Source organism: Tachypleus tridentatus, chromosome 10, assembly GCF_004210375.1.
Source record: "Tachypleus tridentatus isolate NWPU-2018 chromosome 10, ASM421037v1, whole genome shotgun sequence".
NCBI classification, from domain to species: domain Eukaryota; kingdom Metazoa; phylum Arthropoda; class Merostomata; order Xiphosura; family Limulidae; genus Tachypleus; species Tachypleus tridentatus.
The window spans coordinates 68,509,749-68,578,481 of record NC_134834.1 but is presented as its reverse complement, the minus strand read 5'-3'; the positions used below and the strand labels follow the sequence as shown (position 1 = coordinate 68,578,481).

The 68,733-nt window shown below is 34.6% G+C and overlaps 1 protein-coding gene across 4 annotated transcripts; it reads right to left on the bottom strand.

Annotated features, from left to right (window-relative positions):
* Positions 1–8,854: 8,854 nt before the first annotated feature.
* On the bottom strand, positions 8,855–53,602 carry LOC143229497 (E3 ubiquitin-protein ligase MARCHF8-like). 4 transcript variants are annotated; one of them, XM_076461900.1, is made up of 3 exons: positions 53,543–53,602; positions 10,739–11,035; positions 8,855–9,769 (listed from the first exon to the last, which is right to left on the bottom strand). In XM_076461900.1, exons 1-3 carry the CDS (start codon positions 53,585–53,587, stop codon positions 9,194–9,196), a joined length of 918 nt encoding a protein of 305 aa, XP_076318015.1. In that variant the 5' UTR covers positions 53,588–53,602; the 3' UTR covers positions 8,855–9,193. The 4 variants fall into 4 exon arrangements, with proteins under 4 accessions (XP_076318015.1, XP_076318014.1, XP_076318016.1 ...); XM_076461899.1 differs by lacking the exon at positions 53,543–53,602 and adding an exon at positions 52,925–53,426; XM_076461901.1 differs by lacking the exon at positions 53,543–53,602 and adding an exon at positions 31,999–32,128.
* Positions 53,603–68,733: the final 15,131 nt, after the last annotated feature.

Genomic DNA, 68,733 nt, shown 5'->3' with positions numbered 1-68,733 from the left:
CCATAGGTAAATATCAATTTAATATAATGTCATTAGCTTTACCTAATGCCATCAAAACTTTCAGAGGTTGATAGAAGCAGTATTATCTGGTTTACGGAACTATAGATGCTCTTTTTATTTAGATAATGTTATACTTTTCATTGCGAGTTTTAAAGAACACTTAAAGAAACTAAGATGTGTGTTTGATAGACTGAGAAGATAAAACTTAAAGCTGAAACCAAATAAATGCTTCTTCCTAGTAAAGGATGCAGACTGTTTAGGCCACGTAGTAAGTGAGGTGTAAAACCAGACCCAAATCAATTAGACGTGTTTAAGAATTACACACTACTAAAAACAGTAAAAAGATGTTCGTGCACACTTACATTTTGTATGATTTTTACAGGAGATTTATATCACACTCTGCAATACTGGTGTGACCCTTACCTGAACTGACAACAAAAACCATAAGTATTCAGTGGACAGACAAACGACAATAAGCATTTAAGAAACAATGATATTCGTTATTTGAGGAACCAATTTTGAGTTATCCTAATTCCATTAAAGTGTTTATTCCAAGTAGTAATGCTTCAGAATTTGCTGCAGCAGTAGTATTACCAGAGTTAGATGAAAACTGGCGGGAACACTATAGTTTATCAGATAATTTAGGGACGGCTAACGCAGATAGCCCTCGAGTATCTTCAAAAACAAACACTTAAAAAAGAAAACACTCAAAAGTTGGCAAAACTTTGGAAAGGGTCTTTTAGAGTTGTAAAACAAACTAGTCCAGTAAATTTCGAAATAAAAGAAACTTAGGGTTAAAGCAAGCAATTAGTATATGTTAATCACCTACAGAAAGAGAAAGAATCAACATCATACAAGTGTGAACAATTAACAGAAGAACCACAAATAGCAACAGGAAAAAAAAACATTCGAGCAAATTGAAGATGTGAAATAGACATGTTACTAGAAAATAATAACGTAATTTTAGATACTGAAGTGGTAACTTTAGATGACACCCATCCAAGTGAGCCAAGTACTAACAAACAAACTAGTAAACCAACTACGAGTTGTAGTGGAAGGATAGTAAGAAACAGCACAACTAATCAAGCAGAGTAGATGTACATGGTACGTTAGTAATGTACTAGGTTAGCACAAGCACATCGTATTCTGCAATGGACACCATAATGCCCGATTACAATTTAAAGTTAGACAGTCCGGCCGTAGTTCAACAGCCCCTACTTACAAGAACGACACACATACATTTCGACTCGCAGGTCATTACATATACACCTTGAAGATATATCCATGTTCTAAATTATGCCCCTATGACAAAATAATGGCTGAAGTATTTCAAGCCTTTAACAATATGGTAGAGGCTTTCACAGAATGTAGCTAAGATAATCAATCCTAGAGTAACAAAAGATAACATAATATTAGAAAAACTAGTTCATTTGTTCGTTTAGAATTTCGCACAAAGCAACACGAGGGCAATCTGCGTTAGCCGTCCCTAATTTAGCAGTGTAAGACTAAATGGAAGGCAGTTTGTCACCACCACTCACAGCAAATTCTTGGGCTACTCTTTTACCAATGAATAGTGGGATTGATCGTAACATTATAATGACCCCACGGCTGAAAGGACGAGCATGTTTGATGTGACGGAGAAAAAAAAATCGCATACTATGTATATTGATGGTATGTTTTCAGATGTAATGGAATCCTTTGGATGATGGCAGTACCAGAGAAGCAGGATAAAACATAGGGATAGTTCCAGTAAAACAAAGGAAATATAGTATTTGATGAAGAGGAAAATTTTATTTTGTCGGGGGATAAATGGATGATTATCGAGGATATACCGTTTCTGCAATACGTTTGATGGTTAACCAGATTAGGAGATCTACCAGATTCAAGAAAACACGCAATATAGAAACTAGTTTAAAATTTAAATAACTACGTTTACTAATACGAGTAGATATTATTAACAATAACACACACAGAACTAGTAGTAAGTTGTAAAATGTTGACTAGGAAATGCTACGATGAAATAGGTGATTTTTATTAAACGAGTTAAACCACATTAAAGATATCGATTCTATTTAGAATCACAATCAACATAAACGCGGATTAATTAATGCAGACGGAGGTATCTCAAACTTCTTTTTCGGACCCGAAATTACCGATGATTTACGCAAACTAAACCAAAGGGTACGTCAAAGATAAGAATCAAAAGAAATGATACACCTTATGTTGGAAGAAACTCGTTATATCTCACTATAGAAATGCATGACCAAAAGTTTATGTACTATGTCATGTACTAGAGAACACTACCGATTACTTAATACATACTACAATTGAAGAAACTGAAATTCACGGAGAAGCCAAAATACTAGTTTATAATACAATAATTCAAAACAAACTGCAACAGCTGGCTTTCACGGTAGAAAGCATTATAACAGAATTAGTTACATTAGTGAAAGTACTCAATGTAGCAGTAGATAGAAAGCTGTGTTCGTATTTATCTTCTAGCAATTTAAAGAAAGTATCAGACGAAACAGAGATTACCTCCACATTTACAATTTATAACCCTTACGTATAGCCATTAGATTCATGTATATATATAGTAAGCATTGGTAGATGTAAACAATATCATTGTAGAGAATACTATCAAAATGTTCATAGAAATATCCTTGAAGGCTACGGACAGAATGATTGAATTGCATAGAATTCTTTAATTATAACAGTAGAAAGCGAAAAACCTTACACTGCAATGCAAAATTATCAACATACTTAGCTATTAATGACAGAGGAGGACATGTTAAAAATATATATAGAAGGACCAGTCTAAGTATACGATCCAAATTCAGAGATTCATTCCATACCGATATTAACGTGTAGGTACATAATTTTTAGCAGGAATAAAATATAAAATATCCGACTATGTAAAAAGAGTATTGCCATTTCTAAGCCATTCTGCTTTTACAATATAAAAACAATGGAAAATTCGTTATCTGACATTAAAAATGAATTGTCCTTATCAGCATTATTTCCAAAACGTAATTATAAAATAGTGGTTATTTAAAGTCAGCCAAACTGTTTAACACATGCAGACAATGAATAAGTTTACTATCTTGTTTCAGAAGTAAGACCAAGTACAAGGTCGCAAAACTTAACACGAAAATCAGATTAACAAAATTTCATAACCACGTGAAGAATTACAACTGCTTAAAGAAATAGAAACCAATTCGCGAACCTCGAAGCTAAAGACGGTACTGGAATAAACTAAATACTTAACCTTTAAGAGATCAGGACAGACCATTAAAGAAATCTAAGAAAATACAGAAAGTTAATACTACTATAATAGCTGATGTCCAGTTAAGCAGGAATAGACAATCTTGTTCTCAAAATTATAAAAAACAGACCTACTCTTTCTTTTACAGAAACATTTTACAGACAAAATGGTTGGTCACAGTCTCGAGTTCACCTAGAACACGTTCCAATTTTGGTGTAAGCCAGTGATGGTACAGAAATCTTTGAGAAATTAGAGTAAAATTATTGTTAAAACAATGTGAAAGCAAGAAACTCCGAGGTTCACTCAGTTATAGGTTGAAGCTAGTATTACTGAAGTGACCAATCACAGTCAGTCGAGATTCAATATACCTCACATTGTGACCAAGGAATTACTCGTGTATACGTACGAGTGAATACTTCCCTGGTTTCAATTTTAAATGTTTCTTATCTGTTCAAGGTTTCAGCAGAGTATGGAAACATGCAACATTTGATATTTAGTTGCATTGCAGTGTAAGGTTTTTCGCTTTCTACGGTTATAATTAAAGAATTCTATGCAATTCAATCATTCTGTCCGTAGCCTTTAAGGATATTTCTATGAACATTTTGATAGTATTCTCTACAATGATATTGTTTACATCTACCAATGCTTACTATATATACATGAATCTAATGGCTATACGTAAGGGTTATAAATTGTAAATGTGGAGGTAATCTCTGTTTCGTCTGATACTTTCTTATCTTTTCAAGGTTTCAGCAGAGTATGGAAACATGCAACTAAACTTCAAATGTTGATATAAAAGCATGCCTCTCGGACCTATTAACCAATGAAAATGTTTGTACATTACACACTGGGTGGTATCTTGTGAAACATGTACAAACTAAATATTAATAATCGACACTTGTGTATTGCCCAAGAATTAATAAATAATTAGAACCAACTTTTCATATTAACCCACTAAAAATATACTACATATCCAATGTTTCGAAGCCATCTGCAAGACAATTTATACTTTTACCCCATATTGCATTGCCTTTTATATTTACATATTTTCTTAGTAATATATTACATCACACCAAGTATCAGTGGTTTGACTTGATAACCATTTCTGATTAATACTTTTCCATTTTAAATTTTATACTTTCTAATGATTCTCAGACGTTTAAAAGCTGTAATGTTACGAGATTGATATAAATATTTTCCCCTTAAAATTTCGTGGCGTGTTTTTATATGTTCTGCAATAGCAGTTTTCTATTTTAATATTTCTTACGTTATCTTTATATTTTTTTAATCCGTTCTAATTCCGCTTAGTTTGACTAATAAATACTCCCACATTCACAATTATTTTGTAAATGCCAGTTTTCTCTCAATTATATTTTATCTTTACTACTCCCAAACGTATCTTTAACATTATCTATTGGTTTAAAGATTAGATAAGTGTTGTCGATTCTTACAAACTTTAAATAACTGACTTCTTAATCCTGGAATATACAGTAAACTTCAGGTAATATCACATAGCAGGAAATACATAATTTAGTGTCTTTCAGATAGCTCCTGAAGGCGACGTCGAAAACGCTGTACATATAGAACACACACTGTCATCCTGCTTGATTGACCAGCTGAAACAATGAGAAATTTCTAATGCATCCAAACATTTATCTGCTCATGAGAGTAGAAAGGCATTGTGTATTGCCTTTAAGAGATCACACTATTATAACAGTGAACCTGTTAAACCTTTTCATTTACCATTATGAAAACATGCGATCCATGTTTTCACCTGCATAAAATCAATACAGATCATTAGTGTGCCTTCTATTTTTCTTACAATTACTGTTAAAGAAAAAATTCTGCAAGTTGTATGATTCTATCGCAATATCTACTGGATACAGCTAGTACTGAAAATACAAAGGGAACTTACAAAATCGTTTAGTGGAATGCGCACTGCACATATTTTTGTGATGGAGGGTTACTATTGTTACATTTAAAATGGCCACCTGGTCTAACAAACAAACACTTTCAACTGGCAATTTAACAGTTCCTGTAATTGTGCTGAATCTAAATCATCTATTTACGGCCTCTTATATTCTGATAACCAGAGCAGTACAGATGTTCACTTACTTCTAGTTTGTTCATTGTATAAATTACCATTCTATTCGGTAGTTGAACAGCTAAATATACGCCCCGTGAGTTGCGTTACCTAAACATAGCGAGACATTTCCCTCTATTTACATTTAGTTGATTACCAAAGTAACAGCAACTTCTCTAAAACTACTTTACCGTCCGAGTAGTTTGATAGAACTGACAGTTTCAACAGTCATGTTTTAATTACTACTTAAAAAGGTAATTTACCCAGAAGTGACAATACTACCAGAAAGAAAATCCTTTAGCATTCACTTTCACAGTAATGTCTACGTAGACGTATCAGCGACATATCATGAGAGACCTTGGAATGCCTTGCTCACTCACTAGAAAAATGATCAACTTATTCAAGGCATTGTAAAGGTAGTTACAGGTGGGAAGCCCTCAATTAAACATGAGCTTTCCATGATGCATTCACCTATAGAGAATTATCTGACTACTGTGAAACACTGCTATGGATACCTTCCTCTCATGCAACCTGTGTGCAGTTATTAGTATCTGTAGCAACCAGACTAAAGGTAACTCTGATATATCATCTTATGAAGATGATATTGGATCAGTTTGCTTGGGCACCTAATTAATTTATTTATGAAAACCTCCATTCGGAGTATTGAACCGAACTTTAATAGCTTTATTTACCACTGGACTGAAACGTCATGCAACTGAGTAATGACTGTATTCCACTCGCATATTCGTTTCTTACTCAGGGTTCTTGATTGAGTCAAGTGTCAAACTTTTAATTCAACATCAGATATTGCATCACCTAACATAAAATCTAGTCTTCAAGCAATAACTCACTTGAAGTGTTTGGGAAATTTTCCAAGGCTTCCTTCTAAAATCAGCTTCATCTCACTAAGACCTGTGATGATGGTATAAAAGTTTTCCACACAGTCATGAACAATATGTCAAGACGAAATATGTTAGTAGAAGTTACTAGGTGTACCTAAGGCTGTCTACATTCAAATTAAAATTAAATCCCTGCCTTGATGACGAGTTGCTAAGGTCACTGATTTATGGACTCTGCATAACAACATATACTTCACAACCCATTACCGCATTGGCAACATGCTTCCAATAATGAGAAAACACATGAATTACCAACTGGTCATCATCTTCACTTAAACTGGAGAGACTGATTCAGGGACGCATAATCCAGTAAACTTTTCGAAATATACCAGGCTGCTGTCCTTCTACCCGAATCTTTGGCTTAAAAAAATTTCATTGTTATACATCTTGGCAACATTGGCAAACGCCCCATATCCAGTAGAGTGCTTTTTAAATGCAATTATTCTCAGATAGCTGTCAAACACGAGTTAACTCTTGTTTTTGGTTAAAAGTTCTTCAGAAAGTTATTTATTCTTGTACTAAGACTTATGAACTTACAACACACAATAATTAAGAACACAAAGAAATACATTTGTATAGAAAAATAGAGAACACTTACTAAATACCATGTCTTCTGGTTACACTTCCAAACTTCGAGCTTCATAATCCAAGCTTCGCCAATTTTTCCATGAGAAAAATGTAATAATATGCAAATAGAGAAGTTATGAAGCAAACCTGAATTCATGATCGAGTTGAAGAAAGATAATGTAAAAACAGAGTGAACAGTAACAGCTTTATTAAACAAAGGGAATCAAAGTGGACCAGTACACAGGGTTCTGGATGGTTGTTTTAATAGTTCTGAACAAGATATTTATACACAGACTAAAGGGCTGAAGATCATTTGGCCCAGGAGAGAGAATCCTGCTGTATACAAAATTGTGCAATTTCTCCCAGCCATAAGCAATAAACACAATACTTTTGGTGATCCCAAAAATAATGTACATGCTCAAAATATCACAAGATTCCACCATAATTATTGCAGCTACTAACTACATACTACATTCCAACTATGTATTATTATACTACAACGTTTCCTTTGATAACGTGCGTGACACACCAAACGATAATGACTCGGAACCAAGTTTCGTAGCAAACTCATTGTTAAACATACATACAAACTAATACACTGCGTGAAAAAATGAAATTCATGGTGAGCATGAAACATTATTTAGCATGTTTGCGTAAATAACTAATACTATCAGTAACATTAATTGTCAACAGCCAATTAAATCAGCACTATAAAACAATAAATGAACTTATCATACAGCAAACGTAATAGAACTAACAATAAACAATTATTTTCCATTATCAGTCCTAGTTGTTTGCATGAAGTCGTAACATTAAGTCGTATACTGTTGTTGATTTTAAAAACCAACTTTTGTATTGCTTGTGATTGTGTAAAAGATTGTGTAAAACACCAGACAGTGAGTGAGTTAATCAAATTTATTTAGAAAGTTACTTTTATGTTGTACATTTGAGTTTGTGTCGTGCACAAAATGAAATTTAAGCAAGTCATTTTAGTTAGGCCTGTCGTTATTTTATGAAATTATATCAAGTGTAAAATGTTTACTAAAAATAAAATTATTTTCTCTTTTCATTCACGATTGAATTTCGCATTATGTTTACCTAAACATTAAAAGAATCGACACAAGGACAGAAACTGTTATAAAGATAGCTATTGTGCAAATAATCCAAGCCACGTACGTATTACAAAATGGTCATACTAGACGTTGTGAATGTGGTAAACCAAAGTTCTAATATCCTTAAAATTAAAAGTTGATTTGAAATACACGATGTCTTAAAACTTAAATGCCACTTAGCAAAGTTTATACACACACTCAGTGGGAAAGCATTCACTTCCGAAATATTTCAACAACTGGTAATAACTCTTTAGGGTAAAGCAAATTTGTAAATTCAAATTTTGAAATGAAGTGCGTGCGTGCGTGCGTGGTTTTATGAAATTAAGAATTTTTCAACTGCCTATTCTATCGACCGACGCTTGTAGCTCAGAACGCGAGTATTCTTTATGTAGAAAATGGTGGCTCACTAACAGGAAGGCCCGTGCAGAATACGTTAATCAGACAGTAACTAGGTTGGTTCATTTCGCACGTTTCAGTCCAGTTCGACTGCTTTTGCTGAATGTGCCAGTTGTTCACATTTGTCTTATGTTAAGCGAGTTTTCGTTGTTTAATTCCTTTTTCTATCAGCGCTCCCAGAAACCGTCCAAAGTTTGTATTAAATCTTTTAAAGCGAAACAAAGTCATTTTACCAAATGGACTGAGACTACCTCTTCTGGTGAATTCAATTCGGTTCGATTCGTTTGCCATTCGAACTGTTCCCCAAAGTAATAGAACCGCACCGAATTAAGAAGAAAACAACAAAAAAGACTTCAATGAGAATAGTGCCTTAAAATAAATCCAACTAAAGTTACAAATAGCTTCCCCAATTTTTTTTTTTTTTTATTCACCCAACAGACCCTTTTTTTATGCAAGTACGAGTAACATACCCACTACACTAAATAACGATTTATTTACAACAGATGTTGAATGTTTTAAATAACGGCATCACTTTATAATGCAGATTCTAGTTTATATAGCCCTTTCATATTTACATTTTTCACTATTTACACACACAGTGGTGAAATATTAGAATGAAGCTACAAGGAACAATTCTTGACCAAGACGGTACATTATTCAAATTCATTTTTAAATGAATTGTTTTTTTCTTCATTTACACATTTATCATCAATGCACATTACAACTCATCGTCCAATATATCTCTAGTTGAGGTACAAAAATGTTCTTAAGAGTATTGTTCAGTGATTTTAAATGATTTTTTTTATTTAAACAGCATAACTCATTAAAAAGTTGAGAGCAAAGGTGGTGCATTTTTTGAAATTTAAGCTGTTTAACTAACCGATAAAGAACTATTTGATTCTTGATTACAATCCGTATTCAAGGGAGTTTCTTTAACAATTGTCAGTGGAAGCAAATCATTTCCCGATAAGGAAACGTCATTTCCGGGAGCAGTCGCGCCATTTGGTTGTGGTTCAACAAAACCATTACTCTCAACGGAGTTTATACTGCCACAATCACAGCTATGAAATTCTTCTACTGGGGACACACTTTTCTCTCCCGAGGTCGTAAATCCTTTATTCACAGGAGATAGTCCTGCAGCAATTGCCGCCTTCTCTGGAGCGTTTTGAACACAAATAATTCGATTAAAGCTTCTCCAACGTTTGAATAATTGGGCATACATTTTGCACTGAACATACATAAAAACTAACCCTCCCGTGAAACCAATCGCAACAACGATAAGTTTTGTCCAAAATGGCCACTCTAATATTCCAGATCTCATTTCTTCTGCTGTACGGTCGATTAGAACATACAAGGACCACACTACACACGTAATGGCAACTACGTGAAACGTTATAGAACACAGGACCTTCCGTTGTTCTACTGGCGACATCTCCAGCTTCTCCCACTAGCAAACAAAGTGTTTCAAATAGAATATTAATATCACAAAAAGATTTCGATAAAAGGAAAAGCATTATATTGAATTATTTAAAGCTGAGCACATAATTAGTAAAGAACATTGTACATAAGTATGCAAAAATTATAAATGAAACATTTGACATTTTGTCACGGGCCTTACAATGGAAGGTAAAATATTTATTAAAATCCTTCCATTTAAGCTTTTAAAAGATCTCAAGTTGTATTGATTGTTTGTTTAAGCGCGAAGCTACACAATGGCCTCTCTGTGCTGTCTACTGTAGAGAATTGGCCCCAGATTTTAGCGTTATAAGCCATTAAACTTACCGTCGACTCATCGGTGGATTGTTTCTAAAACAAAAGAACTATGGAAACTGTTATGTCTTGAAGCTTTCCTGTTAAAATTTAAGTTATTTATTTACATCACAATTTGAAATTTGTTTTAAAGCTTATTGTTTTTTTACTTTCCGAAAAATAATTCAGGCGTATTCTTTGTAATTTCTCCATTAAAACTTGCAAATAAATAAACACATGATCTAGGTTTGTTTTATTTTTATTAATTACGCACAGATGCTACTACAATGAAAAATCGTGGGAGAACAGTAATTCTAGACTGGTATCTAAACAGCTTTCATTACAGATACGAGGAATCATATTACAATGAAACTCTTGCTTATACGATACTGAAACAAGTTGCGCGATGCGCAACCCCCAACTTCTCGAAATTTGTATCCTGTATAAATGTAGATTTGCAATAGAAGTCACGATTTTCCCGTTTCGCCTTCGTTTCTCGTCACAGAAAACTTTCTCCATTCTAAGGGTGCAGATATGACATCGCGAATACGTCACGCGAGGATTTAATGGACTGGCTTAACGGGTAATCGGCTAGGATATATAAATTTTAGCGTGTAATCACTTTAAAGCTACAGGCTCAAATACATACAAGTTCATTACTACTTACATTCCTAAAGGGTTTAATTTTGGTGTGCATTATGAAATCAAACTTGCACAGCTCACAGCACCGAGTATCGGAGCTTTTGATCCACTGCTGGATACAGCCTTGGTGAACATAGCGTAGACTTCCCGCACAGAAGCAAGGAGAAATAAGCGGCATATCCGAGTCTCCTTCGCAGTGACAGATTCTACAGATGTCCCTGTCCAGTCCACCCATAGTTGCCGACCCAGACACTGTGGATGGCTGAGAAGAGTGACGTCGATCCATTGGTGAACAAGGGAAAGAAGTAGGTATTGTGGTATCCTAGATAAATGTAAAATAAAGCTGATCAGCTTAAAATGGAAAAAGGTATCTCACCCTGTTACGTAGATGAGGTAAAAATAGAAGTATGATCAAATTAAATGTCTTTTGTTTGTTATTAAAACAAATCTACATACAGTGCACACTACTGGTATAGAGTGCCCCCTTTGTTTTATTTACGTTAGAAGCCCACAGACTTATTCCTGAGCCACCGTGAATTAAAATAAAATATCAGTATGAAATATTAAAAATTGTGCATATATAAATTACTTAAATCACAGAAATATATTCCTTCCTAAATCTAAATACAGAATATGGTAAACCAGATTCTTATCCTTGCCAAATAAACAAGTATTTGATATTCAATAACAAAATATCTGAAGAGGTACATTGCGTTACAACGAATATCTAAATTGAACTCTAGCCAATCACCTTGTGTTTGTTTAAACGAACAAGACTAGAACACTGTCCTGGTTTCAAAACCCTTCCAAATATATTTTATAGTTCATCACAAAGCCACATAGTGGGCTGTCTGTACTCTTCTCAACATGGGTTTCAAAATCCGATCTTTAGCGTTACAAATCCTCAAATTATATCTTTATTCTTTGCTTGAAACATTGTTCATAGAACGTGTTCAACAACGAAGGCCCGGCATGGCCAAGCGCGTAAGGCGTGTGACTCGTAATCCGAGGGTCGCGGGTTCGCGCCCGCGTCGCGCTAAACATGCTCGCCCTCCCAGCCGTGGGGGCGTATAATGTTACGGTCAATCCCACTATTCGTTGGTAAAAGAGTAGCCCAAGAGTTGGCGGTGGGTGGTGATGACTAGCTGCCTTCCCTCTAGTCTTACACTGCTAAATTAGGGACGGCTAGCACAGATAGCCCTCGAGTAGCTTTGTGCGAAATTCCAAAACACAAGTTCAACAACGATCTTAAAACTATTCGCGTGCGTTTCCGAAATAGAAGGCTTAAACTTCTGTTTACAAAAAAGGTATCTGAATACTATTAGCTTCCTTGAAGATCAATTGGTCAGTACGTCGAATTCGGCCAGTGTATGCTCTGATGACTTATAAATCCAAGAATAAATTTTCATAAAAGTTAAAATCATTTTCGGACTTATCGTACACTTCACCCATAAAACTTCACATGCGCTGTTTATTATACATTTTCCTGTTCACTAAAAACTAATGCTTCTTTTACATTTGAATACCTCAAAATCGAAGAGCGTTACAGCTATTGAAATTTTTATTTATTAGTACAAAGCATCTGAAATATTAGTATTTTCGTAACAAAATCTCCATATATCACATTTTAAGAGTGTGTGTGTGTGTGTGTGTGTGTGTGTGTGTGTGTGTGTGTGTGTGTGTGTGTGTGTTGTGTCGTATAGCAAAGCCACAAAGGGCTATCTGCTCAGCCCACCGAGGGGAATCGAACCCCTGATTTTAGCGTTGTAAATCCGGAGACTTACCACTGTATTAGCGGGGGGCCACATTTTAAGATAATATGGAAAATCACTAAGCGCTGTCACTGAAAAATCGAACAATTTTATAAGCCAACAAATTAACACAGTAAAATCTACAAATGTTTAAAGCTGGGCTATAGGTTAAGTAAGAGTTAAATTAACAAAAAAAAAAAAAAAATTACCCAGACGTTAGCCAAAGGTCGTTTTCAAACCATCTTTCTCCGTAAAATGTATTTAAATAGACACCAACCATTAAGCGTTTCCACAGTACATTGGGGGATAACATTACAAATCTTAAACAGCAAAAACTAAAAACCACGTTGCTAAATGTGTCCAATTAAACGTTTCATTCAAAATCAATTCCAAACAATATCAACCCCTTGTAGATCAGTTTTTCGTATGCAATAATCAGTAAACTGCGTTTGGGCAGTTTCAGACTTTTTGGTTCAAGTGAATAAGGAACTTTTCGAATGAATTCCCTTCATAATTCTGGGATATACTATACTAACAACGTTCCTAACCGTGCGAGATGAAAATTTAACACTAGCTCATAGAATACAAATATACGAAATTTAATAATTTAGCATAAAAAAACCACATAAGGCTGATAATGATCATGTATATCAAAGCTGCTTTTAATAGGAATACCATCTACTTGTATTTATCTTCTGTGGGCTAATTAGTTTAACAACATAAACAGGGAATTGAAGTAAACTTGTTTCTGACAATACACGCCAATAAGTAAAAGCTCCCTTAATCAAAAGAAACTTCTAATTGGAAAATGATCCTTATTTCTTAGAGGTTACTGTTACTACATTATATCCTCTTTCCTTTGGGTGCTTTGTTATAAACGAGATATTTAGCAATATATTTCTATCTTACTGCATATCTGGTCAGATTAAAAATCACATACTCAAGGAAAACTTGATGCGAGCTATTTCACTTCTGATTCGACGTATGGGGGGTACAGTCAGCTTCCGGCAGTTAAATGCGATTGTGTTGTGTACAGCGTATGTCGTGGATGGGGTGTTACGTCTCTTATGTATACAAGTAACATTCTAGTGATAAAATACAAATAACTGCTGGACAGACTACCAATTACTTTACTACAGTTGTTTGACTTCACGTCAGGAATCTTCTGATGCTGGGAAGTATAAAACTCAGTACAACGTTACATCGCCTATAGAACGGATGCCGTAAATTAGTAAACTCATTAGTAAATTTCAATACGGATATGTTAACTTCAATCTTTTTGTTTTCATATCACTAGATATCCTATTAGGCTACGATCAATATCTAACTACCTCTTGTAACGTACCTTAGAAATTTGCTCTTTCAAAAGATATTTATACCTCTATATTATAATAGATCACAAACTGGTTAGTGTCCACATAAAACGCCATCACGTAGCATACAAACTTTTGTATTTTAAAAAACGTAACAAATGCTTGACTAATAAATTCCATTGTAGAATTCTTTTACTCCTATAGTTAGGAGTAGGTGTTACATTCATTGAAGTAAATTCGTAAAACAAAAGTAATTTATACTAAAATATAGTGATTATTTAGGCAAGTCTCAAAACATTTTTTCCCCTCAAGCTTAGAAATACATGCACTACATACTAATATAATGGGGCAGAGAGTAGACCAGTAGTCATCATACCAGACTGATCTATTATTCATTGTGTTCCGAAGAGCGGAGCTGTAGATGCACTGTAAAGGTGACGGTCAAATCCTATCTTCAACATCATACAAAAACTGCCCAAGAGATGGCAATAGGTACTGTTGACTAGCTGCTTTACCTATAACCTTTCAATTTAAAACGATGTAGGCTAACGCAGAATATTAGAAAAACAAACGAATACGAGCTTTGACTTCAGAAATAGACTTCCTTCCCTATTCTACTACCGTCAATAGAAAAAAAGTTTGCACATACGTCATCTTCAGATTATCGTAGTGTTATAGTCGTATACTTAATGCGAGAACCAAGAATTGTGGACGCTAAAGTTCGTATATCAACAACTATCCGTGGTTGATGCCAATCATTCATGTTAGATTTACACTCTGTACCGTTTAAAAGTAAATAAAAACACCCCACATTCAGTTTCACAATATGAATCAGACAAAATTAAGAGATTGTGGCAATTTGCCATTCAATATCAGTTTACATCAAAAAGGGATAAAGCAATACGAACATAAATTACTACATTAAAAAGAGGTTTGTTTGTTTATTTTCGGAATTTCGCGCAAAGTTACAAGAGGGCTATCTGCGCTAGCCGTCCTTAATTTAGCAGTGTAAAACTAGAGGGAAGGCAGCTAATCATCACCACCCACCGCCAACTCTTGGGTTACTCTTTTACCAACGAATAGTGGGATTGACCGTCACATTATAACGCCCCCACGGCTGGGAGGGCGAGCATGTTAGGCGCGACGCGGGCGCGAACCCGCGACCCTCGGATTACGAGTCGAACGCCTTACGCGCTTGGCCATGCCAGGCCACATTAAAAGAGGAGAAAGTGAATATGCAACGTCTTCTGCTTCTATACCGCTTGAAGGCAGCTTGAGGCAAAAAAATTCATGAAAGCCACACAAGCATTGTACTGTACTTTATGTTTTTCATAGCGAAATATTTAACTGCTACAGTCACTTTGTTAGGGATGAAAATTAACCACCTTTCGTAATATATGTTTTTGGTACAATTTTTAACCTGTTGACTGCCAAGTATTTCAGCTGCTACGGCAACTCCGAATGTTACCGATAGGCTTGGACGAGTTATCTCGTCTACAACACTTAGCAGGTTAAAAAAAGAATAATATTCTTATTACTTTTCAACAAACATTTCAAAACCTAATGTAATATATACACACTCATACGCACGTGCATGTACAAAAACAGAATGTAAAAATATATGAACAAGATACATTTCTTTTGCGACTGACATTACAAAATTCTGAGCATCAAACGCTGTTGGACTCTTTGATATCGTTACTCGTTTTTGCTACAAGTTATTCTTTTATTTCTGTTATGAAAGTCATTATGAACTTTTCACACATTAAATACGCCATTGACAATTTCACGTTTAGACTGAACTGTACATGCAAGCTTTCCGATTCGGTAAGAAAAACTGAACTCTCGACTGTTAACTTTTTACCTTGAATTTTTATATTGATGAAATTGTATCACTATCTGTACGAACGTTATGAAGAAATCGATACAATTTTTGTAATGCCTATTCATATTGTTTGGTTTATTTTATAATAAGAATTCTCGTACTTCGACTATTTTTTAACACGTACTGTAACTCGTAATATAAATACGTCGACTAAATCACATTATAACAGTATTTGTTATAATGAATTTAGAACACGGTTTGACTTAATGACTATAGCGACGGCGATAAAAGGACTCCAAAGACGATATTTACACTTAACTAGTGCTTTTAGTATTCTCGTTCATTGAATTCGTGTCACCAGAATAACTTGCCCTTCTCATTTCCCACATCAAATAAGACCGTTTTGTACAGGTATTAAATTTTGTGTGTAAATATCTCGCGATTTAGTTTTTCATAAGAAAATTAATAAAATTAACTTCATGACAAGCTTAGTTATGTAACTTTAAGAATCGTAGGTTATGTTTATAAATCATTGATGTTAAGGCTATCGAACGTCAGATGAAATTTATTGATGTCGAGGATATAAAGATTTATAGAAGGTGAGTAGACGATTAAGTAGTAAGTATAGGAATAGCGCAAGACTAGCTAGAACAGAAAATGAAACAGAGCAGAAGAGGAAGTAAAGTCATGGAAAGTTGAAATTTGGCCAAAAGTTAAACGTAAAGTTAACTGTCGTGGGAATCAAGGCTAAACAATTAATATGTTAGAGTAAAACTAACATTTTGAAAGAGATCAGAAGTACAGTTTAAATTGTCAAATCGAGTTCCAAAGTAATTTAGCCATGCTGAGTGTACTTTGATAAAGGGAACAGGCGGTTACTGGAAGAGTAGAATGACTGTTAACACGTGCTATAATTGCAATTGAATTACATAAGGAGTAATACTGCGGTAGAAACAGAGAAAGGTAGTTAATCTTGTCAAGTGGACTTTTAACAAGATAACTATATAAATAATGTTTGTATTATAAAGACCATAGGCATATTACATGTTGTACATCCCTTTGGCTAGTTCAAATATAATTGTGGAAACAAGTGAAGCGTGTGCTGTTCGTTACTTTTTAATTTATTTTCAAAAAGTCAGACACCTACTGTAGAAGAGTCCTTAGCCTAACACACCCATATACGTAATACATACTACTTGAAAAGTAAGCTTGATTGGTGACTGGCGAGCAGGCCAGGATTATACAATGGTAAACGGCAATAGAAAAAAAACATAAACGACAGGAGAAATATGTAGGCCTACATACGCACATTTTTAGTAGTAGCACAAATAGTGGAGATTACAATTACGCTATACAACCATGCCAGGGGATTTCGACAAATTGATAGAAAGAGCATAGGATCTTAGGTGAAATTACAGTAAACTATGAAAGTTTGTTAAAAATCTAGGAAGAAATCCTACAAAGAAAAGAGAGAGGAAAAAAGAATAAAAGAAAAAAATGGAAAGAAAGAAGAAAAATAATGAGAAGAAAGCAAAAAGTAAACGTAAAAATAACCGTCCTAGGAGAGAATAGCCTGACGTGCGATATGCTAACGCGAAATTAACAGCTTTCTGACATTTTAGGAAAATAATTTGTCTCGTCAAAAGGTGTTCTAAAGCAACTGCACATGCCTAAGTGGACTTTAACAAAGAAGCAGACGATTGTTTGAAGTAGGCCTAAATACGGAAAAGACGACGATTGTTGAAGTTCAGGATACAACTGCGGTAACTCAACGACAGCGTAAATGAATTATACATCAATACTATTGTAGTAGAAGAGAGAAAAAAGGAATTATACATTGAAAGCAATAAAGAATAATTTGGCTTGTCAACAGAATTCTAAAGCAACTGAATTGACGCGAGTGGATTTTTGACTAGAAAACTATACAGTATAAGATACAACTGGTAAACATAGTATAAATAATTCACTAAATTTGTAGAAATTTCGAGAGCAAGAATCAACAGAACATTTTAATTGTTGCCAGCTGAAAATCCTGGAACCTCGCCTTAACGTTTGTAAATTGACACGCTAAGAGACAGTTAATGTATTGTTGGTTTGCTACAGTTAGTATGCTATAAACCTCGGAAGCTATAACTATGACTAACGTTTATTAAATAAGAAAACTACAGATATTGGACAAGGAACGTTTATTATATTTTGAACATTACAAACTGTAACTACATCGAATTAACTTCGATCGTTAGTAATTCCACGAGGACATTAGGTATCTTCGCCAGAGAAAAAATCATCTCGTAAACGGCGTGAAACCGCCCAAGAATAGAGTTAGCTAGCTTACCCTTAAGTAAACTGTACCTATATCAACTGGAAAATAATTCGCTCTTCGTAAACTGCCGATAAAGTATTCGGTTCCAAACCAGATAGAGGATATAATAGTTTGTAAAACTTTCGTATATAAAACCATTATTGTTTATTAAAATCCATGTGTGAAGGAAGTTGTGTGCGTCTTTTTGGCAAATATCACATTTGATACGTATCGACATTCAATAACTTAAATTTAAATTACGACTTCCGGCTATTTGAAATCGCAACGTCATTAATTGGAGACTCGTCCGAAATAACACCTAACACTTGTTTTGAATACATTATTTTAATACAAACAGAGCGTGTTCTGTTGATTTACAGTCGAATTTACTGCCAATTCGCGGAAACCTACTGTAGAAAGTACTTAGCCCAACACACACTTGTATATTTTATTACGACTTAAAGTTCTCACTAACTTTTATTTTTGATTGATAAGCGAAAGCGTTTGAAAGATTTAAAAACATTGTAACGTACAATTAAAAAATGAACCTTAATGAGAATTATTAAATCATAAAGAATGAGTTATCTTCGTTTTATAATCATGCCACGAATAATGTAATGTGACACGAATTTACAGATCATGCATACGGTAAGATGGAAGATAGTCTTCAAACAATGACAACCAATCCTAACCCAGGTTCGTGCTTAAAAAGATCCATGACAGTAACATCTATTGTTGGTTCTTGTTTTAAATATCTCCCAATGATATTGTGACGTTTTTTATCATTAGTCGGGAAAACATTGAACAAAAACAACCTTCCGTCTAGGAGATTTAATGATAATGATTGTTTAAATAAAGCCTGCTGGGACTAATGAAATGCTTGTTTTAATTATTTATAAAATTACTTTTATAAATTTTCTGCTAATCACTATAACACCCAGTAAATAAACAAAGGAAATAGCTCTCATTGTCTAATACTGAACCGAATCGCTCAATAACTCACTGTTTCACCGGGTATTCATATCCTACTCTTATTTCGACATACTTCACAACAATTCAAGAAACTTTTCAAAAAATTTATATATTTTGTCATGCTCTCTCTAAGAAAGTTGATTGGCGTTTATTGCGCTAAACAAATGGTAAAAAAATAAAAGCAAGATTATTAAAATGTGAAAAGGAATCATGTTAAAATCAAACAAAGTCCAATGTTTGAATTAGAAACTTAAATAGAATAAAAAAGGCAATGACCTTTAAAAATTTATAAACACAAGTGAATTTAACAGTGTCACTATCGCCAACGACACTGTACAACCGGCAAGGGTGAACCTACAGTAAAACATGTCTATAAATGGTGCCATCTCTAACGGTTGCCACGATGGAACGACAATAAAATGTCGACTATAGTCACACAGACTACACAAATAATGCATCAGTCTCAGATAATAGAAAACGATGAGTTAAAAAAAAACGACCAATACGTACCCTAGGCAAGACAACTTCCTTCTTCTGATCCTTACGGAAGCAAGAAGGCCCAAAAGGTAAGTAAAGTTAAAACATTTTTCCAGAAGGTTTGGTCTGAAAAAAAGTTTTTATCACTTTACTCAGTCCAAGTTGACCGCCAACTGGCGCGGAGCCAAGCCTATAATACAGGACCAGAGTCGATGTATGGAACAGGCACAACCATGACAGCAAAGTAGACGAACTGAGCTGCAATGTCAACGAGCTCTTTCCCGCGAATACTGATGTGGCCCGGTGTTTAGAAGTGAATAAAAATGAATGATACAGATAAATGGGCCAGTCGGTTTTGAATATCAGTGAGAACATGGTGAATACTAACGTTAAGTGATTCCAGAACCAGTAGAGAGCTAAGCAAGTCGGTATAAAATAGTACAATTCGAATACTGCTTAACTTTTACATGATCCAGGGTAAGAGAAATGCCATTCAATTCGACAATAAACACAAGTTTTAGAGGATACTAAAAAAGACCATCGAACCACAATAGACCACGGCAGAGCCCACAAAGTCACCTAATTTCGAACCATCGGTATAAATGGGAATGGAAGGATGGTTTGAAAGATTTCAAAGATTCAGCAAATAGAAAATGGTACTTCCAATAGGGAGTATCTGCTTTCCTTAAATGACTAAGAAAAGTCACTTGTGGATGGTAAAAATCTATTGCGAGATGGGTTCACCAATTGAGACAGCAATGTCAAAGGACAGGACCAATTCAGCCAGCTCCACCTGGATAAGAAGGCTAAAAGAAATAATGATAGGCCATTTATTCTGATAAAGCATAGCCTGCATTGGAAGGAAACCACAACTCCAGGTGGGATGCTGTTTTAAGGATTGAAGTTTTGAAGTATACAGTAAAAACAGTTGTAAATGACAGAGGTGCAAAAGATCAGACAGTGTAGAAACTCTTGACTGGAGATGTGTCGAAAGCCCCCACGCAAAGCTGAAGCCTAAGATATTGAACGGGGTCCAAACCTTCAAGATCAAGTTCTTGGCAGAGCCACGTACCAGAGACCCACAATTCGGTTTTGATCAAATGATGGCATCATAGATATTTACCACAGAACATCGACTCACTACCCAAGAGGTGGAAGAGAGGACACAGAGGATGTTCAATGCCCTTTCACACTTGACACGTAGCTACTTAATGTATGGAATAAAAGTCAACTTGCAGCGAAACAGAAGCCCCAAGAACTTTGCATAATCTAAAAGGACCATAGGAAGCACAATTTCACTAAGAAAGCTCACGATTTGGGTGAATACCCTATTGGTGACAAAAGTGCATGCAAAAAGTTTTAACGAGAGAGAGAGAGAGGGTGGGTGTTTGCTGTGATCCACTTCAGTAAACGACTGAAGATGCAGTTCTGAGGGATTCCACGTTCCTACAAGAAAGAATTGGAAAGTGTCGAGCCCACACAAAAACTTGGAATCGTCAACCTATTAAAAAATGTTTAATAAAAGTGGGCCATGTAACCCATGAGTGGAGTCTTGCAGAATGCTATACTTTTATGCACTATGAGCCTTCAAAAAAGGTAAAAAAAAAAAAACAGACAAGATGTTATTTGAGAAAGGCTCCCCTTATTGACGTTACGTCGAATAAGGCAGTCTATAGTGGAGCAGTCACTGGAACCCACATTGAGTGGGTGAAGAGGTTGTTTGATTTGGGTAACCCAACAAGACGAGCATTAACCATTCTTTAAGATCTTACAGAGCATTTGGACGGTAGTTTGATAAAATATTGAGATCCTTCGTAGGCTTAAGGAAAGGTAGGAAAATAACCCGACACAAGGCATCATTCTCCTGCCAGATCCAGTTAAAAACAATCAGAATAATAGCAAGAGAAGCAGGAGATAGATGGCGCAGCATCTCGTAGTGTACATCAGGTCCGACCGAAGTACTGCCAGACCGATAAATGGCCATTTTCAGTTCCACCAGTGTAAAGAGACAATTATAGTCAAAAAGACAGTCAGTTTGAAAGGAAAGAGGTGAACGTTCTGCCCGAGTCTTGATGGCCAAGAAGGTGGAGGATAAAGCAGAAGTGCTAGATATCTGGCAAAAGCTTTTACCTAGAGTATCGGCGATGTTCTGGGTATCGGATACTTCCTGGCCATCAGAGAGCAAGATCGAGAGGGGAAAAGAAGTATATTGCCCACTGACCTTTCGAATCTTGTCCCATATGACTTTAAAACCGGTGGTAGAAGATATGCTAATTGTGAACTTAATTCAAGAATCCTTCTGGCTTTGATGTCTTACCAACCGAGCATGTGCATGGTCCTGCTGGAAAGAGATGCGGTCCGAGAGTGTGGGATACCAACGAAACATATCCCAGGGCCGTTTTTGAGCCTTCCTTGTCATGTGAGAGGAAGGATTCCACCACGGACGAGGATATTTTGGAAAACGTGTCGAGGTTTTAGGAATATATTGGGCAGCTGTCAGGATAATAACCAATCACTGCAATCACACAGTATACCAATGGCTTACAGACGATGGAAAAATAAAGGTCCGAGTGAGCAATGAAAGAGGGCCATTTGGCCTGGTTAAACATCCATTGAGGCAAGTGGGTCGGGTGGCATTGACCATGGCCAGTCTCTCAAAATGATCACTTTCCCGTGGATCACTGTTAACCCAAGGAAAGTAAGATAAAAGTGAAGGGGAGCAGATAGAGGGATCAACAGTAAATGACTTACTAAGTGCATGAAAATAGGTACAAGAAACAGTATTATAAAAGAGAAATGTTGCGATCCAAGAGTATGCATTCTACCAAACGACCTCTCCTATCAATTTCAGCACTATTCCAGAGAGATTATGTCCATTAAAATTCCCCAAATTATAAAGGGAAACGGCAACTGTTTAATGAATAAATCAAGATATGGTTTATCATAGACCTCTCTCGGAGACAAGTAGAAAGAACAAACAGTGATGGTACGACTGAAGGAAACACATGGCTACAGCCTCCAAGAGCGTACCGAGTGGCAAAGACAAGGTGGGCACGTACTGATTGACCAGCAAAACCACCCCTCCAAGTATTCGTCCATTACACAACCTGTCATTTCTGTAGTGCCCCCCAGTGGTACAGTGGTATGTTTTCGGACTTATACACTAAAAACCGGGTTTCGATACCCGTGGTGGGCAGAACACAGATAGCCCATTGTGTAGCTTTATGCTTAATTCAAAACAAACAAACATTTCTGTAGAAACAAAGCTGCTGAAAGGTGACTACATCAGCAGGTTTTAGAAATGTTTCCTGTAAGGAGACACGCACAGGATAAGAATTAGTCAAATTATTAATGTAATTTATGTTTAACGGAAACCTCGACAGTTACATTGTATGAATGTGGCCATTTTTATTCTCCCATGGTCTTTATTTCAAGCTCGGCTTCCTTACTAACTTGATAGAGTCACCAAGCCTCTCTTATCCCTTCTGAACGAAACAAAATATGGAGGCATGTACCCTAAGGATGCCTCAGACAGTGAGTGTAAAATGAGAAATGAAGATGTTGAGTCCGACTGCGATAGTGACTGTACAGAGTCGTCCATATGTGGCAGCTTTCCAATAATGTGTTTTTCATTCTGTGTTTTTCATGAATGGAGTATCCATAATAAATACAATACATTTCAGTCCTAATTGTCACCACTTACTATGGAGCCCTACGAGAAGATGTGGTGCAATGCTAAACAAAGATATTGCAGGAACGCCAGGGTTTCGTGAGCACTATACCCGAACACCTGTATCAGACACAATGTCCACAACACCTGTTGAGAACGTCAATCACTGGTACTTGGTTGGCCCTAGTCCAAGTGGACCAGCTACAGTAATTCAAGGCCAAAGTGGTGTGTTGAAGTTGGACTTCTCAACTACCAGCATCTTATCCTCCCCTTCACGGGTCGCCACGCACTACAAACATCTGGGTGGATGTACAGAACCTTCTCTGGTAGGTCTTATCACTTCGTACAGAAATCCATCTCGAGGGATCCTTTCAGCAAGCAAATATCCAAACTACAATAATGAATATGTAGCTTATAACATCAAAAGTGAAACTACACCTTTCTAATCATGAAATACAAAATATTTTGACGCAAATGGTTTTCACTCCAGAATTAGGTTGTACATATAAGTCCAATATATGCACAATACAGTCAAGCAACTTCAAATTAAAAGTTATACGCATTGCAAGGGGTTAGTCTTACAAAATCTGTCAGCTCCCATTCCTTGTATGCGTTAGATTATGATCTTTTATCCTTTATCAGAAAGAACTTTACCATCTTTAGGCTCCATCTCCACCTGATTTCGCTTACGTATGCTTTCGAGCTGAAACGCTCAAACTATTAGTAACACCGTAAATGAGCTGTTAGGTTATAATAGTTACGTATAGATCTCAAAGACAAATTATCCCGACTTCGCTCTGTAGCTTAATCTCCATTTTTAAAACGTCTCATCTCTTTTTGTTTCATACAAGATATCTTCAATGAGCCATGAGTTTGTCTAATTTAGTTCTAAAGTTCTTTACATGGATTTAAAAAGTTTCATATTTCACGTTGGATAGTGGTTTCAAGTCTTGAACTTGGTAAAAAGAGCTACGACACGTTGCGATGTAAATAGCATTTATTGTTTCTTAAAGATTTCGTACTGTTGGCCGATTCATAATTTCAGATAGAATCAATTCAAATTCGTGTTATTTGTTCAGTAAGGAGGTGGCGCTGCATAGTAATGGTACTCCATAATGTTTACAATATATTTTCATCTATCGGTTTTCCGTTTTCTTTATTTTAACCAGAAATGATCCTTAGCAATTTTTTTCGCTGTATAAGGAAAGCTCCTCCACCATTCATGTCGATTACGGAAAGGTCAATAGTTTGGGTGAAACATGAAAGAACATTTCACAATTAGTGGACCACGTTTGAGTTCAAGTACTTGAAATTACGCTTAATCGTGCTCGAGAAACGGTTTCAAAAAATCAGCAATCAAGAACAAAGTCAAAGTATTGAAATATTAAAATGTTAGAGTATATGTCCGTTCGGTGTGCTTTATTAGATTGGACGAAGCAGTGCTCCATGTAAGGCTAATACTGTACAAGATTACTAATGAGCAGGAAATACGCTAACCACGTAAAATTTTGTTGAACAATCGAATAAAACCTCGATAAAGGGAAGAATAAAATTCCACAGACGATATACGTACAATGAATGTTTTGAACGATTCAGGAATAAAATAACAATTGACGCATTTTTGTTGGCTTTTATTATTGCATCTAATCGTACAATATTTGTATACGATACTTTAAAAAGTCATATCTTCTTCATTACTCCAAGTTCAGCAAAGTCTAAGTTATCAACTCTGGAATAAGAAATATCGTGAAACATTTAAAACTATGTTATCGAGAGCCCGTTGGAACATTAGCACCATCTAGCGTATTTAGTTCAATAATGCTATGTATAAATATTTACAAAAACGTTCATGTTTTTTTTTTTTTAAAAAAATTTTTAATCAAAAACTTCATATTACAGTAGTACATTTAAAATTTTAAAATATATTTCACAATATATTAAATAAGATTTGGCATATTCATGTTTCTATTAAAAAATGTGCGTACAAAAAAAAGACTAGCGAATTACACATTTTAATGACGATAACTAAAGAAAAAATGTCAAATTATATGTCTATCCTGGATAACGAAGTGTTAAAAATATAATTGTATGTATTTTTAAAAAAAACATTTCCCCGATAGCGTTACGATTTTAAAAATATCATTCCCCTTCCCCATTACTTTGGGGCTGGTATAAAAAGATGTTTCATTTTATTTCTGTGAATATAGTATCCAGTCGTTAAAGTTGTTTCCTAACGCAGGTATTGCAGTAGAAAATATTCGTAGTAGCTGTTATTACTTATGAACGAATGAATTAGATAGAAATTACGTTAATAATACTAAACTAGTTCAGATAAGCTTATCCTCATACACAGCAGATACCCTTTTGGGTATTTCTAAATAATTTTGTTTAAGTGAAGTTTGTGCAAAGCTACATGATAACTATTTTCGCTGACCGTACCTGGTTTTGAAGTATTAGGTTAGACAAACGTTAGGTAGTCAACACTCACAGCCAACTCCTTGGGTATACTTTCAGACCACAGTGGGATTTGACCGCTACATTTATAACGCACTCGCAGTTCCAAAGTGCGGATAGTAAATTTTGTAAGTGGTAACAGGAAGCAAACCATTCAGCTCCACAGTCTGGCAAACAAGCCACTAGACTGCTTTCTGACCAGATTATATATCCATCAACGCATTTAAATCTATTGATTCAACTCGGGAACTAGTCAAAGACCTTATCGATACCGAGGTCTATTAACCAAGCCCAAGAACTGCCTGAAGAATGAAAGTCCACCAAGATACATTAGTTTTATCTAGAATATAGTAAAAGATTGCATCTTCAGAGAGATCAACTGAATGAGTCTGTGACCTAGCCCAAAATCAGAAAAGTCCAAGAACTAGCTAAAGGCTGAATCATTACCGAATCTTATTTAACAGTAGGAAATTAAACAGAAATTTGCTAATAACTAACCATTCAATTAAGATTTATTAAACCAGTCCAAGAATTAGCCAGAAACCGAAAATCAGTTTTTCCTTTAAGCTAGTATTTATATTTTCTTAAAGTATGCACAAGTAACGTCATTTAACCAATGCTACTAAAGTATCCTACTCTACACAAGTTTCGTGTTACAAAACGTCCAAAAAAGGTGGAAAACATTTAATGGGCAAAAAACAATAGAATCAAACATCTAGAAAACAGTATAACTTATTTTCTTGTTGAAAACTTTAAATATTAACCAAAATGTTTCACATCAATTTGGGGATGAGGTGAAATCTCTAGAAAAGTATAACATTGGTTTGACCAACAGCTATTTGTATTAGCCAGCAATGTGGATTTAAGAGTTTTTCAATCGTGAGCAATCATTGCAAAACGTCATACCTTCTATAAAATTGTCAATACTGTCTGCTAAATCTGATGATTTTCTGAATTGTGGGTGAATTAAGAGGAATTCAGAAATGCTTAGGACGATGCGTGCACAGCTGGTGGCCGCACGAAGGAAAAGTTATTACAATAAATTTCTCAAAGTTTTAAAAAAACTGATTAATTAAAATCTGAAGTACATGTTTCAAAACATACGTATAAAACAAACGTGAACGAAGTGATTAAAAATAGAAGTTTAACATTCGTTTGACAAAGTATAGAAAATACTGGTTACATTTTATTACACGTCATAAGATGAAAACCGATTACATTTTTTTTTTAATTACACTAACCTAAATATTTTTTTTGTATTATTAAACAAAAGAAACTAATTACATAATAAATTAAATAGCGTAGCTGGAACGTATCAATGTTGTTTCTGGTTAAATCTAAAGGAACACTTAAATCAAGAAAATTTTATTTGGATTTGTACGATCGTGATGACCTAAAGAGTTTTTTTTTTTTTTAACAATCAATGATAATATCAACAGAACGTGTGAAATGCGCAGACGAAAATCCTAGTATGACTATTAAGAAAGACCCAAGATTAGTTGGGACTCAATATTGATATATGCGGTTATATCCCGTTTATCTCTTCTTCAATAACCATTATTATTGCCAAGTGAAACGTTAGCAATTTCTGTATCTCAATTCTGAATATTATACAGTACTTTTATAATGTATACAGTACTGTGTATATGTTGCAACTGCCTGACTATACATCCAATTTGAAGAAACTGAAGAGTTACCGTTTTACACCGCTACTAGGTTAAAAATACCATTTCCAAAGCTAAAGTTGATAACGCGCGCGTGCGTGTAAATGGTTTTAAAGCTAACACATACGTTAGTTGTAAATAAGCGATATGAAAAAACGAAAAGCACTATAAAACAATTACGACGAAATAAATGTTTTGTTTGATATTAAGCACAAGCTACACAGCTCTGCCCACCAGTTACTAGTGGTGCAAATTCGTAGGCATGTCGATGTGACAAAAGGGGAGGGGGGACGAAATAAATATAATTCAAAAACATTACAAAAAAAAAACAACAACTAAAAATCAAAGTTAATTTAACCATCACCATTCCTTGTCGTCATCATAAACATTATCCATAAAGAATTTTAATGGTCATAGCACCTAAACGCACTGGAGATATTCTATCAGATTCGATCCAAAAGCCAATGTCAAACAAGACGACGAATAAGAAATAGTTAAGTTACGAGTTCAGTGCTTGAACCTAAAACGTATCAACACTTAATACCTTTTGTTGTAGTTGTGGGAAGGTAGTTATCCTAAATATTTAGATACAACTTTAAAAGTAAAAATAAAATAATTATAAATTTCTACAAAATGTAAAACTTCCCACCTACACTCTTATTTAATAATTATAAATGATGTTTGAGAGAACTAAAAACATTAACAGTTTTTAGTTCATCCTTTTTCTTCACAAGTTGTTCAACTATAAATCGGGCGACCTCAGGCAAGTCCAGCTACTTGAAGTCAATCTTTAACTCGATGTACTGAACAAAATACCTAAATAAATATTTTGAAATCAATTTCTTACAAACCTAGGATGGCGTTAGGTAACTAGCGACCTCTATGTTCTCCATAAAGTAATATCCGTAATAGAGTTTAATATAATTTCACATTACAAACATTATAAAATTATTCATAAACGAATTAGTATATAAAAAGTAGTAAAGTAATTTTAAATTAAACAATTCCACTTAACAGTATCAACTGAACATTGTTAGGTGCGCCAAAAGTGGAAAAATTAAATTTTCTTTAAGAATAGTCAACTATCTTCTACAAACTGAATATCTAAAGAAGTACCTTTGGATACATTATATATGGATTAAAACTCAATTTGTTGATAGATTTAAAAATCACCTAAAAACGTAAAGTATATATAGATAGATATGTAAATTAAAGTTTGATACTTGTTTCAAAAATGAAATTTTTATTGAAGAACAGAATGAAGTTGGCCATGTTTGAAGACAAATAACTTGTACATACAAAATTATCTTTTTTACACTGATGTTTAACTAATTTAAATTTTGCTATAACTATTTCTGTATCAGATTTATCACTTAGATGTTCAAAAACCTTCATTCACCGTTTTTGTATCTATTTTAGTAAATTCATAAGTAGTAACAGAGTTGGTAATGTTTAAAGAATTTAAGTTAAACATTTTCAAACCAGATATTATGGTCCCGGTCACTGTGTTACGAATTTTAATTTTTCCATTGACAGTCCTTGTAATCATAATTGAGATTTTCTTTGTAATTTATTTAATTATAAATGTATTCGAGATGTAGATGTATTGTTTTGTTGTTGTTAACATGTTGGGATGATTTAAATGAAAGTTTTTATATAATTTGTCTTATTTAGTTGTTTTATAATAATTAAGCCTTAATAACATTTTCTTGTTTGACATATCGTCAACTACGATTTTCACGACTGAATAACGGATTCTGTTCTGTAGGTCCACTCTTTCCCTTGAAGCGTAGTAAAGCTTCGCACTTGGGTTCCGTTTCTCTTCCCCTCAGGAGATGTATGTGTGTAAAAGAGGAAAAACCTCAAATAGGCGCGGAGAATCTGACATTGTGCCACAGACTTAACAATGGTTAAGGGAATTGTGATCACGTTAATACGTATGCGTTTCTAGAGTCATTTTGATAGAAGGGCGACAACGGTACACACCCAACACTGCAAGTCCAATTGTTCTTTGATTTCGTTCAAGCTGATAAAAACATTAGTGGAATGCTGTATTCCTCACGTACACATTACACACCCATCCGCGCACATGTATACTTACGCAACGAGTATTGTCTTTGAAAATATTTTTACGGAAAGCACATCAACGTAATTTTGCCACGATCCGCCCAAACTGAAATTTTATAAAACATGCTTCAAAAAAACTAATAATCACTGACGCTATACCAAATCCTGTTAGAGAACAAAATTAATGAACCTTAATATTCAGCTAAGTGTACCTTCAGGATTATACGTCCCCTAGAGAAACTCGAAAAATGTACACACACACACACACACACACTACTAACTACAAATTATTAACCCCAAAAAATGTCTAATAATGAACTTTCTATAATCTTCTCTACAATACTTAAAAAGATAATTAATCTCGTTTTTATTTAAATTTGACAATTTTGGTTAAGTTATTTTAATAACAAGTAGTTATATGATTTTTCTTCAACTTGGTATTGATACAGAATGTGCGAGAAGGAAAAACATTTATTTAAAAAGGTTGGTCCTGTTAAACAACTCGTGATTTCGGTACCAGAATGCTCTAGATTTATTTATACTTCGTATTTTTAAATTTAACTAATTATGCAAGTTAGTATAGTTCAGGCACAATAGAATTTTAATAACCCATTTTTATTTTACACACCTATTGAGTTATAGAATCAAAATACTGTACTATTTATCTTCAGTCTAGAGGATAAATATACATAATTTGAACAATTTATAAATGCCAGTGCAATGGCATGTCACTACAGAAGCAAGTAATGGCACCAGGGGCGAAATGTTAAAACGTGTATATTGAATTTATGAAGAAATAAAGTAGTTAGCAGTAGTGTTACAAGCGGCACCTAGGGATGGAAGATAATTCATTTTAGAAGAGCGGTTCCTATAATGGGATTACTTGTATATTTGTATTTATGGCAACTACCGACCAGCTGGAAGACAGTTAACAGCACCCTACTGCTCACTATACATGTTAAGAGACTAACTGACACTTACAGCTTCAAATAAAGGATAATATTTTATGTGGTATGGATTCGAAACTGACCCACCAACTTCAGAATACCAGAAACTAGAGTCAAAGGACAAAATATTGAACAAGAAAGTTTAACTTTCTAAACAAGTGGTAAAATAGGATGTTTGGGACAGCACTGGAATATGAAACCACATTCCAATCCGAAGTAACATACTCGTCTACAATGTTGCTGCAGTTATGAGGTAAGTCACCCGATACAAACAGTCATTGATACCGTCAAAATAACAAAAAATAAGATAAAATGTTGAAAAAAGTCCCAAGCAAACTTTTAAGAAGTTATCGATTATATCTTGAAACTGATGACTATTTTAATAAAAACTATTAGCAAAGAAAATGGAATAATTGCAATCTCCTTTGACCATTTCCTTAGTTGTGAAGTACGTCCATAGATATAGTTTTATGCCTTACAACTCGACGTCCACGAGTTTACTGAAGGTTTATGAAAGTACAAGGTTTGAGGTTTGCCTCAAACTTCGCAAAAGTTTGTTATTGTGAAAATTAGTTGATGGTGTATAGCAATAGGGGCCAAAGTGAGCACAGGCAATGATGTCGTTTCAAGGGTAGCAGAAAATTATCCTCGTTCTGACAGTGTTATTAAACCTTTACATAATGCATTAAATCACCTACATGTTCATTAACGATTAAAAAAAAAATAGTCTTTGATAGAGTTTATTTAAAAGAAAAACACTATTTCAAAATATTCAAACTTTAAAATTATGATTTACTTTTGTATTTCTCCTTACGAATTCTTTTTTTTTTTTTTTTTACATCCAACCAATTACTTCCCATAGAAGTTTTACCCTACGACGAGTTTTTTTTGTCTCTTTGCACACTATTCGATAATGGCGTCATTTGCGAAGTAATTTTATTAGCTTGTACAAGCTCAGTCTATACCTTGAATTCAACAATGAAAGAAGTTTTCACCAAATATTGTTTTAGTCTTATTAGAAGTTACATTTTATAATTATAGTTCAAACTTTCATAGACCACGAGCAAAAAAAGTCTTGCATATAGCCGTTTCGGTGCACGTTCTTAAAAATCGCAACGGATCAGCACAGTAATTAATGAGATCTCGTAAAAACGTACGTAAAAAGTTGTATATTATTCACGTAATAATTTGCTTTTGTTTGAAAAAGTACAAACAGCCCATCTGTAAAAGTCTTTTAATTGGTTTTTATGTGTGTGTAAGTAATATTTACAGACCAGCATTAGTGACGTACCAAACCTGCCAACCTTGTTTAATAAATACTTCGTAAACAAATACTGTAGTTACTGGCGGTCATAACAAAGCTAAGTGTTATGTCATCACTACTGATGCCTGGAAACTGAAATATCAACTAACAATGTTTATGTAACTAATATAAATACGCATCTTTCACAAGCAAATTAATAAATCTTCATAAACCTATAAGAACATAAAATTAAATATTATGAAAAAAGAAATTAATGCAGTCTTGTTAAAACAAACTAGGGAAAAGAAAACAAGAAATAGGTATAGCCCTATAAAAAAACTCAGCTTTCACAATTGACTTACAAACTTGCATTCCTCGTTCTGACACTTGCAATCTTACATTATAGAAGTATCATGCACATAGTAAACAGAGATTTATTACCTTTGTTGACACCAGTAGATACGGACAAGATCCGAGTCACTTTTTTTTTTTTTTTTTATTTAAAACACTATCAGTAAAAGTCAATACGCAAAACGACGAAGCATAGAACATACATCTAAATTACTGTGGTTTCTACTTTATTTGAAAATCGTATCTTACCTAATCAGGCACAATATGAAAAGCGCTAAACAGTTTCCTTCTACAGCAGATTACGGCAGCCATATTGGTTTCATTCAATCGATAGGGAGTAGCACTTACGATAAAGACCAGTGTTTTCACTTTAGTTTCGAATTCGACACATTCAAATCAACCACTTAAACAGTAAATTGTAACAATATGGATAATTTCTGGTTCCAGTGTATTAAAAGTTATATATAATCCAACTCTATTTCAGTTTTGACGTATTATATTAGTAGGTGTAAATTACAAGCAGATTTAAGTAAGTTGCCAGAATGTCAGCTGTTTACCTTGTGGAAACAGATCAAGCTTAATTTAAAAAAATATAATCGATCTAATTAATTGGCAGACAAACTATATATATGAGCTATAATGACATTAAACCTAATATAACATCAGATAACCAATTATAAAAACAAGTAATAATAATATACAAAATTGTAATGCATACCTAAGTATCGTTCAAAGTTTGTATTTAATTAAAAATAACTGTTCGTCGTTATAAAAGAATTAAGCTTCTGCAAAATCTGTAGTTTTCTTGCTGTTTGCACTACGTGGTAAGCGTTAAGATACTGATTTTATCGAACTTAATTGTAGTTGCAAATTTTCACACAACGTTCATTTTATTCGGTGTTTTTGCATGAACTTTAATCGGAGCAACTTTAAACTGACGACACGCTGGAGCTGAAGCTACCTCAAGCTGTAATCGACAATGTATGTTTACCTATATTTGAGATAACATTAACTAGTGATTGCGGTTTTCACAATACCAAAATATTATATAACGTACGTAGGTGCGTGTGCGTCCTCAATCTTATAAATGTTTCTCAGTTTGATAGTTCCAAAACTTTTTTTTTTTTTATAACGATTACATTTATTAAATACACGTTGCTTGATAACTTGTAGAAATTACAAGTACATTTTTATGGGGGACGGGGGTAGAAAAAACAGGATTATATTTATACATGTTTTGAATTAAACACAAAACTACACAATGTGCTATCTGTGTTCTGCCCACCACGGGTATCGAAACCCGGTTTTTAGCGTTGCAAGTCCGCAGACATTCCGCTAAGCTACTGGGGGGCATTTATACACGAAAAACTGCAATTAAAAGTGTTTGTTGCCAAGACACCTGAGAGCTGTTAACATTTATAATAATGAAATATGACACGTGAAAAGTTACACAAATTTTTTACTTCCAGCTCATTACTAAGATATGTAGTGATTATGAAAAGCAATTTTATTTTATAAGTTAAAAACATCGAAGCTTAACGTTTATTTTATAAGTTAGGTTTAATGAACGAGGTTTAGCCTTTTTATTTTTCACCATATGTATATAATGAGCTTTGACTCGACATATAGTCGTAAATACGTTGTTTAGAAAGTTATGGAACTTCAGTTTATTCCTATGCTGAACGCCCTCTAGCGGTTAACTGGCAAATCTGAAGGCTTATAACGCTAAAAACCGGGTTCGATGTCCGAGGCGCGCATAATACAGATAGTGTTTTGTATATATTTGTTCTAAGTTATTTGGTGGAAATTAAAAACTGTTGTGGGACTGCCTATATAGTGGTTAAAATAGTTACGTTCGCCACCAAAGATGGAAGAGGTTACGTTTTCACCACTGTATTTGTCAACAGGATTGCTCGACAATGGCCGAATGGATTTGGACGAAAGTTAAGCATTTGGTTTATGGTTTATTTTAGAAATGATTATTTTTTGGATGGTCAAGGTCACAGCAAGATAAAAGAACAAACTTCCGATTTGTTAACATAAGGACTAATTTTTACGCTATTTTCGTTCTATAACTCAGTCAGAAATGATTGAATTTTGATGAAACTTGAGCATGTGTAAAATATGTTTATTTTTTTGTTATAAATAGTTTATGTTTATTGATAATGACAGACATGAACACATGTTCGTATTTTGCGAGGGCCGAACATGATCAATGGTGCGTGGCGGCGATGTGCTCTCTAGTTCACTCTAGTGTAATTACCAATCATGTTATAATCCTAGAAGTTTATAAGCCATCTTTTAATGCCGCAATAATCGACTTCAACAATTAGTCATAACAGGACTTTTACAATTCGAAAAACAAATTAATTGTTTTATTACAGATTTATCTATACTTAGGTCAATGCCTAAACTTTTCTTTTCAGATATAATAGTACTGGGATAGTTAAAATCGAAATTCTGGGAAGTGCGTTTTTCTTTTTGCAAATTCACATTGGGCTATCTGCTGCGTCCACCAAGGGAAATTGAATACCTAATTTTAGCGTTGTAAATCCAAAGATTTACCGCTGTCCCACAGGGGGACTATGCTGGGGGGTGACCATGAAATGAGTTACATTGTCTATATTTGGGTATTGATTTGAATTTTTTTCTGAGTTTATTTTACAGTGGAAAGTGATTAACGAAACCACATTGTTACATCTCAATTACAAAAAGAGAAACATTTAATAAATATGTAACAGTTAAACTTACTATTTTACAAGACCATATTATAGTTCTAGAAAGTTGTGTTTTATCAAAAGTATTGATAGGAAAAAAAAAAGAGAAACCTGCCTTAAATAACATCCAGGTTTCTTAATGCTTTAATTATCTTGAACTTTTATCACTAATAAAATAAAGTTTAGTAACAAGTTTGTTATGCTTTCCTTTTCGCTGTTTTTAAATGTTAAGGTAAACGCGAGAATGCGGTTTTCTTTTTGAAATAATGTAGCCCGAGAAGAATAGACTGACGAGTCTTCAATAAGTTTTGCTTTTTGTAGAAAAATATCCTTTAACAGCCTGAAGAGACTCGAAAAGCTAATTTTACGATTATTTAATCGCAGGTTTCGATTTACGAGACAGTAAGACGAGATTGATTTTTTATCAAAAAGTAAATTTGAACAGACGCGCACTATTCTCGGTAAACATTTCATACACAGCTCATTTTAAAGAATTAATTAGCTCTATTCGCTCCCATATATATTGGTGTTAAGTTATTAATGAATAGCTTTTTCTATATTGTTCAGACAACGACTTCAGTTATACGGGGATCATAATTTTGCAAAGTTTATTCCATTTCGAGATAAAGCAAAATGTTCTTAGAATATTTACTATAACCGCATATTTTTTTTAAAAAAAAACACCTTTTACTGTGGGGAAGTTCTTGACTCCAACTGTAGATGTTTATTATAGCTTAGATTAACTCAAAATAACGTGCATTATAATTTAAAACGGCATCAAACAGACATATGTGGTCAATATTATTTATGATTGCCTTCATTGTTGAAATAATTCCTTTTGTGCGTAAAAAAGTTAATAATTTATAATTAATTACTAACGTTCCGTGAAGCACACAAGTTACGAAATGTTCGTGTGGTGAATGTTGAAGAATGTATAACTGAAGTGAGATTATTTGTCAGTAAAAATATATAAAAATCTTCGAATACACAGAAATATAGCAATAAAAATACTACGAATTACTCCATGTGAAAAGAACATTTAAAGTAAATGTAGCTCACGTGTTTAAATTATACGATTCATGATAAATCAAGTTCCGTTTTTTGCACCCTTGGTGGTAGGTATTGAAAATGTTACAGTTTTTATATAAGTATAACATACATTTCAGTACAAGCAGGTTCGACCTAATATCGTGATTTTCTGCAGTTCGTATTCGTTTCTTTACAAGTTATTTTTATTATATTTTCACACTTATTGTTCCTGTTATACAAGTTCGTCGTTGATGCCTTATGTTCAGAATACAGGAGTAATTGGAATACGTTACTCAAAGTTTCACGAACTTTCATGCTGTGTAAACAAAAATATTGCTTCTGATAACTGCTTACCGAAAACGTTAATAGATTCCCCGTTTAAAAAAAACAGACCAGAACGCAAAATGGAAGTTTTATTTGCGAGATGAAAATTTAACACATTGTGCAAAGAATGATTAGCATGATTTGCATGCTAATGATATGGGGGATATGGTAACATGCCCCTCCCTCCCACTGAAAAAAAAAATGTAAAAGTAGGTGCTATAAGGTTAAATCTGGAAGCAAATGTGTGTTAAAATACTAAAACAATTTCATGGCTGTTCACAAAATCCACAAGCATATAATGAAAAGATAAATCAATCATTCTGTTACAACACTGCATGGAAAGTTAGATTTAATCATCATGAAAATGCGCATTTTATTATTGTAAAATGCTGTACTATCTATATACAGAGTAGTTATCGATTGCTGTTACTAATTTAAACTTGTAAAACACTAGTATATTAACTATTTCAGTCATTGGCCATCATATACGTGAATGTATGCACTACTGAAATAACTAGCAAGCTCCATTCTTCTGTGGTACTTTTCCATAAATAACTTACCACCATTAAGACTTATCTAACAGCGTCAAGGATTATGAACTAAAGCTTGTTCATTCAATTTTTCTCCGGTTTCTTAAAACCTCAGATAATTATTGTAGATGTGGAGAGCAGATGCCGAACGTTCACACGAATATGGCAGTATTTGTTTTACATAACTGAAATCAGAGGTTCAACTGAATCTCCTCGAACCCACTTGTGTAGGTGCGTGATGTTCTACTAGTTTTAACAATTGTGTGGCCAAACCGCGACTCTGACATAATGTGCGGCTCGCGGAAATATGCTGGCCGAACTCCTTTATACATTACAATTATTATAAAATATAAAGTTAAGCTTTATAATTATTAAACGGGTTTAAACCGGGTCCACTGGATTAAAACGCAAGTTTAATGTTCATGGTGAGTAAATATATTTAAAGAATTTAAATCCTAATTTTAATGCTGAATTTGTGTCGGGAATTAAATAAATTTCGGATCAGCAAGGATTACAGAGGAACTGTGCTGGAGAATCAGTAGTCGTACAAGACGGTGCTGACAATGTTAGTTTTAGTGGGCGTGGATTGCGGCTTGTGTGGCTGTGTTGCAGGCAGTGAATTTAGCGGAGTGGTAGTGCGATACTGAGTGTTGTAGAATTTGGTTGCGTTGCGCGTGTTGAAACTTGTTTCTTTTTACTTTAATTTTTTTAGAAGTGTCTGTGAAAATTTTGTGACAAAAAATGGCGTCAAATTGTAGGAAACGAAAGTATGAACGTTTCCCGCTGAACGTGCCCCAACAATCACCCCTCTTCAAAAGTCAGAGATCTCTTGGAGTCATGATTACACACAATCAGGCCCGTCCAGCATTCTTACATACACACACGACTCCATGGATGCTCAGATGTCAACTGTTTAATTAATGGACAAGCCATACCTGTGTAGTAGCCTCTGCATTGCTTGTACTTGTTCTTTACTTATGCAGGCGTTTCCTTTTTTTTGTTTTGTACACTACTTGTACCTACCAAATATTAAATTACACCCAACTGAAAATTTAACTTTTAAAGTATGTCGGATTCTACGTTTTCTATTATGTAGCGATTACAGAGCTTATGTAATTTCCTCAGTGGCAAGGTTGCGTAATTATAAGGCAAAAGTCGAGTTTCGATATCTGTGTGGGGCAAAATACGGATAGCCCATCTTATGGCTTTGTACTTAACGACACACCAAACAAAAAAACAATAGTGCTACCCATATTAAAATTAGTTGCCTTTTACTATGGCTTAAATGCAAATCCTTACGAAACTTCCCACTGAAACTTCGAAACTTTCAACCAAATCGAAGGAAGCCTTATTACTTCCTCTGTCACTAGGATTACGTTATATTCATTTACGACTTCAAATAAACCTGATTCGTAGAGTAACCTAAATAATATTTATCATGCACAAGAAATCAAAATAAGAAGTTAGAAGTATTGAGGTTTAGATTTTGTCAACTTCACACCTGTACTTGTAGCACCAGTGTTAAAAATATGTAATGTTTCGTTCCTGAAGAGAAAATAAAACAATTTAAAAAAGGACGAAAGAAAAGTGGTTAATTAACAATGAACAATTAGGTAAAGTTTTTGTAAATTTAAGCAAATGACATGTATTGATTCCTTTGAAAACTTGCACTTTGTTGTCCTTCTGTCCAAGTTATCCCATCCAAACTTCTAAATTTGATAAAAATTTGAGGATATTTCTCTAATCTAGAAAACTTCCTCTAATACAACCACCAAAAACTTTTTTGTGCTTTTTGGTGTTTTTAATAAGGTACTAAAAAGGGGTGGTTATAAAAAAAAGCCTAGCTTGATATTTTCACTTTTGTATGCTACGTTCGCGCGATAGAGGGCGATTTTCTGGGTTAATATTAAGTGTGTTCTGTATACAATATCTCAATTTGTTTTTTGTTTTTGAAAGCATCTTTAAACATCCATCCTTAAGTTTTTCGAAGTATTAGAATATTTTTCTACGTGCATTTACACATAAATACCATCTGAAAGATATAGAAGCGAATCAAATCTCTCCAATTGTCTTTACACAATTATAAACACAGATCAGTAAGAATACCGTAAATAGGAAATTTTTTTTGAAACAGTTTTTCTATAGATCTATAACTATACGAATGCAAAAATTATGGATTATAATGGAGAATATCGTAGTTCTACATTTATTAAACCTTAATCAGTTGTGGGCATGAGAATTTTCCTTAGTTTAAATTAATATAGAACTAATGTTACCTTCCACTAATTCATAATACAGTTACCCATCGTGATAATTATTCCTCAGTTCAAATTAATATAAAATTATACTATCCTCACAACTGACAGAAGGCAGTATGTAGTTTTGACTTTGGGCGTGATGAACTAAAGCAAATATGCTATACCCATAGATATATTTAGTAAATCAGTATGTTGTCGAAACTTTTTCCCTCAGGTGCAAGTGGATGGATAACTGGGTAAACGAGATATCGATAACGTTGTTCAGGAGCTAATACATCATAAAATTGCACCTTTTGTAGTTACTACATCTGATACATATATATATTGCAGTTTGCAATTCATAATACATACTACAAAAGTATATGAAAATATCAACCAAGAGCATTTCATTACACCATTCCCATTGCTGCTATAGATTTGTTTCGTCCATTGTGACACCTTTTTATCGATCTGGGTAACTGAAGGTGGACAATGCATGACAGACAAATATGAGCGTCGTCAGTTAGTCTACAACCTTGTTCCCAGAATAAAAGTTTATTGAACTTCGCACGAAGATAATTTCACGTGCTTGTGACACAAACTGCCTACCTATTAAGGAAATGAGACGGCAGTATAACAAAACAAAACGTTTGGTTATTTATTGAAAACAAATACCAATTTGTTATCACTGAGAATGAGGTTTACATCTATTTTACTATTGCAATAAAGAGAGTCATGTTTATAAATATTTTAGAAAAACAACTTTAAGTGGCTATAAAATTACCAAAATAGTGACACAGTAAAAAGTGCAAGGAATATAAAAAGAATACACATCGGTTATACTAATTACAGAAAAACACAAAAAGATATAGTCCTAAAGGTAAATAACAGTTTTAACATTTCCTCTAAAAATGAAAATATTGAGGATATTTAGTCTCGCCAGTATATACCAAAGATACAGTAGGCTTAGTACAGAATTTTAGGTTTTGTGTGTAACCTTAAACAAAATGCGTATTGAACCACATGTCATAAATACGTTGGGTTTATTATGAGCAAAGTGCTCCACCTTACTGCTACCGTGCCATTGTACAGTACATATATGTTAAAACCCTACAGAAATATTATGTATTACTATCTGACAACACCCAACCAGCAATACTCTTAACAAACAACTTATTTGAAAAATTCAAGTGGGCAACTGAGTCTCGCCTAGTTACTGGATGTTTTCATTTGCTGGTTCGGTAATGGAAGTAACTTATTCCACTTTCACATCACGTTCAATAAATTATTAATTTCAGTCACTTTACGACCACAGAGTTCGGTATTTTCAACGCTTTACTATAGTTTTAGCTATCTAAAGAGAGTGAAAAAGTGACCAGCAAGGAACCATTCCTAATAAACGGAAATGTGTTTATTTTCAGCAAACATAACAACTTACAGGAACTGACTTATAAAAAGATAGTGATGGTTCCATGAAATCGATAGCAGCACTAGCGGAAAAGTTAACTTCAATATACATTTACATTTCCTTTTGTTATACCTTAAGTGTTTATCGCTGTCATTTTTTTTATATTCTGCTCGTGCACGCTTTAAAAAGATACAAGTTAGCCCCGTAAAAATCGTGAAGAACGTATCATAATTAAATTATAGTTGATTAAAAATATAGTTAACATCTTCAAAAACACGAAGTGAGGTCATTTGGTAGGAATCACAGACTACTGCCTAAGAAAAGCAAGAGTAAATCCTCAATGGGTGTGGCACTTGAAATTCTTTTAGGCAGGATTAGAATAGATTAACCAAGAACTTCCGCCCTTTTTTTTTTATTATTAGCTATTACTTTTTTGTACGCTGGCAGTATGTAGCAAGGGGCGCGTGTTATACCACTTTCAATTTTATTATTCATCAGGTTCTCTACCAGCCTACCTTCAAACTGAAATTATTTTAAGCAGGATTAAATTACTTTATATCTTGGATTACCCAAATATATCATCTGAAAGGGTTTGACTTCTGGAGTTCAAAACTGTAATTAGATATCAAATCGGTTAAGAGATGACGAAGCTAAGAGATAATAGTTTGTACTTGAAAAAAAAAAAAAAAAACACTCAAGAGTCGTTTTATGAGCCACTATGCCATAGCTAAAAAAAAAAAAAAAAAAAAATCTTAATTGAAAAGATTTCCCAAACGAAATAGATTGACTGTTACAAAATTTATACATTTTGAGAACAATAAATTGAACTGTAACTGTCGGAGCACGTTTGTACGAACATTTCAAATCGGATAAAACTTTCTTTAGCATTGATGTTGCATGCAGTACCTCGGAGAAAACTAACATAGGATATCCGACCTAGCAACTAAAATGGAATACAGGTCTTATCGGTCGTTCTCTGACAATTTTTAATATTTACAAAAACAGATACTTATAAAACCACGTCATCAAGTTCTATAAACTGTTATAGTTAGTTTTCCGTAAACAAAAGAAAGAAAAAAAAACTGAGGATCAATTAATTCGTGTGCCACCAGCAAGTTTGGTGTGACGGGGATTCGATCCCGTGATCCTCAGATTACGAGTCGAGCGCCTTAACCACCTGGAGTAGAGAATAATCTTAAAGCAGAAGAGAGTGTCTTTTCGCACACTTTTAAAATACGCTTTATAGTAAAGTAGTGCAAGTTAGGTTTTGCTTCTTTCACGTTAAGCTACCCAAAGCGGAGGCAGCTATTTAATCAATGTACCGAACACTATCTCTTGTGCAATTCTTAATTGAGTAGTGGAATTTGACCATATTTCGTATAATGCAACTACGGCTCTCAAATACAGAAGCACGATTTTGTGGCAGTTAGACGAGAATCATGTACCCCTCGGACTTAAGCCTGTCAAGCTAACCGTTAAGCCATGCCGGCTATTTACGAAATTAACAGATTCTATTGCGAAATTAACCACAAACCCACGGTTGGGCCATACAAATTAGTTCTTGTTTTTACGTGTCTTTAAGAAACAACAGACCAGTACAACGACACAGCGTGTATAAGTGATACAACAGTATGTGTGCGTAAAAAACAGTCAATGAACAACGACAATCATTACTTGTATACAACGACATGCTTATAAATATGGTGCAGGTACAATAACAGCTTTTAAATCTATTTCTAAAGACCGAGTGAATCTCAAGAACGTATAGTAACATGCTAATAACACCGTACTACCACACCCAATCCCGACGATGTTTTTCGCACAATACAATGGTTCATCAAGCCAGCTGGAATACGATAGACAGTACTTGTGGAAGCACTATATTGGTATTATTAAACTGCATGAACAATGAATATTAAAATACAAAACTAGATTAAGTTTATTAAGTGCATTTTGTCACTATTTTTATGAAAAATCAGAATTAGGGCAAGGGTTAACAATAGAACTGTTTACTTAACAATTAGGCGTTTTTACTTAAATTATCTTTTCTCATCTTAAAAAAAAAACAAAAAACAAGCAAAACACATGGCAAACCAACACTAATCATAGCGTTCCCGGAGAGGACCGAGTAACCACAAGATAACCAACGCAGTGTCATGAAGTTACATAACACACAATTGTCTTGATATACCGTTTCGTAAAATGTCATTAACCTGGATAATTCATGATCATATTAAACGATTGTTTAAAAGTCACTATATAGTGATATCACATTTTGAATTTCATACCAATTTAATAAAAAAGTGCTTTACATCAACAGCAATATTGTTATATTTCAGAGTTTTGTGTGTTTTAGTTCTTTGTTGAAGATGATACTGAAATGATTTCTTCATGTTCTTACAGCATTTCCCTGTCTTAACGTGTTCAGTGCCGTAAACGAGATAACTCGTCCAAGCCGATCGGTATCACAGTGCCACGGACGAGTTAATTCGTTCTAATAATACCTCACTTCAACGCTAGATGTCAGCACCATACATGCATTTGACCTACTTACAAATTGTTTCACTTTCGATCCAAAATGGCGTCACGAAAAAGTTACAAAATGAAGAAGCATTAGAGTTGTATTGTAGCAGCTGAAATACTTGACAGTCAACAGGTTAAGCTGACGTTTAATAACGTATAAATTCTGGGTGAACTTATTTCAAAATTTAAAGCAGCTACCCTAGTATTATCTGCGCAGCCACTTTTGATTGTAAAATCAAACTTGGGAGAACATGTGTATCACGTCAACAGAATCCCTCGCAAGATGGAGTTGTTCTTATCTGATCGAATAGTGGAATGCGACTTTCACTCTTGTAGTACATTCACAGTCGCAAAATGCGGAATGTGTTATTGTGGCAACCGATCTGGAGCAAACCATTAACCTTTGAATTCACCGTATGTGCACTAACCACGGAACCACACCAAACCCAACAAATGGTGGAATCAGTGGTTACATTTCTAGAACACATGTATGCAAGACAACGTGACATTTTTATTGACACGATTTACAGACAGGACATTTATAACGAAAAAGTGCATATGTAAGGGATTATTAAATACACGTATTCGATCCACTGACAGTTACTCATCCATTATCTTTAATATTTCTAATTTATCATATTGTAAGAAGTTTCTAAACTAGTACGAATTACTTAAGATGAAAGAAGAAACTTGTTCGCCAAAACTACGTAATAAACAACCCGAGTTCTCTCCACTGCAAAAATCGAACCAAGTATTTTAGCATTGAAAGTCTAAATTTACTACTGACTCACGGTGAACAAATAACTTAAGCCTAAATTACTCTTCTCGTGTTATTTCATGAAACAAAAACTAGTAGAAATTTCAAGCAGTTTATCCTTTTTGTTTTTCTTCATCCCATTCTGCAAGGGATGGTTTTCCTCTTCCCCTCCAGTGTCTTCAATTCAGAAAAGTTAAAACACAAAGTATAACGCCGTGACTAGTGGTTTTAAAATTAACACGATACCAGAGAACCATTATTGATTAATCCTTTCTAGTAGCTTCAGGGAATAAGTGGGTAAAGTATGTTTGTTAAATTCATCAGTAACTAGAGGCTACTTGTGTGAAGAAAACGAACAGAAAATATTCGACTAGAACTTAGTTTCGCATCTGAATTCAGTTACATCCTGAAGCTGAGAATTTTATTAAAATTATACAATTTATTTAGCTTTCACGTAAACATCCCATTAAAAGTATCCTAAAATTAAATAGCTAATAAAATAACAAAAGTTACAGAAATAGGTTAAAGGTTCAAGCGCAAAAACCTGAAGATATATAGAATAGGGGCAAAACTTCATTTCATTAAGCTAAGGAAACATCTAGGAATACTTCGCTGTTTAAGATCATTAAGCTATGAAAATGTCAAAAGTAGCGTTTTTACACAACGAAATCTTAAATGAAATAGCATGTGTATATAAAAAGAAAATGTAAGCAATTTTCGGAAACTGATTAAAGTTAACAATTTAAAATAAATCTTCAGAAAGAAAATTAACACTTATCAATTTTATGTATAGCAAACTAAAAAGCCAATGCAATGAAAATGGAATTCTTTACATGTACATTGTTATTGCGGAAGTGTAAGAAAGGAAAGAATACACTTCCGTAAAAAGAACATGGGCGAGTACGCCACACTATTTTGTGTACACAAAATAATATTGAAATTACAAACGTAGAATAGAAAAATAACTGAATTTTCCCAACAGTATGCTGCTCGTTTCAAACACAGTTTTCCATTTCAAATTAATTTTTATCACTGATTAAAAAACATAAGAAAATCAAAAATAGTACCCTCCTTGGCAGTCATGTAAAATTTGGTTACATTGTATGGCCCAGCGTGGCCAGATGGGTTAAGGCGTTCGACTCGTAATCTGAGGGTCGCGGATTCGAATCCCTGTCGAACCAAACATGCTCTCCCTTTCAGCCGTGTGAGCGTTATAATGTGACGGTCAATCCCACTATTCGTTGGTAAAAGAGTAGCCCAAGAGTTGGCGGTTGATGGTGATAACTAGCTGCCTTCCCTCTAGTCTTACACTGCTAAATTAGGGACGGCTAACACAAATAGCCCTGAAGCAGCTTTGTGCAAAATTCAAAAACAAATTTGGTTACGTTGTAGTGAATGACAGTACTACGAGTTTTCTACTTCCTTGTTTCATATACTTCTTCCAAGTTTCTGCATCATTATTCAGCTCAGTTGGAATGTCAAGTAAAATACATTTTAGCTTTGCTTCTTTCCAACGATGTGTTAGTTCTTTACTAGTTGGCAGATAAGATAGTATGTAACGTCTAGAAATACAGCAATTTTGTCATCTAATTGGATAACTGTTTTGTATTAAATGTGAGAGAGAGCTTCTTTCAGAGATGTGCACCTACTTTGCTTCAAGCTAGCTCTCATATTCTCCTCTGTTACGGAATATGTAAATTAGTCACCTTCCAACATACTTCAAGTGGAAAATCTAAGCAAAATATATGGGCAAACTTATCAATATCTACCAAAAATATAGGTTCATGTCTCTTCTCTATACCATTTCATAATTTTACCCTGAATACTTGTCATCAAAATTGTTGGATAATACAGAGTTATGTTACTTTTAGCTGGAAGGTTACTTAATGCTATTAAAACATGGTTCTTTAAAATAGACAATAATAATAGATTTTTGATTATTTTACCCATTGACGACGTCCTGAAGGCTAAAGACTTTAGAAACGTCGTCCTCTTTAATATTGCTTCTTACAACATCCAGTTAACATGTATATGTATATGAAGGTTGAAAAGATAGAAAAAAAAAATTTAAACTTCATGAAAATCAACTGGGATATCGGAAAGCTTGCCTCCTAGAAGAGCAACGGTAAGCTAACGGACTTACGATACTAAAATCCAGGGTTTGATTCCCTGCAGTAGATAGCCCAAACTGGCTTTGTTGTGAACCAAACAGAAAAGGTTATATTACTACTGACCAAACTTTACATTTATTTTGGAGAAATATTTTGCATGGAATTCTTAGATTTAATGGTTTTTGATCTTAAAAGTTTTCGTGTAATAAATAAATTTAGAATGGTACGAGTGATGAAACAACTGTGTTACATCATTTGTAAAAACAAGTTTAGATATTGTTTAATAACAGGAGACGAACTACACGGTTTACTAAGATACTACGATGCAATAATATTGATAGAAAGTTTTAAAACTATTTCCTGAGGCCAATTTCATACAATTCACAATTTTAAGCAAATGAAATATTATGAAGATAAAAGTATTAATACTTTAAAAGATATGCAAGTCTAGTACGTATAATGTAAAAAGAAAGTAAATATACAAAATACTTTAACAGAAGCAACTTAATACACGTTATCTATTATGAAAGTGAAAATGTAAACCAGAGAGTATTGACCATGAGAAAAAGACCAGTTAACATTTAACTCGGGTTCCGTTGTTAAGAGTAAAGTTGCACTTTTAATAGTTAACGAATATGTAATTTCCATTGCAAATCGGTTATACAATGTCAAATTATCTGATCGCTACACGTTCCTGGTTAAAAGTACTACACGTTGATCAATCTGTTTTACATGTCAACTATCAGATCTTCCAATCTTCCTGGTTAGCAAGTACGACTTTTCGATGTACCAGTTTCACACGTCAAATTACCAAATCGTTCCACGCTCCTCATTAGATGGTTCAACAGACATTACTGTTCCAGTTTTAATTTTTAACACTATTACCTTTAAAACTAACGTTGGTAAACAAGATAAACATACTTATTGCTACTGTACCTCTTCAGTATAAGACATAAAACGAACACGCACCTTTAAAGTGAAAGCGTCTATAGGCTTTATTACTTTGAAATAAGTATTTTCAAATATCGAAACAAAACTAATACGAAACAGAAATTATCCTTATTTTCACAGTTACTAAATGTACGTAGTTGCAAAAAAAGAAGCCCCTCGCAAGATGCGACTTTTTTTCGTCCATTTGACAAAACGAGTTTTCCTATTTAATCCATGGAAGCAGAGAAACGACCAGGACTGTGCGTTTCTACCTGACTGGCTTGAAAACAAACGATGTTTCAAACGTCATACAACTAAGCAAACGCAAACTTTCAAACGATTCAAACAATTATACATTAAAACTACGAGGGGATAAGTGATATTTATACACACACGTGCACCTCAACTCTTTTGCTGCTGTTATTTTTAATTCACAAACGTTAACTTGACAACAGTGGCTTAATGTACTGAATTTTGATAGTACACGTGTACACGATAGGATGAACACAGTCGTACACATAACGACTAATAACATCATCAGGGTGACCCCGAAAAATTTACAGTATACATCTATACAGATCTTCACTGAAAACCACCAGTGGGTACTAGAACTAAAAATAAGACTCGTTGCTACGCTATCTTTTCTGACACGTAAATCTTTAAGCGTAGAATCGCTCCAGTAACTGCTGCGTCACTAATGTAGTTGCTGAGGTTAGATGATAACAGTTTTTTTTCCCCTTCAAGAAAGTGCGACATATAGTTAACTCCCTTTTTATGGTGACGTTTATTGTTTTTACAAAAAACAAGATTACTTGAAACCAGTAAGAAATTTTGTTTTCTACCGGTAATTGTTTTTTAAAGAAACGTCCTAGCTTCACGAATATCAAACACGCATTTATTTTGTTGCGGTAATTGTTTTTTTTTTTTTTTGTAAGATATCTTAAGACAAGAGTCGAAGTGTGTTGAATTGCTAAAATTATAACCAAGATACAACTTAATCCATATAAAAGTATATACATTTTGACATTTATTTTAGAACATGACCAACGTCAGCGTCATTTTGACGTTGAGTATTTCTCTTTCACGTGTACTTTTTAATGACTCGTTTAAAAATCACAATTCCTGCATGAATAACGTTCTTAAAAAATTCAGTTAAGCCATTTATAAACAGCTGTAAACACTGATGGCTCTTAGTTACAACACCGAAAGATGCATTTTTCGTAGTTTCACCTTCAAAAGAAAGCCTTTATTTTCCGTGATTAATAATTTCACCCCTCAAGACGAGATATCTTTGCTTTTGTAGTTTATATTATCGTTCTACTTGTAATACAATACAAAATAAAAACGCAAAAATTAGCAACTCATTTTAAAATGTATCAACGTAGCATATTTTATGTCGAAAACGTGTCATTACGCACAAGATTTTCCCACTTACTTTAATACTGTTTCTGATAACTGATTAAGATCAGTGGTTCTCATACTTTTTACGCTCGTGTACCAATTTGTTTAAATCATTTTTGAAGTACAAACTCAGACCTAATTAATTAAATATGAGATAAACCTAGTAAAAAAAAATATTAACACATTGAGAACGATAAGTTTTGTAGCACAATTAAACACGTAGTACGATGTTTAAACTTAAATGAAAGAAAATACTGGTTATTCTATACAGACGGAAGGCGAGTCTGTAAATGAGAAAAGTATGGTATATTTGTACGCGGGAAACTGAGGTAAGGCTTAATTACACACACACACACACACACTTTAATTGTATCGTATAACGCCAACATTATCTCCACGTACCACCAACAGAGTATGCGTATCACAATTTGAGATTCCTTGTCCTACGTATTTGTCAATATATTGTAATCGGGTCTTGAACACTGATGTGAATTTATTATATAATCACCCAGTAACTTTTAATTTGAATATGTTCAGGTTACATTATATGGGAATATTCCAAGTTTTCTATAGTGGCTTTTGAAGAGGAGATAAATTACTGAAAATATTGCAGATCATCGAATCAAAAAACAAAAGTAAACATTATTAAACAGGTTGCTTTAACACAGCATTTTTAAAAGCTGTGCAAATACTGAAAAGTTTTGACTAACGTCGCCTTCTGTTCCCAAATATGACAGCAGTGTGTCTATGGACTTACAACACTAAAATCGGTTGTTCGATTTCCCGCGCTACATGCAGCAAGCAGCCCAATAAGTCTTCTCTCTAAAAAACAAAAACATAACCTCTAAATGTTTATCGAATGCAACAGACATTAAATAATTTGGGATATAGATTTTTCGGCCTAATTAAAAAAAAAAAACTTTAGTTAATGAATAATTTCCAGTCACAGTAAAAGAAATAAAAATTAAAAACGTAAATTGACTTGGCAATGAGCATAACCAATTAAATACACAGTTTTTACGTTTGAACTTAGGAGATTAGAATACTACAGTATTTTCTACCGTAAACCCAATAATATTCTACGAGGTTCGCCCATCTTAGGAGGTTTAGTTTAGTCATAAGCTTATATACTAAACTAAACAATTGAAAATAATGAAAGCATAAAAAACAAAAACATACATTAAATGTTTCAATCTATACCGTTAATGACAGTAGCATATTAAGACAAAAGCATACCTTACGGGCTTATACAAACATTAGTTGGATCTTCAAATCCTATCGTATGTTCAATGTTATGTAAAGAAACATAAGCAAAACTACATAATCCTCTCTATTCCGAGATAGAAGTCATATTTATAGACACAGCTGGTCTATCTTTCTAACCAATTATATTAAAAGTCACTGAAAATACTGGAGTTATAAACTTAATTGATTTTTCTATTAAATGTGTTTTGTTTATTCATTATCACTAACACACTGTGGGATATTAAAATTAACTGTTCATGTAATTCACACGTAATTATATAAAAACATTTTTCCTCTAGTACCTTTGGTCTTTACTTCTGAAGCAAGTATTCGGCTAATGTATTGAACACAACATGCAACGGTGTTCGTAATAACTTAATTTTCTGTATTGAATAAATTAATGGAAGCAAGGATTCGTCGTCTTGTGGCTGCAATGTATTACAAACATTGTTACTTCAGTAAGATCAACTGGGTTGTTCAACAGGAGACAAGCAACTAACGAGACCAATATGAACTAGTCTCTCTACTGTAACACGCAGATAACACCATACAGTCTGTCATAACAATTAAAAGTAATAAAACTGTTAAAGGTAAGAGTGATGCAGGATGGCAATGTCAAATAGTAATGATACAAGGTAAGGATGAAAACAAAGTCATACAAAAATCCCTACAGAAGTGGCCAGTAACTACGAGTCAGCTTTATAAGCTTGTGGTTACAAATTACTATAAAACTGGATTGAACGCTTCAGTTTAAATGCTTTTATTCATCAACCTGAAAGGAATTTAATATATTTAGTTGCAGACAAAAGTAATCACTGAATAGGTCTGGCTACTAATGCAGTGAATGTTTTGGATGGTTTTTGTATTCACTCCTACGTTGTTTCTGAATATTTTTTTTTTATTGTCATCCCAAATTGATACTTAATTCTTGTTTTTAATTACTAATTTGTCCCCTTTGTAAACAATTAATAAAGTTAGTTGATAAATGAAAATTTCTTTTACTTATACAGGGTGTTCGGAAAGTTACTGTGCAGTTTTGTAATCATATTTTATCCAGTCTATTTCAAGCCAGCAACTGATAGCGGTGTTTAGAAACAAAATAAGAAGGATCCAGGCCTGTATTGATGCCAACGGGGGTCACTTTCAACATTGTTTATAATTGTCATTCATATTTACCTCCTATATTCTATATTGAAACATGTCTGTTAATAAATATATAAGTGCACAGTGACTTTCCGAACACTCTGTAAAATGGTAATTGTTAATTTTGTCATTTTTTCCCCTTCATTTTGAATTCATTGGAGCCAGTGAAGCTGAAATGGTCACTTTAGGATGGTGAAAGTACCCTGGAGTGCTAGCTCACCGTTAAGAAAGTGCATGCAGAACCCACGCCTTTCAACTTCACCCAAAAATCACCGAATACAATAGATTCCACAGCATGCTAGGGTTACGTCGATTAATACAGAGAACATCATATGGATCCCAGGCCATGATGCACGATATCATGCATAGACGTACAGCTGTTAGGTTTAGCCCAACAGAAAATTGGAAGTAGGCCACTCTTTAATGTATTGTTTTGATAATTAAGAAATTCAAACTCATAACATGTACGCAGATCTGTCAGTTGCATAAATACTTGATTTGATACTTTTAATTTTAATTATTCATTATTTTCACAGAAATAGTTTTAGCAGATTATTTGTGAACGAAGTCACAAACTTGCGCTATAAGAAAAATGTGTTGCTACCTAGCGATTATGTAAAAAACTGATAATTATGAAATATGGAAATAATGCTTAAAACTTTATTTTTCCTTCTTTATTTAAAGAAAAATACACGTGGTACAAGAATAGAATATCACCGTTATACAGGCTGTGAAACACTCGATAATAGTAATTACGTGCTCAAATAAAGCTAACAGAATTTTAGCAATTACTTGTATGCAAAGTAATAGACTGAATGCAGAAGAGATTTTTTTTCTCGACCCAGTCCTACATACTGATTATCGCGCTCAGTAGTTTGTAAGTTTTTATTCGAGTATTTGTAATACTGAGTTTTCCATTTGCAGCTAAATTTACGACTAGAATCCTGAAACTGATTTAAGGTGCCTACCTATCACATTGTTTGTGATAAATTATTAAAGCGCAAGTGCACTGCTGTAATCATTCAACTTGCACAGTATTGTAATCCGAAAAACAAAAGTCCACATCCAAGAGAAACAGTTTTTCTTGCAACGAAAATATCGGGAACAAAATATTCTGACCTCTTACTATTAACACACACACACACACACACTTCAAACTATGTATCTGGTTGTGTATTATTTAATGCAAGTCTAATTTTGTTCTTGCTAAACCTAGCTCCATTTAGTAACATACGATACGCACACACATATACATGAAATAGATTAATGTTTATCGACGAGTATGCATATTTCATGAAACTTCAATAACAAGAGATGTCCGTAAGCTTTGTCCAAAATTTATTAATTAAAACAATTCTATAGCAGGTGTAGAGTATTCAATATACAATATGGCCGTTATTTCCTGTGATCTTCAGCTGATTGGTTCTTATCGCTTCCGAATTACACTACCTTTATACTTAACATGTTACACTTAGTTGTTACAGATGTTCAATTAAGTTTACACAAATTTGTACCCTGTGGTAAATGTAATTTTTGTGTAACAAGATGTATTAATATATAATCTTTGTTTCAAAGCTTTCGCATAAAATTACACAAAAGGCTATCTCTACTTATCCCTCACTAATTTTGCAATCATAAACTAAAAGGAATAATGTTCGTCAACATCATCCACCGACAACTGTTGAATTACTCTTGTCTGATTAAATAACTGGATTTGATTATCACTCTTATAACACACCAACGACCATAAAATATGAGCGCTTTTTGTGGCAACACGACGCGAACCACGAAACCTCGGATTTACACTTAAAAGCACGGCCCACTTCCGAATGCAAAATTGATTTATCATTTGCTTACAAAATGGAAACAAGTTCACATTAAGAAAAATAAAAATCACTGCACTCCTACCCCCCCCCCATATTAGCTTCTCTTCTCATATTTCTTACTCTCAAATAATTAGAACCTTTATACCTTTCTGCCTACACTCCTGTAATGTTACCCAGTTTTTAAAGTGATTTTTCTCCGCCTAACTCTCAAATTTTGCTCTAATGACAACCTAGCATTAAAATCACGAAGGCCTACACTATTTCTCTATACGGCCCATGTTTTGAACACAAACACGTCACAGATCTTGCAACCTAATGCGAGTTACTAGGTATTGATTTTAACATCTCACAAAAACTAAAAGGTAAAGAACATTCATGTGATTAATTTAGCTGAAACAACTATATGAAAGGGTAAGAGTGGGAGAATATCGAACAACTATATAAAATATTAACACTTGATTGTTGGACTATTACTTGCTTAATAACACTGTAGCGTGTAAAGTTTAAAAGTTCGAGCAGTAAGTATACAATTATTACTAATTAAATAATGTGTTGAAAATGGCAAACCAAGATATATTTCTAAACATTTAGCTTTGAAACAAGTAGTGGAAATGATAATATTTCTTTATAAAGAATAATACAATTTTAAGAACAGATTTAAAGAATAAAATTCCATATGGTATCTGCAGATTAAACACGTTTCTTCGGAATAATTTGAACTAAAGTTCCAAAACCAAAAACAACTGATCAATATTAACTTTTTCTCTATTATTTATTATTTCCTAGTTTTGTAGAATAAATTTTACTATAATAATATTAATAGTACAAGACGTTAATTTCACCTTACTTTAAAATGCCACAGATATGGTATTCCGCATTTCCTTCTAAAAACCTTCATGTTATGCGTTAATTAACTGCATTCTAAGACAAATCATAAATAAAGTGAACTTTCATAATAACAAAGAGGTTAACAATATTTTAAAAGACAACCGACCTTCGAAATATCATGTCTGGTTGTTTCCTTTTCAGCCACGAAGAGCCTTCTTTCGGCTGGTGTAATTCGAATCTGCTGTAGCGGCATTCTCTGCCTTACATCGCAAATGGTGTCTCCGTGTTTTAGTTTAGGTTGGGTAGCGTTAAGTATGTCTTTACGCCTTGGAAGCACTGTTAATTTTCAGAACTGCATCACCATGAAATTATATACTTTCTATTTTATACAGGAGAAATCGATTAAATTTTGACGTATTATGAGAATAAAAACAAAACTTCAAAAGTAAAGGCATGGCCTTAAAAATGTCTATTATAATATTACATTAAGATTTTATAGTCGTTCTCGGTGGCTTTCAGCCTCATGTCTCAACTAGTACGATAATCCCTAGCGTCATGTGACGTAACAAAGACTAACCTCACGAAATTATAAAGGTGCGTGGAAGGCAAGTAAAAACATAATATAACAGTCTCTATCCGGCCATTTCATCGAGCGATAGTTGTTCATATAACGTTTTCTTATAAATTGCGATGTTTTGATGATAACACGTATTTACTTGAAAACGTGATTACATTTACTTCATTAGTTGCTGATTGTCAAATTTGCATATTCTTCTCTACTTACCTTGTAGATTATTACGTATAAGACGTTTAAAGTATTATTGGACATTAGATGTTTCCAGCAGCGATATTTTATCTTTGAACTGAACAAAATATTGTCGCTTTTGTTTGTTTCTTTGTATTTTAAGTACAAAACTACACAATGTACTATCTGTGCTTTGTCAAACACACGTATCTAAACCTGATATTAGTATCAAACGTCCACAAACTGGGCCAATGAGGGTAGGGGAAGCGTGATAGTATATAATCACATTCGAGAGTAAATGTTTGTTTGTTTTTGGAATTTCGCGCAAAGCTACTCGAGGGCTATCTGCGCTAGCCGTCCCTAATTTAACAGTGTAAGACTAGAGGTATGGCAAATAGTCATCACCACCCACCGCCAACTCTTGGGCTACTCTTTTACCAACGAATAGTGGGATTGACCGTAACATTATAACGCCCCCATGGCTGGAAGGGCAAGCATGTTTGGCGCGACGGGGATGCGAACCTGCGACCCTCGGATTACGAGTCGCACGCCTTAACACGCTTGGCCGTGCCGGGCCTCGAGAATAAATCTAATTGCTTTTAACTCAATATGTGAATAAGTTATATTAAAAACCTTACACAATTGACTTTTGACATTTGATTTATATTTTTCAGTATGCTTGTGATAATATTGTTGATAAAGGAAGTTTAGGAACGTTTTATTTTTAACTGATTAGACTTGTTGTCTGTATTCAAATTATTGCTTTTAACAGTTTTTCTCTAGAAATGTTCTATTTCACTAGAAAGCATTAACGGCTTTACTCAGGTAGTTCATATGGTATTACCGACGATTTGTTGCCATGTGACAGTCAATTATAAATGTTTCAGTTGTTTACTGCTATCGACATTATTAGTATACGGCTATCGACATTTTTAGAAATTTTACATTTTTACCGTCTAAAATAATTAATGTGGTGCTTGTGGCGAGCCCTCAATAGTTCGGCAGTAGCCCTGAAGGCTTTTAACAAGAAAAAAAATGGATTTTGATACTCGTGGATGACACAGCATAGATAACTCATTGTATGTGTGTGTGTCTTTTTTTTTTTATAATAAAGCCACCTCGAGTTATCTGCGGTGTCTACCGAGGGAAATCGAGCCCCTGATTTTAGCGTAGTAAATCCGAAGACTTACCGCTGTTCCAGCGAGGAACAGGTCAGTGTGTAGCTTTATACTTGACAAGAAACAGTACTGGTGCTATCAACATTGTTATTTTGAAAGCTATATTTGTTCACAAACATGTTTAATGTTTAAAGTTCCGAAGAAGATACACATATTGGTTGTTTTATAAACATTACGAATGAATTTAATTAAACTAGACTTAAACAACTCTGGAATTAAACTGTTAAAGTTACAATATAAACCATGAGGTGTGTTTTTGTGATACATATACGCCCAAACTCGCAATGTTATCGTTATCAGTGTATACAGATGATTTTCTTTATAATATGTTGAGTTTTTTATCGTTGTGTTACATATCACAATACTTCATTAACTGATTAATGTCGTGAAGATTATTAAACATAATAAACGTATCATGAATATGTCTTGAAACTCAAAGGATAACCTTTTCATTCACTGTTTCCATAATAGCTAAAATAAAGTTCGCTATTCAAGGTTGATTAGTTGTTTTTAGGCGTTTTATGGCGCAAAGCAACTAGGATACCTGCGCCGAACAACCTGTGAAAATTAAAAAAAAAACAATTATTAAAATTTGTAAAAAGGAATTATGTTAAAACAAAACAATGCCCAATTTTTGAACTAGAAAATAAATGGCGTTAAAAAGGTCAATGGCCTTTAAAAAATTAAACACATTTGTTAGGTGGACAGTTTCGTCTTCGCCAGTAACACTGTCCAGTGTCAGGGGTAAGCATATGGAAAAAAAAACATATCTAAAATGGTACCGTCGTTCAGAGTCGTAACGTCAGCATAACAGTGAATCGTGAACTATGTGATTTGAGTGTCACACAGACCATACATTGATGCATCAGTCCCAGATAAAAGAAAACGATGAGTTAAACTGTGACCAATACGTAATCCTGTTAGGACAACTTCCTCTTTTCGATCCTTACGGAAACAAGACTGCCAAAGTCCAATAGAGGATTTTATTTGGAAAAGCTTGTTATCACGTTGCTCACTCCAAGTCGACTGCCAATTAGCGCGGAGCCGAGCCTTAAATACAGGACCATAATCCATGTATGGAACAGATATTGCAATGGTAGCGCTAGAGCAAACAAACTTAGCTGCAGTGTCAGCGAACTCGTTCCTGCGAATAACAACGTGGTCTGATATCCAGAAAAACTGGATAGAAATAGATGTTAAAGAGAAATGGGCCAGTCGGTTGTAAATATCGACAAGAACAGGGTGAGAACTGACGTGAAGCAATTCTAGGGCCAGTAGGTATAAAGCGAGTAGGTATAAATGGTACAATTCGAGTACTGCTTAGCTTCTATGTGATCCAGGGCGAGAGAAATGGCGTACAATTCGACAGTGGACACAGAAACTGTAGAGAGGATTTTGTGTGCAACTACTAAACCACAACATACCATGGCAGAGCCAACAGAGTGACCTTCTTTCGAATTATCCGTACAAATGGGAATGGAAGGATGGTTCGAAAGATATTTGGCAAATAGAAGATGGTGATTCCAATCGGGAGTGTTTGCCTTCATCAGATGACTCAAAGAGAGGTCACACTTGGCAATGGCAATAAACCATGGTGTGACCAGTTGATACAGCAATGTCATCAAAGCACAGACCCAATTTATCCAACTGTACCTAGATATGAAGGCCAAAAGGAACAGTGGTAGACCATCTGTTCTAAAAACGCATGGCCCACTGAAGAAGTAAAACCAACCCCAGGTGGGATGCTGTGGTAAGGATCGAAGCTTTGAAGCAAACAGTAAAGACAGTTATAAAAGCGCCAAGAGGTGAAAGAGAGGACACGGAGGATGTTCAGTGCCCTTGTACATTTGACTCGCAGCTGTTTGGTGTGATGTAAAGGTCAGCTTATGGTCAGAGATAAGTCTTAAGAACTTTATCTCAGGAACCATGGGAAATACAAATTTACCGACACAGACATGGGTCTACTGAAAAGCTATATGGTTCGAAAGTGTGGGATATCTACGAAAGGTATCTCAGCCCCGTTTTTGAGCCATGTGGCAGGCAGGATTCCACCACGGACGAGGATACAGTGGAAAACATGCCGAGCCTTTAGGTATAGATTGAGCAGTTGCTTAAACAATACAGTCAGTTACTGCTAACACACATGGCTTACAGACGACAGCAGGATCAAGTACCTAGAGAGCAGCAAAAGAGGGCCAACTTCTATCAAGACACGCGGGTCGTGTGGCATCGACCATGGCTAGTCTCTCTCAAAATGATCGGAAAATGATCACTGCCCTGTGGGCCACTGTCAACCTTCCAAGAAAAATAAGAGAACAGCGAAGGGGAGCAGATGGAGAGATCAATAGCAGTAAACGACTTACTAAGTGCATGAAAATATGTGTATGAAACAGTATTGAAAAGAGAAACGCTGTGATCCGAGAGTATACATTCTACCAAACGACCTCTCCCATCAGTATCAGCACTATTCCAGAGGGATTATGCCCATTTAAATCCCCTACAATTAAAAAGGAAGATGGCAACTGTTTACTGAGAAATCAAGATATGATTGATCATAGACCTCTCTAGGAGATAGGTAGAAAAAACAGTGATGGTACGACTCAAGGAAACACCCCTCCATACAATCGTCCATCACGTCCATCACACGGCCTGTCATTTTTGTAGAAACAAAATTGCTGAAAGGTGACTGCATCGACAGGTTTCAGAAATGTTTCCTATAAGAAGACACACAGAGGATTATAAGAATTAGTCAAATCCTTAATGCTACCTATATTTGAATGGAAACTTCAACAGCTTTATTGTGTCAATCTGGCCACTTTCATTCAGGTGGTGAACTGTATGGAGAACATTTTGGTTTACGACCACACCATTTTTCTTTTTTATAAGGAGGTCTTTATACCTCCATGAATCTGCCCTGGATCAAGTGGGAAGATGTCTGTCAGTAAGTGTAGAATTCAGCGACTGAGGTCGAGAACGAATGATCGATCGACATTTTGGGGCTGAAGAAGATGAGCCCGACCCTATACCAGAGGTCAGTGCTGAAGGAAGTGGGCCCGAGAAATCACTGGAGGGATTGGCAGGTACAGATATTGGACGAGGTCTTGACTCTTTACTCTCTTAACCACGAATGGCAAAAGCCTCTTCACAGGGTTGGAAAACGGCTCTGTTGGAGGCACAGAAAGATCTGTTTGCACTCTCACTGTAGCAGTCGAACTGAGTGCAGCAGCATATGTTCGAAGTGATCTTGGGGACAGTATCTTCCAAGCCTCATGATACGAAATACTGTTTACAGTTTTTAAATGTTACAACTCTTTCTTTTCCACCCATTTAGGGCAAGATCACTACATTTAATACAGTGTGGCTCCAGTTGCCACCACAACTAACACACGTTAAAGATCACAACAAGAGGTCCTTGAATATCTCAACTCCTGGCACTGGAAACATCGGAGAAAGCTGGAAATATATGGTCACACCTTACTATTTAAGTATCCTGCTTTAATAGTGGCAGGTGAACGTAATGATGTAAACGTCACAGCAGTGCCACACCTCCATTAACTCGTCCATCGCATAACTTGTCATTGAAGTATAAAGAAAACTACTGAGAGATGACTATATCGGCAGTTTTCAAAAATGTTTCCTCTAAGGAAAGACACACAGGATGATAAAAATTAATCAGCGCCTTGATGTCACCTAAATTAGAATGGGAACCTCGACAGTTCTACTGTATCAATGTAACTATTTTTCTTACATGGAGGAGAATTGGGTGGAAAGCTCTTCAGTTTTGGGCCCACGTCTTTTTTCTTTGTTATCTTTAGTAGAAAGAGGTTTTTAAACATCCATGGAACCCGCTCTGGATCGAGTGGGCAGGCTTCTGTCATTGAAAGAAGGTTCCAACGACTGAGGGCGTGAACGAAAAGAAGATGGAACCGAGGAAACTCCCAAGCCTGAAACCAAAGGAAGTGGATTTGGGAAGTTACTGGAAGGAATGGTAAGGACAGAGATGGGTGTTGACTTTGACTCGTCAACTTTCTTTACCTGTGATCTGTTTCTGTTTTTTGTTTTATTTTGATTTGGAGGATCCATAATAAAGAAGGGATATTTCGTGCCCACTCACTTCACCCACCAAGGATCCCTACGAGAAGATGCTCTACAATGCCAAACAAAGACATTGTAGTAAAGCCAGGGTTTCATAAGCACTATACTCAAACACCATCATTTAACACAGTGTCCACAACATCCCTTGCGAATATCTGATATTGGTACTCGGTTGAACCTAGCCCAAGTGGACCAGTTGACTGACCCTGGGGGAGGGGTTACCCCAAGACCTCTCGTCTGCAGAAATTCAAGGCCAAAGCGGTGTGTTGAGGTTGGATCCATCAATCACCAGGATCCCCTCCTCCCTTTCAGGGGTCGCCACGCACGACAAACATCTGGATGGATGTTTAGATCCCAGAGGAGGTAAACTGAAAGAACAGAACCTTCTCTGGGAGGTCCACTCACCACATACAGGAATCCACACCGAGGGGTGCTTGATACGGTGCTAACCTAGATCCCATTGTTACTCTTGTCAGTTTAGCTACATAAATACCATAAAATACGAAATGTGATTTACTGTTCACAACCCTCAACAACTTTTATACATTCAATGTGGTAATTTTATAATATATATACCACTATATTTCTTGTTCGTCGGTAATTTCAAATGTCTCATAACTTTTCAAAGAATAGACTTAAACAAAGTGTACCTCTTTTAACCTGGAAGAAACGTTATTAATATAAAAATGATTAGTGTGGATTGAATTTTGTGCTACTCGAAGGTTATCTACGTTAGTCATCCCTAATTTAGAAATGATAGATTAGTAAAGGTAGCTAGTCAATATCACTCACTTTTAAGCTACTCTTTACCAGCGAATAGGGAAATTTACCGTCGTATTATAAGAAATTATAGGTAGTACTAGGCAAGTTGCTTTACATATTTTGGCTATTTTTTTTTTTTTTAGTTTCGCGCAAAGCTACACGAGGGCTATTTGCGCTAGCCGTCCCTAATTCAGCAGTGTAAGACTAGACTGAAGGCAGCTAGTCATCACCACCCACCGCCAACTCTTGGGCTACTCTTTCACTAACGAATAGTGGGATTTACCGAACATTATATTGTCCCCACGGCTGAAAGGGCAAATATGTTTGGTGGGACGGGGATTCGAACCCGCGATCCTCTGTTTACGAGTCGAGTGTCTCTACTACCTGGTCATGCCGGGCCTATATGTTTTGGAACGTCATACAAAACACAGAGTGAGGTATCGATGGCCTTAAACTCAAATAGTTTTTTTGTGTGAGTAATTGCAACTTAGTTTTTAAAGTTGTTTGTTGTTTATATGCAAAAACGGCTCGTTTGGGTTGAGAAAATATTTTACATAGAAGAGCGAACAACGTTTCGACCTTCTTCGGTCACTCAATTGCACAACCCCTTTCAAACATGTGGTCAGCTTCCGGTCAGTTACCTCTTTCTTTGTGAACCTGACGATGACCGAAGAAGGTCGAAACGTTGTTCGCTCTTCTATGTAAAATATTTTCTCAACCCAAACGAGCCGTTTTTGCATATATATTTCTTTACAAGTGGGTTTTCACGACATCACTGATTGTTTGTTGTTTGTTTGTGATTCGTTTGTAATTAAGCACAAAACGTTATTGTATCATCCAAAATATTTTAATACGATTTAATAGATAATATTATTCAATACAACTATAACATTTCTCCTGTTTAGTTATGAACGAAACACCGAAATTATTTTGGACAAAGTAAAGGTAATTTGGGAGAAAGAATCTGCAGTTAACTTCAAATTAAAATCAGAAGTATGTCAGCGGGTTTACAACGCTAGAAACTGAGTTTCGATATCCGTGGTGAGCAGAGTCCGTTGTAAATAGCTTTCTGCGTAACTACAAACAAGTAAACGTGTTTTTTTTTCTATCACGCATATTAGCTTCCAGTGGCTCAGCGGTATGTCTGCAGATTTCCAACGCTAAAAACCGGGTTTCGATACCCGTGATGGACAGAGCACAGATAGCCCCTTATGTAGCTTTGTGCTTAATTCAACAACAACACAAATATTACCCTTTTCTATATTCTATTATCAGTATTTTGTCGTTATTGTTGACTTTTATGGCTGTTAATTATTCTTTATTAAGGTAGCAGAATTATGATTATCAAGAGAAGAAAGAGCAATATCATTTATTTTACTTATTTTATTATTGAATTTAGCGCTATCTCATCAGGGAAAAATAAACAATAAGTTACAAGTTGTTATTTTGATGTTAATTTTATACTTTATAGGTATACTTTGTTATGTGTCAAAATCATATTTTTTTGGTTTTGAATCGTGTCGCAATAGATAATAGGGATGAATGAAGTATTATTAATGTCTTTTCAATTTATTAATGGCCCAGTAAGATTATTCACAAAAGAACCTGACATTCAACTTATTGCTTTAAAGCTAACACTTAATATTTTAGATGATGAAATCATATACCAACAACATATCAAAGGTAAAATATGAGATGGAGAACATTTACTTTAATACTTCTTCCCAGAAACACATTTTCAAATACAATAAAATAAACTCATAAAAAGTATAAAATTAATATAAAAATAACAACATTAAAAGTATTGTATATTTTTTACTCGGTAGGGTAACGGTAGGTTTACGTACTTACATCGCTAAAATCCAGGGTTCGATTCCTTGCTATGGACGCAGCAAATAATCTGATGTGAGTTTGCTGTAAAAAAAATACAAAAAGTTATTGACATATAAATTTATAAATATGGGGAAATGAACAAATTTTAGCAAAAAACAAATAAATTGTATTAAGGCAAATAAGATTAGACTTGGAGCTCCTGGCTCGACATGACCTGGTGGATAAGGCACTCGACTCGTAATCTGAGGGTCGTGGATTCGAATTCCCGTCACACCAAAATGCTCGCCCTTTCAGCCGTGGGGGAGTTATAAAGTGACGGTCAATCCCATTATTCGTTGGTAAAAGAGTAGCCTAAGAGTTGGCGGTCAATGGTGATGAATAGCTGCTTTCCCTCTAGTCTTACATTGCAAAGTTAGCGACGGCTAATGCAGAGAGCCTTTGTATAGCTTTGCGCAAAATTTAAAAACAAGCAAACAAAACAAATAAATTTGTATCTCCAGAATGTAACTTCATTAGCTCAGTATCTAACTATTATAGCTTTGTCAGAAGCTTTCGATATCCTAATGGTCACTAATCCAGTTAAATCTAATTTAGATAATTAAAGGTAATTCCAAATCAATCTCGCATCTGTATAATGGAATAAAACCCACCCGTTACATTAAGAAAACATCTTTAATTTTTGATCAAGGTTGAGAACATATCTCTTAGCATGTAAAGTTACTTTAAAGTGTTATACTTTAATGAACATTAAAGACGATGTAAATAATAAAAAATAAATGCATCTCTAATCTTGCAACAAAGTGAAGGCACGGCACCTTTTTACACATCATATCTAGAGTATGGATGTGTACCATTTTGTTTCAAAAATCCTTCAGTTAGCGCTTTAACGATAGAACAACTATGTGCTAAGGAAAATACTATTTACAATATATAAATTATAAAGATGCTAATAAAAGTAAGTGATATGACGACACTACTTAATGCAAACTTTACAAAATAAACGCCATATTACAAAATTTGCATAAAACCTGACGAACTAGATCTTGAAATTTTTAAAGGCCATGAAATATTCTACAAAGTATCAAATGCTACAAATTCATTGGAGGCATAAACTTCAGGGAGATCTTTAAGGATCACAAAGGATAGGCTATTTTACTTGGAGTTGTGGTAGTATATGGCTGTTTGCCCAATAAAGATTATTTCTTCAACTTTACATGGAATTCGGCTTTGTTTGGAGTTATAATCCCCATGCTGTGGAAAGTATCATGTCTGTCCATTTTGCAAAAGACAATAAAGAGTCCTTTCTGACATACTGTTACTTTCCTGCATGTCTTGAATAAGTGAAGCTTCTTGCTTTATAGTAGATTGATTTCAAATTTCTGCATCTTTGAAATAAGTAGAACAAAATCCCATGTGACCAAGAGTGTCAATTGAACATCTAGAGCCAAATATCCTGTGCATCTGAACATTTAACTGATTTGCAGTGGTGAAGTTATTGTTCGTGGCTGTGCAGCTTGCATCATGGTTTGATCAGCTGCAGCTGCTTTTAGATCAGAGTTTGTCCTCTTTCAAATTTTATTGAGAAATGCTCATAACGTTTATAGTATGCAAAAAAAAAAAAATTCAACATCAGATTTTTCACTGATATCCGGATAAACGTATTTGAAACAAGTTGATGTTTTTATATCATTGCCCAGTAACCTGGGCAAGATAATAAAGAATTTTTTGAGGTCCACATTCAAATGTTTTACTTAATGGTAAAATTATTTGAAACTTGATTATGCAGTTTTCCATAAAGACAAAACATTGGCTCTTTCGTCTGTCTCAATACTGATTATGTTATCTTTAAAATGTTTCAGCAACTTTCCCTTCAAGTATAATATGCTATAAGGTCTGTGTTTGTTCGTGATACAAACAAGGCCACAAAGTGGAAAAACTGGTCAGGGTCATTGGTTTCAAAACAATGAACAACTTCTAAGAAAACTATGAATCTTTGATGATCTTCTGGTCTCTCTCATTGTCGCTATTTCTTACTTTGCTGCTCGTCAGCGATAAAACGTTTCAGTATGTATTTACCAGGTCATAACATTGTGCTACGAAAATATGTATAGCAAACAGTACTCAGAGCCTGATAGTCCATTACCTATCCTTTAAATAACATAGTTTCTAAACACAACTTGCAAGCTACTCTTCGTCAAAGAGACTCGTCTCCATAATCGTAAGGAATTTCTTATTTTATTGTGACTCACTTTGATGGTCAGGCTATGATTTATCTTGGTTTTGTATAGTGACAGCGAGATTTAGTCCTAGGATTGTAACCTTGCAGATGTGACCATCTTTAATACTGGTAGATCCCACTTCTTTTAAACTCTCATCGATTTTTCTCTCTCTTCGTCTTCATGTTCTGTCAAAGTTTGGAAGACTTAACTAACTCGTTTCTTTGATCCATTGAACATAATATAAATTTGTTGTTTCTCCAACAGACTAGATTTTACAAAGAAGTTCTGTTGGTTGTTTATCTCATCCATATGGATTTTTTAGTTTGTTTTATTCATTTGTATTATTTTTGTAGTAACTGCTGTATTTTTTTTTACTTTAAATTAGCCTTTGATAGTATTTGGGATGGATTTCTTCTAAATTTTTATGATGTCTGTTATTGGGGCACTTCTTCTGTTAGCTTCGTAATATTTGAATTGACAAACGTTTTCGGTCAAAAATCACATTTCTTTTTCTATACCTTGTTCTTTCATTCAGGGAGTGCCTCAAGAGTACAAATGTATTGCTACTTTGTTTAATAGCACACTTTATTATGTTGTGGATTGTATAGCAAGAGAGCTGAAAAATCTGTCATTTTATCTGATTTTGTCTCAATGTAAAATTAAAGACATAATATTGTTTTTGGTCATTTTGCAAGAAATCTTACACTTTATTTAATCTGGTGATTAGCCTTTGTGTAAATGTAATGCAACTTTTTATTGCTAACACACTATACACATGTATTTATCTTAAATCTATCTAGATGGGAAACGAATACTCTATGGCCTGAAGAATTTAAGAATATAGTTTTAATACACATTTATATTTCAAATGACGCTTGCCAGCAACTTTTGAATTTATTAAGAATCTTCATGGTGCCACTTAAAGATGAATAACAACAAACCCTTCTATTATTTTATGAAGTTTCATCCATTATAACTTGTACTATTAATATTTTCTGCGATATTCTCGGGTGCATATATTTCTCTTAAGAATAATCAAGTAGGACACATATAATAATTTGAGACTCAACCAAGAAATGTATCGCACAATAATTTTTAATTATATAACTAATTAAACTGTAATAAGGAAAGAAACTGTAAAAAAAAATGAAACAGATTTTATTTATCTCTACAAACACGATCAGAATGTATATGCTTTTACTGAAGAGAGAAAAAAAGCTCTGAGAAACTAAGTGTAGAATCTGTTCCCATGTGTTTTTCGTATAGCAAAGCCACAAAGGGCTATCTGCTCAGCCTACCGAGGGGAATCAAACCCCTGATTTTAGCGTTGTAAATCCGGAGACATACCGCTGTACTAGCGGGGAACATCTGTTCCCAACTGAGAAAACATATTATTATGAAAACAACTGGAAAGTTCTTCTTTCCATGTTGTGTTATATACTCACATCACTGTCCATCATTCCCATGGAAAAGAAGAGAAATTTGTATTACACTTTACTCACAACTGTGCTCAACGTTTCAGAAATCTTTCCAACATGAAGATTTTTGTGACATCTCATGGCTTCATAGATTCCAGAATAATAGATAACATAGCAAAATAAACTTAACCATTTCCTTCACCAATAATCTATAGTTAACGCTACATACATCTATGTAGATGAAACATTTTGAAAATCTTAGGGTAAATTTTAACAGCGTACCTTATTAAATATGAAAAGATAGTGTTTGTTTGTTTTTGAATTTCGCACAAAGCTACTCGAGGGCTACCTGTGCTAACCGTCCCTAATTTAGCAGTTTAAAACTAGAGGAAAGGCAGATAGTCATCAGCACCCACCGCCAATTGGGCTACTCTTTTTACTAACGAATAGTGGGATTGACCGTCACATTATAACGCCCCCACGGATGAAAGGGCGAGTATGTTTGGCGCGACGGGGATGCGAACCTGTGACCTTCCGATTACGAGTCGCATGCCTTAACATGCTTAGCCATGCCGGGCCGGAAAAGATAGTGAACTTTTAAAATATGCATATTACATCTTCCCTCTCTTTGCCTTCAAATCTTTAATTTCTGAATTTAAAATTTGTGTAAAACATGAAATTGGTGTAATTCACGTCAAACTGCCGATTACTCAGTTTGAATCTCTGTTTACAAGTGGTTTCATTGTGCTGATAGTGGTACAACTTCAGAACCAGCCCATAAATAGCTTCTCTAAATTAGTATCTCCTTTAAATATTGCCCTGCGCAAGTACAGCGGTATGTCTCCGGATTTACAACGCTAAAATCAGAGATTCGATTCCCCTCGGTGGGCTGAGCAGATAGCCCTTTGTGGCTTTACTATAAGAAAACACACACACACCTTTAAATATCACACTCCATAAAATGTATACATACAATCACTTGATGTATCAAATCAACTGCAACAAGCAGAACTACCATCACGTTATCAGACATGTGTGAGGACTTGGTCAAGACCATTTCTTTCCTAAGAGATCAGAAGACCACTAGTCACAAAAGAATTTGAGATCTACTCTTGTAGATTAATATCATTAGCATAGCAAACTTTCCTAAACTCATAACTTCTTATACATGTGCCGCAAATTATGTTCACCCGTATCATGCTTCTCAACCGACACTCTCCATGTTTCACATTACTACTTACACTAGATTATAGCCCTTGTTAGATGTACACAACTATTTAAGTATAGAATAAGTACAAATTTAGTTATTTTTGCAAGCTCTAGTTTATCACAGGTTTGTTTATGAACTGTGTGAATCGTGCGTGTGTGGTTCAATTGTTATGAATTAGCGCTTCTTGTATTATTGAATCATGTTATTAGAATTTTCTAAGTTTTTCTCAAGAATTATTATATCATAATATCACGTGGTCTTTCGAAAGCTCTATGCCTCATTTAGCCTATTAAAAAACTATCCGCCAAAACGTAGTTCAGGTTAATTAGCTCAATAGATAGCTAGATCTCGACTGCATGATTATTACTTTATCCATAAAAGGCATATAATGGCGTTTTCTAAAGTGAAACGATCACAAATTGTATTGTAACAACAGAGTAAAGAAGAAGAATTTCTTTTGTAACTGTGTTATAAAGTAACTTTGACAAAAAGAGATAATTATTTCTAACTCTGGGTATAACTGTAGTAATCAAAAGTGAGACCAACTTTTGTGTATACACTTAACTTGTTTTAATATATTACTTTTAAACCAGTGGACTTTATTGTTTGTTTATTGTTGAAATTTATTGCCAACAAATCATAAGTATCTGCTACAAGTTAAAAATCTGCCAGTCTTCAGAACTTCTACAGTTTTAAATATCGTATTCCCCACTAGCAGAATTTCCTTCTTATGACTTGATTGCAAATGGTGTTAGAGCCAAAATACTCAATGAACAAGCAAAGGTGTCTTGTTTTGCAAAACAATCTATTGGTATTGTCATGTTGTGGCACAGGAAATGCAGTATAGCAAAGTTGCACTTTTGCACTGTTTTAATTCAACATGCAGTCATTTCTTTCTGGATTTTAAAAGTAAATGGGCCATTTCGGTGACAAATAGTTTATATAAATGGTGAACTACCTACCACGAAGACCAGAACTTCAAGCAGTTCTTTTTTATTGTTTAATAACTGTAATCAAAAACCATCAGCATTTGACTATCATGTGCAATTACACATTTTACTCTATCATCTAAATTTGATAATACGCTGAAATCAGTAATCAGTAGAAGCTCATATTATAATTGTGAATATTGCTTCAACTAAATCATATTTCATTAGTGGATCTGTGGCGCATCACAGCTTTTTGATAGCCTATAACTGTATGGTGATTCTAAAAACTGGCCACAAATACCAAAGAAACTGCAGGTCTTATTATTTTGTCGCATATTAAAACCAGCCTCACATCACTCTGATATTTAAGCTTACCTTCTCTTATCCACTGATATACCAGACTCAGTTTTTCAACAGAACAATTGAAGTTGTGACCAAACACACTTGATACAGACAAGGCAACTTTCCCATTGCAGCTTCTTCAGTATAAGCGCCACTTGTCTTTTATAAGTGGTGATTATGGTACACAGACCAAATAAGCTAATTCAAAACTCATACAAACCATCTCAATTACTAAATCAGTCATTAGTTTGCTGTCGTCACCAAGTTCAACTTTCTAACATCTGGCTGCTAGATCTAATCACCTATAACTTCAAATGCATTCAAACATTCATTTGTCTGTGAAATGGTAAATAAATTAATGCAGGCCTGTTTAAGTCAAGCCAACACTAAATCTTGATAGATTCTTCTCCTTCTTGGTTCCATCTTTTAACATCTGACATTTCTCAGCACTAGTTACATCTCTAATGTTCTAGGCGGGGAAGTCCTGATACCAAAGGCTTCTACAACATGTTCACTGTAAAGATTGTTTGCACTTTATATATCCATTTTCTGGAATTATGTAAATTTTGTTGTCTTTCGGATTACTTTGAGAATTTTATTATTGAACTTGTCTGCATCCTTCTTTCTTTCTTCTGGCTAGATCCCACTGGGACTTTCTTTTGTAACATGGTCATTTTTAGTGATTCTTTGAGCTCTTTCTCTTTTTAAAAACCAATGAAAATACCAATTATCCTGGATTTCTGTTGAATTCTATTGTTGTCGGCGATCACCAAAGTGTTTGCTTTTGGTTTGTTTATTTGTTTGTTTTTTTAATTTCGCGCATAGCTATACGAGAGCTATCTGCGCAAGCCGTCCCTAATTTAGCAATGTAAGGTTAGAGGAAAGGCAGCTAGTCAGCACACCTACCGCCAACTATTAAGCTACTCTTTTACCAACGAATAATGTGATTGACCGTCACATCATAATGCCCCCACGACTAAAAGGGCCAGCATGTTTAGTGTGACGGGGGTTCGAACCCACGATCTCAGTTAAAGAGTCGAGTGCCTGAACCACCTGGCGATGCCGGGCCATTTCCTTTTGGAAATTTGGAAACATTGGTATTAGAGTGAATGTAATAGCTGATGGACCTGCTAAAAATAACACTGCCTTTTCTCTTAGCTTTACAAAAGACACAATGTTATGGACTGCTAAAGATGAAGTTCAACTTTTCATAGATTCAAACACTATTTCAAATCTGCAATTAA

What these genes read in the sequence shown, in the direction of transcription:
- LOC143229497 (XM_076461899.1), bottom strand. Translation starts at nt 53,011, where the DNA reads ATGCCGCTACAGCAGATTCGAATTACACCAGCCGAAAGAAGGCTCTTC. An exon ending in CCAGACATGATATTTCGAAG is followed by an intron (nt 11,036 to 52,924) that starts GTCGGTTGTCTT and finishes ACATTTATCTAG; the next exon opens with GATACCACAATACCTACTTC. An exon ending in AAATTAAACCCTTTAGGAAT is followed by an intron (nt 9,770 to 10,738) that starts GTAAGTAGTAAT and finishes TTTGTTTGCTAG; the next exon opens with TGGGAGAAGCTGGAGATGTC.